General features: G+C 38.1%; 1 protein-coding gene across 2 annotated transcripts; it reads left to right on the forward strand.

Annotated features, from left to right (window-relative positions):
* The first annotated feature begins 1,284 nt into the window (after positions 1 to 1,284).
* On the forward strand, positions 1,285 to 53,046 carry CRISPLD1 (cysteine rich secretory protein LCCL domain containing 1). 2 transcript variants are annotated; one of them, XM_069600330.1, is made up of 16 exons: positions 1,285 to 1,408; positions 1,725 to 2,011; positions 2,952 to 3,271; positions 32,061 to 32,179; positions 32,531 to 32,663; positions 33,772 to 33,887; positions 34,667 to 34,767; positions 36,486 to 36,626; positions 36,799 to 36,859; positions 36,964 to 37,030; positions 37,211 to 37,341; positions 39,493 to 39,536; positions 39,632 to 39,704; positions 43,466 to 43,541; positions 48,811 to 48,941; positions 51,940 to 53,046. In XM_069600330.1, the coding sequence occupies exons 3-16, from the start codon at positions 3,014 to 3,016 to the stop codon at positions 51,989 to 51,991; spliced, it is 1,503 nt and encodes a 500-aa protein (XP_069456431.1). In that variant the 5' UTR covers positions 1,285 to 1,408; positions 1,725 to 2,011; positions 2,952 to 3,013; the 3' UTR covers positions 51,992 to 53,046. The 2 variants fall into 2 exon arrangements, with proteins under 2 accessions (XP_069456431.1, XP_069456430.1); XM_069600329.1 differs by lacking the exon at positions 1,285 to 1,408 and having other exon boundaries at positions 1,521 to 2,011.
* Positions 53,047 to 72,089: the final 19,043 nt, after the last annotated feature.

A 72,089-nucleotide genomic window follows, 5' to 3' on the forward strand; every position in this document is an offset into this window, starting at 1 on the left:
ACATAATTTCTGGTACATTAAAATTGCAGTATATAAAAGTGTTCTTCATCTGATATGAGAAATGAAAATTCTTGTATCACATAATTTGGGGTCTTTCATCAGTATTCAAGAGGGAAAATCAAGGCCAAAAGTTATAAATATTTGAAAAGTGCAAGTGTAATAAGTTGCTAAAAATGACACCTTCTATGAAACTGGTTATGTGCATCAATGCTTTTCACCTTCTGTGTTCTTCTGCTAGGCCATATTTCATTTGAGAGGAAGCAAGGTCTCATGTTCACCAGAGGCATAGATTTGAATTTTTTTGGTTTGATGAAGTAATTGCGTGGTGGGATTTGGGAATTACTTTCAGAGTTTTACTTTATTTGATCATATGCTATAGACTGTAGCTTCCCTGGTGGCTTAGGTGGTAAAGAATCTGCCCACAACGCAGCAGTGAAGTTGCTCAGTCGTGTCGGAATCTTTGCGACCCCATAGGCTGTAGCCGACCAGGCTCCTCTGTCCATGGAATTCTCCACGCAAAAATAATGGAGTAGGTTGCCATTTCATTCTCTAGGGGATATTCCCAATCCAGGGATTTAACCTGGGTCTCTGGAATTACAGGAAGATTCTTCACCATCTGAGCCACGAGGAAAGCCCACAGAGGGAAAGTAAAGGTAAATAAATTAAATAAACGCTTAATAAAAAATGTATTTGTAGCACCACATTAATTATGGCGAGCCTTTATGAACTTAAAATTAGTAATTTTCCTACTTCGAATTTTACCATGAACATCTAGGAGACTGACTCTCATTTCACTATCATTTCTAGGTTTGGGTATTGAATTCCTGTCAAGGTAGCTCTGATAAATTGAGGCCACTCTTTGTATCAACTCCAAAAATGTTTACATCATTAGAATGAAAAAAAAAAGGGGGGCTGCTGTCACTTTAGGAAGCGAATGCAACATATTTTAAGGATGAAGTGGGGCTCTCAACTGTCAGCCAACCCTGAGTCACAGATCATCCGTCACTCTATGAAATCCTTGTCCCATTTGTTCATCATCATCAATGTTCTAACGCAGAAAAAACAAACAAAAAAAAAACCTTTCTAATTCTAGACAACTGGTCTTGGTAATGGAAGTGATTCCCTGGAGAAAATAAAAGGACAAGACTTCCGTTCCCCTACCCTACGCTCCCCTGCCCCAGTTACCTTTCCCAGTTTCCAAAGTGTTAACCCCACTTCACCGGCTACGCGCGCTCTCTGGGACAGCTCCTTGTTTAGCATCGAATCTGCAAGGAACTAGGAGACGGCTCTCTCGAAAGTTGGCGGAACTGTAAGGGGGCGTTGGGAGTTTGATCCTCCTTGCACATGGCCTCTCACGGGGTCCAGACCTTCCACTCTGGTCCCTGAAGCCCAAACTACCGCCACAAAGGCGAGGCGTCCTGACGGCGCTGGGCCGGGGGGCGGGGTGCGGGGATGGTGGGTGGTGAGAAGCCGGGCGGCCTCTCCTCGCTCCCGCCGCGGGCACGCGTCCAGGGCTGGGCAGAGGTGGGGGTGGGCGAGCAGGGGCGCTCACGTCACGTGCGCGCGCGCGGGGACCGCAATAAATGCCCCGGCGCTCACGGGAGCGGCGGAAGCGCTCTGCGCCTAGCTCTGCGCGCCGCGGCTGCACTGAGCGGGAGCGCGGGGTCGCCTGCAGCCTTCGCCGCCCAGCCTGACCCGAGTCCCCGCCCCTCTCACTCCTGCAGCTTCTGCTGCGAGACGCTCGGGCGCCCACCCTGCAGAGCTAACCAGGCCGCTGCCGTTCCACCCCAGCCTCGGCCTCCCAACTTCGCCGTGCTTTGCCCAGCTCCGGCTTTCAGGTCCGAGGGGAGCCGCCGAGGCCGAGGATAGCAATCCCACTGCAGGCAGCGCCGGAGGACGTGCGACTCCCGGGTCCTCCCGAACCGGGTCGTCTGTGTGCAGGCTGCAGGCGGCTGGGGAGGCCGGCCGTCTGGTTCTGCTGATCCATCTTAGGGAACTTCACACTGGAGAGGTAAGTCGTCAAGCTCCCACCCTCTTCTATCTACTTTTTTCTTCTTAAACTCTACTTAAAAAAAAAAAAAATCCACTTGCAGAGAACGGTCGATCACGGAGGGGTGGGTGTGTACTCGGAAAGCAGCCACGATGGAGAACTCTGGGCGCTCCTGCTTCTCAGTGAGTTTGTGAGTTTCACCTCCTTTGGTTTGGGTGAACGGTGTGCGCCTGCGGCGTGTGGCCGGAGAGGCTCCGAAACCGCCCGTGGCTGTTGTCTTCATCGGGTGCGGGCTACAGGTTAGGCACAAGCTTTCTAGGAAATAATGATTTTTTTCTTCTTGACCTGTGCCTGTATGCGAAGATACTTCCCCCAGTGACCTTAACTGTTCACTTGCATTAATTCACTGGTCCCTTTAGAAGTCTCCGTGGACATATGTATGCGTAAAATTTTGTACTTCTTTAAAGCATTCGCCCTCGATTTCATAATTTTGTTGACATTCTGAATGTTTGAACCAGAGATGGGGCGGTGAGATAAAATAATACCTTGAAACAGAGAGAGAAACCTGGACCTCTGGATTGCCTGATAAAACATTGTAGGCTAAAACATTCTAGGATCCTTTGCAGGCTCTGTGCCATAAATAGCCATTTAAAGATTTGTAATTCAGAAATCTCTTTCAAGCTTTAATTCTTCTGGGTTGCTTTTGCCATTTGTTTTTAGCATCATGTACATTATCTTGGAAAATGCAGTTTTTTGTTTTGTGGAAAAGGTGCACTGTGAAAAGTCCTCTGGAGTAAAAATGGATTGGAGAAAATTCATTTCAAAATTTATTCCATTTCCTGGAATTATGTAAACAAATCAAACTGGCTCCATCCCTTTGTGACTGTTGTATTATTTTTATTGTTAGAAAATTAATGTGTGCCAGGATTTTTCACCCTAATTGCACTACATGTCCTTATAGCCAAAAGGAGTGGAAGAGCCGGTGTTGGAGATTTTCCCGGGGAAATCCTGAGAGCATTCATTATGAAGTGTACCGTGCGGGAGTGGTTCAGAGTAACCACAGTGCTCCTCATGGCCCGAGCGATTCCAGCCATGGTGGTTCCTAATGCCACTTTATTGGAAAAACTTTTGGAAAAGTACATGGATGAGGATGGTGTGTGGTGGATAGCCAAGCAAAGAGGGAAAAGGGCCATCACAGACAATGACATGCAGAGTATCTTGGATCTTCATAATAAGTTGCGAAGTCAGGTATATCCTACAGCTTCTAATATGGAGTATATGGTAAGAACATTTTTCAAATGGTATGTACATAGAAATGTTTAATGATGCTTTTAGCTTCTGTGGTTAAAATCCATCCTGCTGGTATTTAATATTTTAACATTTGTCCTGTATAAAACTTTTAAAAAGATTTTCTTCAAGAGTATTTTCTTCTGCATATTCCATTTTTTTCATTTTTTAAAGTTTTATTGGACTATTTTTGCTTTACAATGTTGTTAGTTTCTGCTGTATAGCAAAGCGAATCACTTATATATGTAGCTGTTCTTTTTTAGATTCTTTTCTCATATAGGTCATTACAGAGTATTGAGTCAAGTTCTCTGGTACCACCGTTTTTTTATCCATCTTTGATTAAAATCCATCTTTGCAATTTTCCAATCTTGTTACTGCACACAAGCAGTGGTCTAGTCCTGTATATTTGTTTTTTTGACTATGCCACAAGGCTTATGGGATCTTGGCTCCCTGACCAGGGATTAAACCTAGGCCCTGGACAGGAAAAGCATGGAGTTCTAACCACTGGACCACCAGGGAATTCCCAGGTCCTGTATATTCTTCTCCGAGAAGGCAATGGCAACCCACTCCAGTACTCTTGCCTGGAAAATCCCATGGGCGGAGGAGCCTGGTAAGCTGTAGTCCGTGGGGTCGCTAAGAGTTGGACACGACTGAGCGACTTCCCTTTCACTTTTCACTTTCATGCATTGGAGAAGGAAATGGCAACCCACTCCAGTGTTCTTGCCTGGAGAATCCCAGGGACAGGGGAGCCTGGTGGGCTGCTGTCTATGGGGTTACACAGAGTCGGACATGACTGAAGCGACTTAGCAGAAGCGGCAGCAAATATTCTACTACATATTCTATCAGTGTTCCTTTCATTTTAAGAGCTCTTTAAATTTCAGAGTAAAATAAATACCTTCAGATATAATGTTCCAACTAAGTGCTTTAAATTCTGCTCTTAGGAAAAAGATTCCTGTCCCCAAAATGCTGAACAGTTGATTTATTTGCTTTTAACTGACTTAGTAGAAAAATTGTTTCCTAATTCCTAATTGATGGAATCTTCTTATGAATGGTGGACCTGAAAAAAATCAAGGATGAATAATTTGGAGACACTTTCCAGATGACTGATGGGTGTGTATATACACACACACACATATGTGTATGTAGACAGATAATAGATAGATAGGTATAGGGTCTCCCAGGTGGTGCAGTGGTAAAGAACCCACCTGCTAATGTAGGAAACACAGAGTCACAAGTTTGATCCCTGGGTCGGGAAGATCCCCTGGCTGAGGAAATGGTAACCCACCCCATTATTCTTGCCTGGAAAATCCCATGGACAGAGGAGCCTGGTGGAGCTACAGCCCACGGGGTCACAAAGAGTCAGATGTGACTGGCATGCACTCATGTTCATAAAGTATATATATATATATATATATGTAGTTTCTAATGGGCCATTGTTTCTTAGAAGTATGCAAATGACATGTTGTAAAGTATACATTTCTGTGGTTGCTTTATGTTAAGGAATACTTTGGCAATAACTTTTTACCCTCTAAATTTATTTGTGAACTTCGAAGTGTGAAAATACGTTTGGGTAAAGGATTCAATAAAAATACATAAAATGCTTAATAACCTTATATGAATTCTGAGAGTAAATCAGTAAGTTTGAGAAACAAAATTACTTTTTAAAGACTGTTAAATATTACTTTTTCAAGACTGTAACTCATTAATATTAGAATAGTTCATACCCTAAATACATAGAAAATTTTTCAAAAATCTTACTACTTATTAGGAATGCACTAGCAAAGACCAATAATGTTCACTGATGACAGCAAACTTAATGAACATTAATGCTAACATTTCTCTTTTGGACACATTGCAGGGTCCCGTCAATTTTAATATATTCTAGTTTTTCCTTTTTTTTCCCACTTATATTAGTTTGGATAGATATTTTCTATTTAAGTAACTTTGATGAAACATGGAAATTCTAAGTTCACATTATATATTACAAAATATTTCCTTATATTATTTTAACTTTTGCTAGAAAAATATTTTACCCTAAAGAATGTAGGTAGTACGCAAGAGAAGTCATCAGAGATAAGGAATCAGTCCCAACCATCAGGCTGTAGGGGTTTAAATTCTGGCAATGATACCCACTTCTGGCTTCTCAAGTGGCTCTGGGAGAAAAGGACATCCCCCAAATGTAGAAGATATAAGAGATATGGGTTTGATTCCCTGGTTGGGAAGATCCCCTGGAGAAGGACATGGCAACCCACTGCAGTATTCTTGCCTGGAGAATCCCATGGACAGAGGAGCCTGGCGGGCTATGGTCCATAGGGTTACACAGAATCAGACACGACTGAAGCAGCTGAGCATGCACGCATGCACCCACTAGCTGTGTGACTTTGGGCAAATCCTAAATTGCCCTCTACTTCAGTTTCCTCGTGTCTAACACGTGCTCTTACCTCAGAGGGGTGTTGTGAGGATTATGTAAGAAATGAGATGACCTGTGTGAAGTTTAGCTTATTATCAACCATGTTGCAATTACAAGGTCCCTGTAAGTATCACTAAGACATAAAACCAATATTATATTTCCTTAATACCATTTAAATAGCCCATCTGAAATTTGTTTGCTCTTTTCAAAATTCTGTGCCATGCATGATATGACATCAATAATGTCTCCATTTTCTGACTATTTTAAAACGTTTGTTCAAAGTACAGGATTCTCTGACTTCTTCATCTGTGAGCTTTCAAACAGAAAGAGCCAGTTAATTATGGAGTTTTCCCAAGTAGGCCACCCTATGCTTATTCCATGTTGATAGGTACTCAGTTGCATTTTATTCAAAATAAGGAAGAACTTGGGAGTTCAAACCCACAAAAAGAAATCTGAGAATATTTGTGTGTGTTTTAAGTAATATGGAAGTAATGAAAGAACAGTTCTGTGATTCGTTTTCTATGTCTGACTTCCAAAGAAAATAAGTGCCTATTATATGATGTCTGGTCTAGAATGTTTATATGCATTTCTTTTCAATTTCATTGCTTTCATTCTACCCTTGAAATGTAGATTCAGAAACCAGCCAAGGTTTATGTTGTGTTGCCCTTAGATACTATGAACACAAGAACTATGTCTTGGCTAATAACTTGGCTGCAGAGGAGTTTGTTTCCCGATGGTAACACAGGAACACGTTTTCTAGAATACACAAAGAAGGGGAAGTCTAAAAGAACGATACTGCTTTATTTGAAATACTGTTGATTTATATTTTATATAGTAATAATGTAAGTACAGATGTTGCTCGACCCATGGAAAGAAAATTGGTTCAAATAGTTGACAGAAGTGTATTTTTAAGGGAGAATGGATACATGTACGTTATATGACTGAGTCCCTTCACTGTTCACCTGAGCTATCACAGCATTGTTAATTGGCTATGAAGTGAAGTGAAAGTCGCTCATTCGTGTCTGGCTCTTTGCAACCCCATGGACTGTGCAGTCCATCGAATTCTCCAGGCCAGAATACTGGAGTGGGTAGCCTTTCCCTTCTCCAAGGAATCTTCCCAATCCAGGAATGGAACCCAGGTCTCCCACATTGCTGGTGGATTCTTTACCAACTGAGCTATCGGGGATATCCAAATACAAAATAAAAAGATTAAAAAAAATTATTTCAGGGGACTTCCCTGATGGACCAGTGGCTAGGACTTCATGCTTCCAATGCAGGGGGACTGGGTTCAATCTCTGGTCAAGGAACTAGATCCCACATGCCTCAATTAAAGATTCTACATGCTGCAACCAAATAAATATTTTTAAAAAAGTGTATTTTGATAAAATGAAAAGCTAAAGAGCCACTTCCTATAGAATCTGCAGTGACATGTGGTAAGTGCCGCCGCTTTTGGCCACTTACACTCCCCTTCTCCAGGAGATCTTCCCGATGCAAGAATGCAGCCTGGGTCTCCTGCGTGGCAGTCAGATGCTTTACTAGCTGAGCTAACACAGAAATCCTATACCCTGTTATACTGCATTGAAAGTTCGAATAGCCAGTTACCTTATGTACATTTGGTGCTTATTTTAGTCTGTTTTTTGTGTTTGAATACTGCAGCCAAGCCACATCCATGTTTATTAACATCATAACCCTGCCCCCACTCTAAGGCTCATTAATTAATAGGGTTAAAAATGACCTCCAGAAGGTCACGTCTTCACTGGAAGAGCTTATAGGCTGGTTGATAAGAAAGAATAGACACATTTGAAAATTTTCATGTAGGCAGGGACACGAAATTCTTCATTCACATGTGTGATTGATGCCAGGGGATCACAGAATATTGGAATATTCCTACAGGAGAGTTAATCAATGGGGAAGATGACGTATATGTTGCTTCTGGCAGATGGTCAGGACCACGAGCTGTGGCCAAGAGTGAAGGGCATGTCTCAGCTGGAAGAGGAACCAACATGTGGAATCTAAAAAGCAAAGATACAGAGTAGCTTATTTACAAAACAGAAACACACTCAGAGGCCTAGAGAATGAACTTACTGGTTGCCAGTGGGGAAGGCTGGTGGGGAGGGATACCTAGGGAGTTTGGGATCACATGTACACCCTGCTATATTTAAAATGGATAACACACAAGGACCTACTGTATAGCATAAGGAACTCTGCTCAGTCTTATGTGGCAGCCTGGATGGAAGGGGAATTTGGGGGAGAATGGATACATGTATATGTCTGGCTGAGTCCCTATGGGGTCCATTGAAACTATAACAAAATTGTTAATTGGCTGTATTCTAATGAAGTTAAAAAAAAAAAAAGAGAGGAATCGACAAAGTGGAGTGGCTGACTGTTTTTGTAGGAAACCAGAAGCAGAGTAGGTTGATGAAAGCAAAGCCCTGTGGTAGAATCAGGGAAAGGAGAAATGCATTATTAATTATAGAAACCAGTAACCTAAGCAGAGGGATTACCAGTGTTTAATTCAGGGTACATTGAAAAACTGAAGCTTTTAGGTCATCAAATGAAGCTGTTACTGAAGAGGCAGTGGATATTTGAGGAGGAAACATTGCCTTTAGACCTGTGTTGTCTCTGCTGCTTACTGGCATGTGAAGTCTGACAGCAACGATTTGGGGCATTGTTTTTGTCATTGGTAGACTTGGTATAGGGATACGAATTCTATACCAGCCCATGGGCTATATATTCCTATGTATATAGATTTAGAAATATATAGCCTACGGGCTGCAGTGAGATAAGAGATTTGATCCTGTTGAGTATACTGTTATTTTTCTTCAAGCCTTTCTTTTTTGTGGGTATTAGCCCCATCACTTGGTTCTTTTATTTTTTTTGTGTGGTTATTTCTTCATCATGTTGTTGTTGTTGTTCAGTCGCTAAGTCGTGTCTGACTTTTTGTGACCCTATGGACTGCAGCACGAGAGCCTTCCCTATCCTCCTCTATTTCCTGGAGTTTGCTGAAGTTCATGTCCATTAAGTCGGTGATGCTGCCTAAGCATCTCATCCTCTGCCACCCTCCTCTCCTTTTGCTTTCAGTCTTTTCCAGCATCAGGGTCTTTTCCAAGGGTCTTGCTCATCTCTTCAAACTTTACTTTTGGCCCCCATGGTTTTACTTTTGGTTTTCTCCCTTCCTGGGGAATTTTATCTACTCCTTTGACTTTAAATGCCTTCTGTCTGTTGATGGCTCCGTGGTGACACTCCATCTGACAGTCTTTGAGCATTGTTTTCATGTGTCCTACTGCCCACTGGGTCATCTCTTGAATCTTAAAGTAATATTGTAATATTGCTTCAAGTTTAAGATGTCTAAAAAGAAAACAAGCTGCTTTTGTTCCACTCTTGCCCATGGTCCTCCTTCCCTCCCTGCATTCTTTCTCAGTGAATGTCATAGACATCGGCCACATCCTGTCCAAACAAAAACAGATCATCAGGGACATCTTCAACTCTTGCCTTGCTTTCATTCCCTCTGTCCACTTCCATGTAATATGTACACACAAATACAAATACACAGTTACTCTCCAGAGTCTTAGATTCTGTCTTAGAAATGTTTGAATCCATCTCTTCTATTTCATCAAAACCTGTGTTCTTTGTCTCCCCAAGATGGGCATCACAGCTTCCCCAGCAGAAGAGTATACCATCTAGTCTTACGTTATTTCTACTTTAATCTACCTTTCTCACTGCTACACAATCTGTCTTTTCCCTCAAACAAATCTCTGGTGCTTACTTAACTGTCCAAAGCTTCTGTTAACTTCTGGCTGCTCACAAGTTAAAGCCCATCTTGAAGAACTTACAAAAGGAGGCAGGTCTAGTCCAGTAAGCCCCATAGCCCTCGACTCCCTTTGCTGCTGTTGTTCAGATTCATGTCCATTGAGTCGGTGATGCCATCCAACCATTGCATCCTCTGGCGTCCCCTTCTCCTCCTCCCCGCAATCTTTCCCGGCATCAGGGCCTTTTCCAGTGATTTGGCTTTTTGCCTCAGGTGGCCAGAGTATTGGAGCTTCAGCTTCAGCATCAGTCCTTCCAATGAACATTCAGGGTTGATTTCCTTTAGGATTAACTAGTTTAATCTCCTTGCTGTCCAAGGGACCCTCAAGAGTCTTCTCCAGCACCACAGTTTGAAAGCTCAACTCCCTTGCATATAATTGAATCTGTGTTCACATTAAGCTACTGTTCTTTCTTTGTTATTTATTTAAAATTCATTTGGCTGTGCTGGGTCTTTCTTGCTGTGCGTGTGCTGTGCTTAATTACTCAGTTGTCTCTGACTCTGTGACCCCATGGACTGTAGCCCACCAGGCTCCTCTGTCCATGGGATTCTCCAGGCAAGAAAACTGGAGTGTGTTGCCATGCCCTCCTCCAGGGGATCTTCCCGACCCAGGGATCGAACCCGCATCTCTTACGTCTCCTGCATCAGCAGGTGGGTTCTTGACCACTAGTGCCACCTGGGAAGCCAAAGTAATTTATTTAAGCCTGTTTATAGTATTGAAGTTTTGTTACAATTGAATATATATATGTCCATTTTCCTTTTAAGACTGAATTTCCTAGAAGGATAGGATTTTCTTACCTTTATAACCGTATGTCTGATGCACAGATGTACCCAGTAAATATTAATATTTGTTGATTGAATACTTTTGAATGTTCAGTAAATATGTGTTGAATAAAGGCATGGATGGAAAATAGATAAAATTATATGAGATAAATATAAAAGATAAGAAAGAGGAATTAAAATAAGAAAAATTCTATAAGTAGGATGTCATCAACACCAGAGATAGATGGAAATATCAGAGATGAAGAATAAATCAAGTAATTCAGAATTATTTTTTCTGTTTTTAAAAATATTCATGGTGTACTAAAAATTGTCGTATAATATAGAGCTGCTGAACAGTGGTAAAGACGTTCAGATGCTCTGGAATTTAAATAATAAATTAATGCATATTTATCTCTTGTAACAACTCTTTAATAAGTCTCTTAAATTATAGATTGGCTAAAATCCAAAACAGCTCACTGTGATAGAAAGTGTATCTAAGTCTAGAATGTCCTTTAGCAACATTAGGCCATATTCCCTAAAAATTTTATATGTGTCATTTGTCTTTGTAAATGCTCAGTCGTGTCCGACTCTGCGACCCTGTGGACTGTAGCCTGCTGAGCTCCTCTGTCCATGAGGATTCTCCAGGCAAGAATACTGGACTGGGTTGCTGTTTCCTTCTCCAGGGCATCTTCCTGACCCAAAGATCATGTCTCACAATGATAATTATACAAGCTATTTCCCAGTATTATAACTATTTCCATGTCAGTCACAGAACAGTTGACAGACACTCTGCTGGGAGGGTTGATGGCTGTACCTGCTTGCTGTTACTTCACATATGATGAGACTAGGGACAGAAGTTTTGCACAGCATTTTTCCGAATGTAGAACAAAATATATCTAGCTACCTGTCCTTCCACTGGGCAACCAGAGGCTCCAAGCCAACATCCAGTCATACTTGCAGTCCATGGTACATGTTTTGATACAAACAATGGCTTAGTACCAGTTTGTCACTTAAATTCTTTATATGGCCATGCTTTACACTGGAAATGAAGTGATTTTTCTTCTGGGCAGATTTATCTTCTATACAGCAGATAACTGCAGAAACTGGTCAAGGAACAATGTAGCCCCCATCCCAGGGTGATGTTAGTCAGGGCTACTAGCTGTAGCCCTGAGTCCAAGCCTAAAAAAAGTTAATTTTAGCTTGTGAGTTGCTCTCACAAAGCAACTCTTACAAATATACATTTTCTGACATTATCTGCCACCAATGATATATATCATTGTCACTGAATAAAATAATATATGGATATTGTATTATCCATATAATACCCTGATGATGGGAAAGATTGAAGGCAGGAGGAGGAGGGGACGACAGAGGATAAGATGGTTGGATGGCATCACTGACTCAATGGACATGAGTTTGAGCAAGCTCCAGGAGTTAGTGATGGACAGGGAGGCATGGCAAACTGCAGTCCATGGGGTTGCAGAGTCAGACACAACTGAACGACTGAAATACACTGATACAATATCCAGAATAAATGCAATTAATAAATTGATGGCCTCATAACTCATTTACCTAGAGCTTAATGATGACAAATTTCTTACCTTGCTAAAAGTGGCAGGAATTCACTGCAAGTGAGGTTTTATTTCAAGTGTTGATTCCTAAAATGATTATTTTTCTATGTACTGGCACTTGCCTGGTAGTTTTCAAAGTTAAATATTTACATCTTTTAAGGGTATGCAGTGTAATCTATATGCACTTAAAGTTTCATGAAATATCTGACTCAATGTTAGTCTTACTTAAAGTTTTTAAAGTTTCTTTCTTCTTGATTTACAATAACATTTAATTTTCTTAAACAGTTTTTATTTTACTTCACTAATATTATTTAGATATAATAAAGCTTTTTTTGGTTTGTTTTGGTTAATTTGTCTACAGAATGGAAAAGTTTTTAAAACCTTAATTTGGATACATAGCTTTTTTTTTTTTTTTTAGCATTGCCATTTCAAATTAATGTAATTTTCTTTTTGAAAGTTGCACTTGTAAATGGCAATACCTGTAGGAAGAGAGTGACATTACAGCTCGGTTCTGTTGAATTTGTTAGCTACCCTATAATTCTGGGAGATTAAAGATTCCTCATTAAATGAAAGCAGCAGATCTAGGATCTTAGAAAGGCAAGACACGAGAAACAGTTTCATCAGGAGAGTGCAATACCCAGAGCCAGAAAAGTGTCACAGAATTTTTAAATTGTTAATGTTGTTTATTCCTTCATTTGACAAGTATTAGTTTACCAAATACTGGGCACCGTTGAGGGCCCAGCTGTAAATACAACAAACATTCTAACTTGCCTAAAATAGGTGTAAAAACCCTAACTCTCCCAACTCAGCAAGTGGCCTGTGTGGCTAACACGAGTGTGAAAGTCATGTAGAAAAAAAAGGCCCCAGCTTTCACTGAGGAGAACAGATACACATCACTAGTCATTGTAAAGACTCCCTCTGAGTCCAAGTGACAAGAAGTCATTTGAACAGAGGAATATCATGATCTTATTAATACTTACACTACTCAGAATCAACTTGAATTTGTTGAGAATAGACTTTACATGGTGGGAGGTGGGGCCATAGTATGGGCAGGGATTCAAGGCTATTGTAGTAACCAGTCCAGTAGTTGATGGTGGCTAGGAGTGGGATGGTAGCCTTGAAAGTGACGAGAAGTGGTATAGTGTGAATCCACACTAAATCTCATTTGTAGTCATGATATCAACTTGATTAATTCAAGGAAACCTTGCTGCAAGACTTGTGCAATTGGGTTGGCCAGCCAGGCAGCCAAGTTCCTTCATCTAGTGCAATGTCTAAATCCACCCGAGCCTGGACTGCAGTTTTTGAACACTGGTAGTACTTTCCATCCTGGTTTGAATATCAGTGGGGAAAAAAAAAGGAAAGAAAAAGAAAATCAATGGGGAAATTTCAACTTGTCCTGACTTCTGGAATGGTTACAGAGATTCTGGAAATCCGCAGGTTACCCGTTGCCATTTTACCCACCCAATTCCAAGAACGGAGAAGAGATGGAAACAAACTTTGTCTTCTCACTTCCCAGGGTACCAATGCTTGCTGTTTCCTCACGTGGTCTGCCCTCACTTCCACTCTACTCTCCCATTCCCTCTAAAAGCAAGAGGAAGTGAGAACCTTAGCAGAAAGAGACAGTGACCTAGTTCCTGCTGTTCATTAAACATCCATTGCACCATCGTGGGGTATCTCACTGGGATTTGATTCCATCTTGGAGGTAACATAGACATATTTTGGATGCTCAGTACAGCTGAAAAGATTTTGCCTGAGGAACTGGGAAGTATTGAAGTTACCATTTTTTAATATGGAAGAATGTGGCTTGAGCAGCTTTTGGTAGAGAAAGCTAGAGCTCAGTTTTGGATAAATTAAACTTGAGATTTCCCTTAAATATCCATGTGAACTTTTCATGTGTGCAACTCGATGTATGTGGTCTAATCTGGACCATAAAGTTAGGATTCATCAGAATTTAGATGATGATAAAGCCACAGGAGAGAAGTCATCAGGGGAACGAGTATAGAAGGAAGCTGTGCTTGGTTGCTCAGTTGTGTGACTCTTTGCAACCCCATGAATTGCAACTTGCCAGGTACCTCTGTGCATGGGGATTCTCTAGGCAAGAATACTGGAGTGTGTTGCCATGCCCTACTCCAGGGCATCTTCCCAACCCAGGGATCGAACCCAGGTCTCCCACCCTGCAGGCGGATTCTTTACTGTCTGAGCCACCGTAGAAGGAAGAGATAGTCACAAAGTGATCCCATGACATACTTAACAGTGTAGAGTTAGGGAAGGAGAGGAGGAACATCAAATGGAGTTGAGAATTAGGGAAAAAACAGTGAAGTAAGATGTCCTGAAGTCAAATGAAGAAAGGCAGAAGGGATGATCAACTCTGTTAAATGTTGCTTATAAAGATCAAGTAAGATGAGGACCCTTGAATTCTGAGATATGAAGGCTATACCGGAGGTCTCATAAAACAGTTTGGGTATCATCCTAGTAGTCCAAGGATGGTTCAGGGAAGAATGGATGGGAGACACGATCAAGCTTGTTCACCCACTCATTCATCAAACATGAACTATCTCCTCTGGGCCAGGTGATATCTGCAGCCTTAACTCTTTTTTAATCCAAAGTTTTCAGCTTAGTTTTAGAAGATGTAAGTCAGTTTGGGAACATATCCCAAATTTATAATTATAGTTGGTAGGGAAATGCAGTTTCTTTGCTTAATTGTTTCTTAGTTACCTTTACCGAGTGCCTCCATTAAAAGCAACATGGTCATTTATAATCATTTATATAACAATTAAGAATGACAGTTCAAGAACATTCTTTGCTATTGTTCACCTGTGTTCTCTCACATACTTATCTTGGGAATTTATGCAACCAAGTAATTATACAGGATTTAAAACTTAAATTCTCATCTTTTTAATGATTTTTACTAATTGAATTTAAGTTTATAAAACTAGCATTTTATGCTTTTCTGTGTTGTCATGTATAATATATAAATTGTTGTTAAGTCACTTTAAGTTGTGTCTGACTCTTTTTGAGAACCCCATGAACACAATATATGCATATGTTACATAGAGTATATAGTTCATTGGAAGAAAATGTGAAAATTCAAGTGGTAATGAATTGTCTGGTGAAGGTGTAACAGTAAGTATGTTTAAGTAACCCGTTCTTTATTTTCCTAAGTATCTGTTGCTGTCATAATTTCAAGAAGGTACAGAAAGGCATTTGTAATTGAGTAAAACAATTTTTTATTCTAATTGATAAATTTGTGATTTACAAAGAATTTAATTCAACAAATACTGATTGAGCACTTTTGTACCAGGCACTGTTTTTGAAAAAGTTCAACAAGTTAATGAAAATAAGCAAAGTGAGATGATGGAGCATGGCAGATGTGGGGGCTTCCGAGGTGGCGCTAGTAGTAAAGAACCCACCTGCCAGTGCAGAAGACATAGAAGACATAGGTTTGATCCCTGGGTCAGGAAGCTCCCCTGGAGGAGGACATGGCAACACACTCTAGTATTCTTGCTTGGAGAATCACACGGATAGAGGAGTCTGGCAGGCTACAGTCCGTAGGGTCGCACAGAATTGGACACGACTGAAGTGACTTAGCATGCATGCATGATAGAGGGGGGGCTAACATACTGAGTAGTTGGGGAAGACCTCTCTAAATTAATGACTTTTGAGCTGAGAGCTAAATTAGAATACTGAGTCAACTAAACAAAGCTATAGAGATCTAGGCAACAGGAATATCAGGTAAAAGGTCTTTAAGTCCGAAATGAGGTGGGAGTCTTCAGGGACCACAGAGAAGGCTAGGACTGACCTTTGGTCTTATTTCCAGTTTTATATAATTACTCTGTGCCTTGGGGAATGGGTTGCAGGAGGATTCATAGTGAAAGCACAAAGAGATAGGTAGGAAGCCATTGGTATATTCTAATGAGAGATGATGATGGCTGGGGCCAGGGTGACAGTGGTAAACATGGAGAGAGGTGGGTGGTTTCAAGTCTGTTTAAATAGCATTGCTGATGGGTTTTTGATAAATTTAATATGAAGGGTGAAAGATAAGGAGGACTTTTTTAAGATTTTTACTTAAGCATGAAAGTGAAAGTTCCTCAGTCGTGTCCCACTCTGTGTGACCCCCTGGACTACATTAGTCCATGGAATTCTCTAGGCCAAAATTCTGGAGTGGGTACCCTTTCCCTTCTCCCGGGGATCTTGCCAACCCAGGGATGGAACCCAGGTCTCCTGCATTGCAGGCAGATTCTTTACCAGCTGAGCCACAAGGGAAGCCCAAGAATGCTGGAGTGGGCAGCCTATCCCTTCTCCATGGATCTTCTCAACCCGAAATTGAACCAGGGTCTCCTGCATTACAGGTGGATTCTTTACCAACTTAGCTATCAGGGAAGCCCAATATGCTTACTTAAGCATATTGATGGATAACAAGCATTTACTGAGATAGGAAGAGAAACAAGAGAAGGTAAGGATGAAATCAGGGGTTTCCTTTAGGCAAAGCTTATTTTGCATTGCCTTGTTATCCTCAGCTGAGTTTAATGGTCAGTGGAGAAGTGGGACTTGAGATAAAAGTGTGGAAATGATGTATGGATGCTGTTAAGAACCATCTTAACTGACTGGATAAAACCATCCAAGAAGATTTTTATGGATGAAGGTTGAATGCTTTAAATTGAGCCATGGCCCAGCAATATGTAGAGGTTGAGCAGAAAGGAGAAATAAGCAAAGAAAGCTAAGAACGATTTGAGGAATGGAATTAGCTAGCACTACATGGGTATATGGCAATGTTTTTGGTTTTGTTTTTTAAAGAGTGTGCTTGGAAGTTGGTGGAAATACACAAATTGTAAAAGCGCTTGACATGAGAGGGAGAAAATATAAATGCAGAGTCAGTTTTTTCCTTCTGACAGGAAGGGCTGAGGCTGTAGGTACATTTGGTGTATTTAGTGGAAAAAGAGAATTTTCGTATGAATAATTCTGTTTTTCCCAGTGAAGTATGGAGCAAGATTGCCAGCTGAGATTGAGAGCGCAGGAATGGAGTGTGGTGTAAGGATGGGATATTATGAAAAGGTATTTTTGGGGTTATTACATAAAGATCTCTGGAGTCAAATGCATGAGATGTTTTGAGGTACTTTGTATTCATTTATTTCACTATGCTTTAAGTTACAAAATCTGATAGGGAAGTTTACTACAGTATGTATTCCTATCATATGTGGAGTGGGGTGCCATTGCCTTCTCCCCTATCATATGTAGTAGTCAAGTATTTCCAAAAAGCAGGAAGATTTAAGGTAATAATTTCTCTGGTTTGCCATCGGTCACACCACTCTTCAGCCGTTGCACGTGGTGTCACCTGCTTGACCTCTGAGGGCATTTGACTAGGCAGCTCCTAGAGACGTGAATGAGATTAAAGTCATGTTAGCCAAGGTGGGAGAAGGGGGTTGATTTTAAAAATGTTCAGATATTCTGTAATACAAATCAAGTACAGATACAGACCACATAATGTGTTTGAGGTTCAAATTGCAGACTGGAGGTTAAATACAACTAATTGTATGGGAACTCCAAAAAATAAATTATGGGAATGATCCAGATATGTGACTTGGATTAGTGGGTTATTAAACTGGTGAGGTTAATATAAGAACCTAGAACTATAAGCCAATGAATCTTACTTTTTCTTTTCTCTTTTTCTTTTAATTAACAGACTCAATAAAATACAATTAAGTTAACTAAGTCAACTTTTTCTTGATAGCTTACTATGAAAAAGGCAACAGATTTTCTTTATTAGAAGCTCATCAACCACAAAGGCAAAATATGAACATGGATATTATCTAACAGGCTAGACAGGTTTTATGTTTTAAGTGTTTAATCAAAGAAAATTTTCAATCACCAGAAAATTAAGGGTAGCAAAAATGTTTTTCATGAAAAAGCGGCTAGGTATGATTTGGGGAATAGAAATCAGGTGCTTTAGTCCAGGGTCACTCAAGCTTTACTGTGCATATGAATTCCCTGGGAATCTTGTTAACATGCAGATTATGACTCAGGAGGTCTGGGTGGCCCCCAATATTCTGCATTCCTGCCAAGCTCCCAGGTGATGTGGCTGCCGCTGTGGCGGTCCCTCAGCCACTGGGAATGGAACGCTGAGTAGAAAGCTTGAGGCTGTCCAGAGGAAGTGGAGTCTAAAAAGAGACATTAAAAATTGACGCTAGGATCCAGATCCTTTTTCACCTCAACTCTCACATTCACTTTCTCTTTTTTCTAAGGGAGCAACTCTTTTTTTTTTTTGCAGATATATAGTGATTTATTTTTTTTTTAGTTTTTTATTTTTTTAATTTTAAAATCTTTAATTCTTACATGCATTCCCAAACATGAACCCCCTTCCCACCTCCCTCCCCATAACATCTCTGTGGGTCATCCCCATGCACCAGCCCCAAGCATGCTGTATCCTGTGTCAGACATAGACTGGCGATTCAATTCTTACGTGATAGTATACATGTTAGAATGCCATTCTCCCAAATTAAGGGAGCAACTCTTAATTATTAGTGCAGGAAGATAGAAATCACTCCCTTTCATGAAGTGCTTAGAAACCAAAAAGACAGAGAAGCTTAAACAATAAGATTTCCCAAGACCCACTGTTTAAATCTATCTACTTGGAGGAGTGGTGGAAAATGGAATCTCAAAATTAGTTAATGGCACAGTTCTGTGGGATAGTGAAAACAGAGGTGCAGTCAATGACAGGATAAACTCAGAAAGCCACATGAATGAGAAGGAAGAAAGAATTCAGAAGTGAGCAAGAACAGAGGTGAGGGGTGGGGGTAGAGATGGGGGTATAGAAAAGGTCAGCTAGAACAGATAATGAGCTATTAGATAAGACCCAAGAATGAGCATGGGAGTTACTTTTTATAACTCTCCCCTTTGTGTTGCTGTTGCAACTCAAACAGTTCAGGTAACTTTATCTAAACAGGAGACAATCCAATAAAGGTGCTAGGAATAAAATACGACACTGTTTCTTGTGTTTGTTCAAGACGTGGCAAATCCAAATCTGAAATATTGAATGATTGACTGAGGGGCTCAAAAAAACCTATAGTGAGATCAGGTGTTGTGCAGAGACAGGAAACTAAAGCCAAAAAAGAAAGAGGTGGTGGAGGGGAGGCTTTTGAATGAAGATGAAGTAAGAACCTCAGAACTCCTGTCTAGAAAGAAAAGGCTGAGAGAAGAGTTTTGTTACTTGAGTTCGGTGAATGCAGTGAATACATCTAAACAAATGAAAAGCAGTGCTCTTTTATAAAATCATCTGCATCGTTATTCCATATACCTTGAGCTTTTTAGGCTGTAGGCATCTTGCCAAGCCGTTGCTTTTGCAGATGCTGGAATGACTTCTGTGCATCTTGTTTTTTCTCCAGTGAATTTCTCCTCTTCCTTCAGGTCTCACCTAAAGACTAATCTGCTTTTTTTTGTCTAAACCCACCTGTCCAAAGTTAGGTACACTCTAACCCCAGTTCCTTGGCTTCTACAGCATTTCATACCTGTCCCTGCCTCTGTTATTTACATCCTTCTCTTTCTCTTGCCTTACCTTCCTTTGTGGGAAGGAACTGTGCTTTAGTAGTTTCTGCATTTCCTCAGCTGAGAGGCTGACACGTACTCTGAGCTCCATTTATGTTAATTGGAAGGGGAACAAATGGAATGAATAAAAAAGTAAAAAGATGACAAGATTTTCAGCAGTGATTCTAAAATGGGTGGAATGAAAAAGGATTTGATTAATTCTGTTTCAACCAGGAAATGCTGTTAGTTTTAAAATGCGTTCTAGGTTGGTCATAACTTTTCTTCCAAGGAGCAAGCGTCTTTTAATTTCATGGCTACAGTCATCATCTGCAGTGATTTTGGAATATTAACAGATCAAGACTTAGAAAACTGATAGATGGTATTGTACTTTCTCAATTACTAAAGGGTTTCCTTAAATACTGAGGTCTCTTAAATATAGTCTTAAAGATTAAGTGAAAGAGGAGAGTGAAAAAGTTGACTTAAAGCTCAGCATTCAGAAAATGAAGATCATGGCATCTGGTCCTGTCACTTCATGGGAAGTAGATGGGGAAACAGTGGAAAGAGTGTCAGACTTTATTGTTTTGGGCTCCAGAATCACTGCAGATGGTGACTGCAGCCATGAAATTAAAAGATGCTTACTCCTTGGAAGAAAAGCCATGGCCAACTTAGAGAGCATATTCAAAAGCAGAGACATTACTTTGCCGACTAAGGTCCGTCTAGTCAAGGCTATGGTTTTTACAGTAGTCATGTATGGATGTGAGATTTGGACTGTGAAGAAAACTGAGCGCCGAAGAATTGATGCTTCTGAACTGTGGTGTTGGAGAAGACTCTTGAGAGTCCCTTGGACAGCAAGGAGATCCAACCTGTCCATTCTGAAGGAGATCAGCCCTGGGATTTCTTTGGATGGAATGATGCTCAAGCTGAAACTCCAGTACTTTGACCACCTCATGGGAAGAGTTGACTCATTGGAAAAGACTTTGATGCTGGGAGGGATTGGGGGCAGGAGGAGAAGGGGACAATAGAGGATGAGATGGCTGGATGGCATCACTGACTCGATAGACGTGAATCTGAGTGAACTCCGGGAGTTGGTGATGGACAGGGAGGCCTGGCATGCTGCAATTCATGGGGTCGCAAAGAGTCGGACACGACTGAGCGACTGAACTGAACTGAACTGAACTGAAAGATTAACAACTTCTTTCCTAAATGGCAACAAAAACAATGAAAGCATTATAGCCTTGAATTTATCACAAAGTCAGTAAATAGATGTGGCCTTTACAAAAATAATCCATGTTCAACTATTCAAAAATTTATCTTTAGCCTAGCCTAGGTATGTCATCAGTTGGGCTTCCCTGGTGGCTCAGTGATAAAGAATCCACCTGCCAACGTAAAAGAGACAAGTTTGCTCACTGGATGGGAAGATCCCCTGGAGAAAGAAATGGCAGTCCACTCTAATTCTTGCCTGGGAAATCCCATTACAGAGGAGCCTAGAGGGCTACAGTACAGAGGATTGCAAAAAGACTTAGCTAATGGCTAAGACACGACTTAGCTAATAAACAACAGCAGCATCACGAATACCCTTTCACCTGATTTTATAGCACACTAGTATGTTTGATGCAGGGTATTAGGTTCCGTATTTGTGATCCAAGTTATTGCCCAGGCCAGGCCAGCTGAGGCTAGAGAAAGTCAATGAGTACGTATTGGTAATATATTGTATGTCAAGTTTTATATTAGGCGACATGGAAAACACAGAAAAGGTATGAGACAGTTTTTGATTTAAAATTCTTCTTTGAGAATTAAAATCCAAAGTAGAAACAGATGTCGGAGAACACATAGTGATTGTTGTCTTTAATAAGACAATTCAGAGAAGGGTGAGATAAATAGAATACGTATTGTGGTTGAAATGACTTCCGAGAGGAGAGAGACTGCTAACAGGACTTTGGAGAAAGGATAAAGTTTAAGTAACCAAGGAGGGGAGGAATGAAAGAACAGTCTCATAGGGGAAAATTTCTGATGGCTTCAGTGGCTGAGGAATATGAATGGACAGGTACTAGAACCTTGCTTCTTGAAGTATGGTTATTCACTGTATGCTTCTGTTAGAAATGTCATAACTTGGATTTCTCTCCTGACCTACTGAGTCAGAATCTGAATTTTAACAAGATCTCCTGAAGATGTACAGGCATTTTAATGTTCCAGTAGAGTCAGCAGTAGTGTCAGCTCAGGTTGAGGAGGGGTGGGTGGTAAGTGAGGTAGGTAAGTTATAGCCAGATTTGGGAGGGCCTAGGCAACCTGGAGATCCCAGGGATGGGGGAGTCTGATGGGCTGCCGTCTATGGGGTCACACAGTCGGACACGACTGAAGTGACTTAGCAGCAGCAGCAGGCAAGGAGATGAAATGCGAATGAGCAGACATTCTGGAGAAAAGTAAGGATTTTGTTGATTTCACGGCTCTGCAGCGTCACGAGGACAATTTGCCTTACATCATGCGTTCAGTCTGTCTGTATAATGTCAAAACAGTGGGTGTAACTAAAATGACCCTGTGAGTTCACCCACACATGAAATTTTCATTCCAAAAGTTATTTTAATTTTAGTAAACTGAAGAGGCAGTTTCCTCAATCATTAAGTCGCTCCTTTGCTAAGACTTCCAAGGCTTTGTTTTGAAGTCGATTTTAGGTAAAACACTGCCACATCTCCCTCACATCTCTGTCATTTCCAGGAGACCCTCATATGTGCCTTGCCCTGGGGTGATCCTGCTATTTTCTCAGTACCTGGCAAAGCCTCTCTGTCCAGAAACACAGGTGTTCCCTTTGAAATCTGAGCCTCGTGCATTTTCCCTGTGACTACAAAGTCTTTTCAAAGCAGGTGAAGCACAGGAGTTAAAACACCTGAGATAATTTCTGAGTTGTAAGGAATGTACTATTTTCCAGTGCTTTTTGTACCAGATGACTTTGTCACAAAAACCTCATAGGCTCTTTTAGCATAGATTGAGTGATTGATTGATCTCCTTGATGTCTGGCTCTTCATTATAGTTCTGATAATACCACCATCAGGGTGTAAGGTGGCTAAGATTTTACAATGAGGCATTATTTTTGGAATTTGAAGCTGAAGCATTGTGAACTGTCAACTATGTTACTTCCATTGAGAAACAAGTTCTTTCCTAGAGCTCCAGTTAATTGCTGTTGAGCAGATCACCTTGACGGCTTATTCCATCAGATTTGGGGATTGCACTTTCTGATGTAAATAGAAAACACAACAGTGGTTTGAGAGGGATTTCTGTTTTGACATATGATGGATATTTATAAATCTGTTTTTCCAGAAGGGCTGGCAAAATAAGAATTATCTTTTAAAGGTGGTGTTTAGAAAGAGATTGGAGAAGGCAATGGCAACCCACTCCAGTACTCTTGCCTGGAAAATCCCATGGACGGAGGAGCCTGGTAGGCTGCAGTCCATGGGGTCGCTAAGAGTCGGGCATGACTGAACAACTTCACTTTCACTTTTCACTTTCATGCATTGGAGAAGGAAATGGCAACCCACTCCAGTATTCTTGCCTGGAGAATCCCAGGGATAGAGGAGCCTAGTGGGCTGCCATCTATGGGGTCGCACAGAGTCGGACACAACTGAAGCGACTTAGCAGCAGCAGCAGCAGCAGAAAGAGATAGTTCTATATGTTTTTGATTTTCTTCAACTGCTTGTACATTCACGAGCTGGGTAGAAAATCCTGATCATCCTTTTAGCTGTGTAGAAAAATTGCATGTGAAAGTCTGTGCCTTACTTCGAAGATTTATCATTGGGTTTTCAGGACTAAGCTTGAAGAGATACCTGGTGTTAACTGTTTATTGAGAATAACTTCTTGTCTTACTCAGTTACGCTGAAGTTTTACTGGGAAGTTTTATTGAAGGTTTTCAGTTTTATTTCTCTGTTTGGCACAGTATTAAAACTTTATCCAATAGCGATGATTCAGAAACAGTTCTCTAGAATCATAATTAGGCTTCTCTGGAGGCTCACATGGTGGAGAATCTGCCTACAATGTAGGAGACCCATGTTTGATCCCTGGGTTGGGCAGATCCCCTGGAGAAGGGCATGGAAACCCACTATAGTATTCTTGCTTGTAGAATCCCAGGGAGAGAGGAGCCTGGTGAGCTTCTGTGGGATCACAAAGAGTCAGACCTGACTGAGCAACAAACACTTTGGCTTTGCAATCAAGAATGAAATTCACAAATCAACTTTTGCTTCTTAGTTAAGAAATAGCTCTATTGTCATCAGAACACTGGAGTGGGCTGCCATTTCCTTCCCCAATGCATGAAAAGTGAAAATGAAGTCACTCAGTCATGTCCAACTCTTCGTGACCCCATGGACTGCAGTCTACCAGGCTTCCCCGTCCATGGGATTTTCCAGGCAAGAGTACTAGAGTGGGGTGCCATTGCCTTCTCCAGCTATATGCAGATATATACATCTAAAAAAGACAGATGTTCATGGAATTCATTTCCAAATTTTATAGTTTCATTGTAATTTATAGTTTTTGGTAGGAATATAAGACCAGAGGTTTCAGCCAAGGTCTAGATGTCCAGCGTAACTGCATTTTCAAAACACTATTGTGCTTTGATGTTGTTACTTTGCCAGACAGCAGTGCATATTTTAAAAGTCCAGTAAGATAGTCAAGGACCATGCATTTATCTTGAAAACCCATGGATTTTCTAGGCAAGAATGTCTTCGAAAAGACATGTCTTTTCATGTCTCAGCATATCTTCGAAAAGACTTAACATAGCTTAAGCCACTTAGATGGGGTTTTCTGGAATGGTAGAAAAACTTGCAGTCTTATTTCTCCCTGTTTACAATGACATTAAACAGTTACTAAATTATGTGAGACTTTCCAGTCAGTAGATTATTTCTATGTGCATTTAACGGTGTCAGACCATGCTGGTCAATTTCCTATTAAAATTTATTTGTTTACTCATAATATTTTTTTCATTGGTGATTCTAAGCTATTGAGTTGGCCAAAAAGGTTGTTCAGATTTTTTTCTGTAGCATCTTATGAAAAAACCTGAACAGACTTTGGCCAGCCCAATCAGTGTCATTTAGAATATTTCCTTCGGTAGACTAAGTATCATGATACCTTGACCAGGAAGTGTCATCAGTATCTTTGTGGATAAAGAGACATATGTCATCTCCATCCCTACCACTCATCCTTTTTTTAAAAAAAATAATTTATTTATTTTAATTGGAGGCTAATTACAGTATTGTGGTAGTTTTCTCCATACATTGATGTGAATCAGCCACAGGTGTACATGTATCTCCCATCCTGAACCCCCTTCTCTCCTCCCTCCCCACCCCATCCCTCATGTTATCCTGGTATACCTGCTTTGAGTGCCCTGTTTCATGCATCAGACTTGGACTGGTGATCTGTTTCACATAGGGTAATATATGTTTCAATGCTCTTCTCTGAAATCATCCCACCCTTACCTTCTCCAACAAAGTCCAAAAGTCTGTTCTTTATATCTGTATCTCTTTTGCTATCTTGCATATAGGGTCATTATTACCATCTTTCTAAATTCCATATATATGCGTTAATATCCTGTATTGGTGTTTTTCTTTCTGACTCACTTCACTCTGTATAATAGGCTCTAGTTTCATCCACCTCATTACAACTGATTCAAATGTGTTCTTTTTAATAGCTGAGTAATATTCCATTGTGTATGTGTACCATAGCTTTCTTATCCATTCGTCTGCTGATGGATATCTAGGTTGCTTCCATGTCCTAGCTATTATAAACAGTGCTGCAATGAACAGTGGGGTACATGTGTCTCTTTCAATTCTGGTTTCCTTGGCCTACCACTCATCTTTGAGGATTTATGTGTGAGGAGTCTAAGTACAAAAATCAAGCAAGCAATGTCACAAAACTTTACTCCATGCACTTTAATACAATCTTTAGTACTAATAATTAACTAAAAAGTTCAAATTAATGTTTGACTTTTATTTGAAAAATACTCTACTATTCTCTTTAGTTTTTGTACTAACAATTTTGAAGCCTCAATTATAAGAAAATGCTCTTCAGGCAGATTCCTAGTGACTAAATAACATTGCGTTCAACTCTGGTTTAATGTACTGCAACAATAATTTTGACACTGCAAAATAACAGTGATTTCCAGGACAAGAATTTTAAGGTTACGTAAATGGGCTTCCCACGTGGCTCAGTGGTAAAGAATCTGCATGTCAATCATGGAGATGCTGGTTTGATACCTGAGTTGGGAAGATCTGCTAAAAAAGGAAATGGCTACTCACTCCAGTATTCTTGCCTGGAGAATCACATGAACAGACAAGCCTGGTGGTCTATAGCCCATGGGGTTGTAAAAGTTGGACACAACTTAGTGACTATAAATGTACAATAGTAAAGAAAATATATTTGAAAATCTTTTGGAAGAAAAACTGTGACCAACCTAGATAGCATATTAAAAAGCAGAGACATTACTTTGCTGACAAAGGTCCATCTAGTCAATGCTGTGGTTTTTCCAGTAGTCATATATCGATGTGAGAGTTGGACTATATAAAGAAAGCTGAGTGACGAAGATTTGATGCTTTTGAACTGTAGTGTTGGAGAAGACTCTTGAGAGTCCCTTGGACTGCAAGGAGATCAAACCAGTCAATCCTAAAGGAAATCAGACCGAGTATTCATTGGAAGGACTGATGCTGAAGCTGAAACTTCAGTACTTTGGCCACTTGATGCAAAGATTGACTCATTGGAAAAGACCCTGATGCTGGGAAAGATTGAAGGCAGGAGGAGAAGGGGACGACAGAGGATGAGACGGTTGAAGGAGAAGGGGATGACAGAGGATGAGATAGTTGGATGGCATTACTGACTCGATGAACATGAGTTTGAGCAAGCTCTGGGAGTTGTCGATGGACAGGGAAGCCTGGCGTGCTGCAGTCCATGGAGTCGCGAAGAGTCCAACCCAGCTGAGCAACTGAACTGAATCCTTTTTAAGAGAGGAGCTATTCTTAGTATCAAAGAGAAAGAGTGATGTTACTAATGATTGTCTTTGCCTCATGTATAGGGATGCAACCTCTGGTAAGCCAGCAATATTAACTCTATTAAAAACTCCACTCCTCAACGATTTGCAGCTATCATTGACTGTTATTATAATAGCATAACAGGTATTCTGGTAGGAGTATGAATTGTGTATGCTCACCACATTTCGCAAAGAAGAGCAGTCAATGGAATTTTCTGTATATGTCTAGATAGCTACATAATTTTCAGATTTTACAACACATTGTTTTAGTGCTAAAGTGAAGTAAAGTGAAAGTCGCTCAGTTGTATCAGACTCTTTGCAGCCCCATGGACTGGACTCTGCCCTGCCAGGCTCCTCTGTCCATGGAATTCTCCAGGCAAGAATCATGGAGTGGGTAGTCATTTCCTTCTCCAGGGGATCTTTGCAACCCAGGGATTGAACTCAGGTTTCCCACATTGCAGGCAAATTCTTTACTGTCTGAGCCACCAAGGAAGCCCTTTCAGTGCTAAAACTACTATGAATCTCAGGGTTTACTTTTAAAAGTCCTTTGTCAAGGTTTAAGGTTTCTCATATACATAACACACAGGAAATGATAGAACCATTATGTTCAACTGGTTGAAAAATGACCCCGGAGACAAAGTATGTTAATAATATTCTAAATGTTTCTTTTAGTAATAAAACTTAAATTGAAGACTTTACTATGTTCTCAGAAGGAACAGTTTATTCATGTAGCTGGAAAATAGAGTGGTTTTTATTTCTGCACACCTCAAGTACCCGTTCTATAAAGAAATGGTAATTTTAAGTGTGGCTTGGCTTTAAATTAGTCCTGGGTGAATAGTTCAGAGAGAAAAAATGAAGCTGGTTAGGCCATCTTGATTTAATTTACAATCCTGAATTTAAATAGAAATGTATAGAGAGTAACCTGCATTTAAATGGGATGGGTATGAATTATTGCCTGTCTTCAAACCTGAAATATTATATTGTAGCATAAAAATATATATTCTGTGCTGTTGTCATGTTATATGATAGTATTTGTTCCAGGACAGCTATATTTTCAGTGATTTTTTTTTTTAAAGAATGTTCTTGATTCCTATTATTGAACTTATCCTAAATAGCAAGGCTTGATTAGATTCTTCAACTGATTACTTTCAAAATTGTCACTAATATTTATTAAATATTAATAGCAAATTTTAGCTGCATGCTCTTTGCCTCAGTTCTTGCATTAAAATAATGTTTGTCCCTGTTTTAGCATTATCATAGTTAATTTGATATGATCCACTCCCTATTTTATTATTTTTAGTGAGTGTGATTTATTTTTAATTTTGGCCACATCCTGCAGCATGTGGGGTCTTAGTTTCCCAACCAGGGATCAAACCCACACCCCCTGCATTGGATGGTGGTATCTTACTACTGGACCACCGGGGATGTCCCCCACCCCCATTGTTAGGGATTAAATAGAAGAGAAGTCATGCTGTAAAAACAACTTGTCCATAATATATAGTCAACAATTGAATTTTAGTCCTTAAAGGAACCTGAATTGTCTTCTATCTCAACTGACATATTTTACAAATAAGAAAACATAGCCTGAAGCATTTGAATGATATGTTGTAGATTTTATTCCAGTTTCTACACAACAGATATGTAAACAAACTTTGGATATACAACATATTTGTGAACTTGGAAATAGTTGTGTATCTTCTCTCGAAAGAATCCATCAATTTTGTAGGAAAAACTGACGTCTAAGGTTGTAGAATTGTGTGTAACACAAGAGTAAATTGACCTTGAATAAGGGCCTTAAGAACTCCCTTAGCTGGGTGGTTCTTCTTTTGGGGCTGTAGTGACCTGGACAGGCAAACTTACAAGTCCCGTGTCTGGGCTAGGAAAACACAAACAGTAGGGACTTCTCTTGCATCTCTCTGTCTGTTTCTGTGTGGTCTCTCCGTCTTATTTTTTTAGCTACCTCTTCTGGGTAGCTGAAATCCTAATTTGTTGACTCAGGTCTTTTAAGATGTGTGTCTTTTAAGAGAAAGAATCAGATAGAGGCTTTATTTCCTAACCTAGCTGGGGAAATCTCACAAAGCTATTCTGTTTGTTAGAAGGGAGCCACTATCTAACTCAGCTTGAACGAAAGGGGAGGGGAGGGAATTCAACTCCACCCTTCGTGGGAAGAGTGTTTTAAAACCATTCTAATGGTTTCAAGGCCTTTTTATTTTTTTTTCCTTCTCCATCTAGGAATGTTTGTGTTTTTCATCTGGTACCTGGCTGCTCTTTGTGAGGTTGCTTTGTTGCTAGATTAGAAACATATGGATAAATATATTTTCACTGTGGTGGTGTTGTTTAGGTGCTAAGTCGTGTCCAATTCTTTTGCCACCATGTGGACTGTAGCCCACCAGGCTTCTCTGTCCAAGGGATTTTCCAGGCAAGAATACCTGAGTGGGTTGCCATTTCCTCCTCTAGGGGGTCTTCCTGACCCAGGGGTTGAACCGAGTCTCTGCATTGGCAGGTGGATTCTTTACCGCTGAGCCATGAGTATGACTAAGATATTATGCAAGAACCTGATTTTCAAAATTGAAGGCAAAAATTTGTTTGTCTCTTAAGGACAACCTACTAACCAGGGAACTCTTCCTAGAAGTAAGCTTGCTTTTGAGACTGACTGTCTCTCTGACCACCTGGATACAAAAGGAAATCAGCATCTTGCTCATTTTTTGGGACTTCAGCCAAATTCTTTGTTTCTTACCTAATTAGTTTGGGTAAATAATGACAGTAATTTGAATTATGCCTTTGCATCTTACATAATATGTAATTATAAAATTAGGTCTAATTTAAGTAATGAATTTAATTAATAGTATGTTCACTTTTGGCAAAGTGTTTACCCAATGCTTATTGATAGCATACGTTTTTGATGTCTATACCACAAAACCAGTCGTCTTGAACATTAGATATTAATTCAAAGTGAAATTCAAGTTTTTATGAAATCCAGATACTTTTATGCTGTTAATTTTTTAGTGGCATGTAAATATTCTTTTTTTGTGTGTGTTTTTGGTAGATAATAAAGATGTCTAAGTCTAAGTCACTTCAGTTGTGTCTGGCTCTGTGTGACCCCATAGGCGGCAGCCCACCAGGCTCCCCCATCCCTGGGATTCTCCAGGCAAGAACACTGGAGTGGGTTGCCATTTCCTTGTCCAGTGCATAAAAGTGAAAAGTGAAAGTGAAGTCGCCCAGTTATGTCCGACTCTTCGCGACCCCATGGACTGCAGCCCACCTGGCTCCTCTGTCCATGGGATTTTCCAGTATTCTCCTAATTTTGTATACTTTTTCTTTTTCTGGCTTTGAAAGCATGATTTTATGTATTTCAGATCCACAGTTGAATTAGCAAGAATGTTTGTTGCAAGATTATATGGAGACTATACATAGAATGAAGAAAAGTCCCTTCTTCACACATACTTTTTTTTTCCTTTTGTTTTGTTTTCTAGTATCTTGTCCTTTTGACCTATAAGCATGGTTAGGTTTCTTCCATCCTTTAAAAGGAACTTCCCTGGTGGCTCAGATGGTACAGAATCTGCCTGCAATGCAGAAGACCCAGGTTCAATCACTGGGTGGGAAGATTGCCTGGAAAAGGTAATAGCAAACTACTCCAGTATTCTTGCCAGGAGAATTCCAAGGACAGAGGAGCCTGGCAGGCTACAGTTCATGGGGTTGCAAAGAGTGGGACATGACTGAGTGACTAACGCTTTCATGTGAATTCTCAGCTCTCTGGCCAAGGATCAGACCCATCTCCTCTGCATTGCAAGGTGGATTTTTTTTTTTTTAATTTCCCAACGAAATTATTTTTTATTCTTTGTTCCTATATGAACCTCCAACAATTCTTAAACACTGAACCAGCAGGGAAATCCCTTAAGTTGCTCTTAATAATGAATTAGTACTGAGCTGACCTCATCTTCTTCGACTTCTCTGTAACATTTGAGCTTAATTGCCCACTCTCTACTCCTGGAATCTCTTGTCCTGTGCCTTTTGTTATTTAATCCTCTTTCAGTTTTCCCTTAGCCTTTTTGACTCCACTTTTCCTTGTTCATTTTACTTAAACTTTTTTTTTCTCCTCTTCAATTTTGATAACCCCAGAGTTTTCTTTACATTTTTTCTCATTCTGTATCATCTTCCTGAAGGAATAACTTCATGTCTTTGGAGTATATTTCTTTCCCCAGAACCCCAATCGTCTATCTCCACTCTCCACTTGACATATATACTGTGTGTATCACGGACACCTCACCCATCAGCCTTGAAATAAGCATTGAAGTGCAGAGACATACACTTCTATTACAACAATCTATTTCTCTTTCTGTTTTTCTTTTTCACAGTTTGGTAATCTCATCAGTCTTCACCTTTTTTTTTTTTTCTTTCCCTCACCGCCTGCCCTTAGTCATCCATCAACTTCTAGGAATTTAAATTCCTAAACATTATTTCAGTCTGTCTGCTTTTCTCCAGTTTCACTGCTTTCACCTTAGGTTGTGTCCTCATTTTCTAGTTACAGGCCTATTTTTCTATCCTCCTAACATGCCCAGAATCCTATAATTGTGCCAGTAATGAACCCAGTATTGGAAAATTCTTTGTTTCTACCACCCCATTCACTATGCTGCCTGATTTTCAAATTAACAAACTGAATATTAAACTCGGGACATATGAAATTATTTTGGTAATGATTTTGTAATTGTAAATGTTTCTTTATCAAGTATTTTTAAAGTGTGAGTTAGTCACTCTTGTTGAATTTTTTGTGTACAAAAATATATTTCTATTTTATGGAATTCAGATTCATTAACCATTCATTTATTCAGCCAACATTTACTGACCAGTTTGTCCATATGACAGACATAGATAATAAGCTGAAGTTACAAACATGAGTTAAACAACTGTCCCCAAGCAACTCACAGTCCGTGACAGAGACATACAGATGAATGCTAGCATCTCAGTGCCACACTGAGTCTCTTCAGTCGTGTCCAGCTCTTTGCGACCCCATGGACTATAGCCCACCTGGTCCTACTGTCCCTGGGCTTCTCCAGGCAGGAATACTGGAGTGGGTTGCCATTCCCTTCTCCAGGGCATCTTCCCGACCCTGGGATTGAACCCATGTCTCTTAAGTCTCCTGCGTCGGCGGGCGGGTTGTTTACTATTAGTGCCACATGGCAAAGAGCGTAACAAAGCTCCAGAGTCCAAAGGAGGAAATGGCTTACGTTTAAGATAAATGAAAATATGTCAAGAATGTATTACATAAAGTTGGACCATGATAAGAGTAAAGATCTGTCTGACAAATAATTGGGACAAGGATGTGTTCTGCAGAGGAAATAGTGCTAACAAAGGCAAGGAATAACAGGTTTTATGACAGGGGATATTGTGAGCGAGGATTTGGACTTTATGTGTACTGGGATTTGTTCAATGGGATTAGACAGAGGAATCACTTAAGTGTATTTGTGTCCACTTAGGCAATTCTTAACACTTATAGAGCAGATTGGAGAGATGTGGGATGGATGAAAGGAGATTCATTAGGAGGCTAGCGCAAAAATCTAGGTGAGAGATGGCGAGAACCCAGATTAAGATGCTGTCTTTGCATAGAAGTCAGAAAGAAGAAAACGTAACTGACTAACTGTATACTCTAAAGAAATGTCCAAACTCTCTATATACATTATACTTTCCTGTCTGTATTTTGTTTTTGTTTTGAATCGTAGACCTGGGATGTAGAACTGGAACGGTCTGCAGAATCCTGGGCTGAAACTTGTTTGTGGGAACATGGACCTGCAAGCTTGCTTCCGTCAATTGGACAGAATTTGGGAGCCCACTGGGGAAGGTAGCTTAAAATATAACTTTTTGTTTCTGAAAACAGAAGAGTTTGAAATGAAATACTTACTAATGCATCATTGTAAGTTTTCAGAGGCTTAGTGCCTAAAAGGAAAACAAGCAGTCACACCAAGACAAATAAGAAAAAAATAAATATTATAGCAGAATGATCAGCAGTATCCTAGACGTGTTTTTGTTTCAAGTAATTGATATATTAGTGATGTAATGGGCAAAAGTGTTTAATATGAATAAATTCCACAGAACTGCCTCTCTGCCACATTTTATCAGTGCTTTCAGCAATGTTTAGTTTTATATTTTCTCCAGCCTTACTTGATCTTTGTGGTTATTTTCTTTCAAAAAGATACAGGCCCCCAACCTTTCATGTGCAAGCATGGTACGATGAAGTCAGAGACTTTAGCTACCCGTATGAACATGAGTGTAACCCGTATTGTCCATTCAGATGCTCTGGTCCTGTATGTACTCATTATACACAGGTATGTCTAGGGTATCTTATACCTTATTCCTCTGAATTTGTGTAAACTAACAAAGTTTTCTTTGTTTTTTTTGTAGGAGAACTTATAGAGTACTGAGCACTTGTCTTCCTTGTATCATTTAGTATGGCTATTACAAATCTATAGATGCATGTAGAATAGGCTTATAAATTTTTATAAACAATAATAGAGAAAGGTATAGACATTTCCTTAAACATATTATTTCAGTGATTTTACATTTAAAATACTTTAATATAGCCCTGATAAATGCAGATGGGAGGAAATTTACCATCTTTATATTCAGATGTCATTATTTTTTATTTTCCAAAAATAAAAATATGGTTTTATTTACCATGACATTCAGTATATTTGATGCATGCAGCGTTTATCTTTTTACAAAAATTCTCAGTGTTCCCATTGGATATGTCCTAAACTACTAAATCAACCAATTAATGGCAGATTTGACTAGATAAAACTCACCACAGATCTGAGTTTCTAGACTTTCTATGACCAATTATTACTGAATATAAAGCATGCTTCTGTATACCTTAGCATGTCCAAGATTAAGATCAGCAGGAGGTTCCCTAATAGGCAGTGACGCATTAAAATGTGAGAAATTTGAACACCTAAACTTTTGCTCCAGTACTTTCTGATTTAAGATGAGAATTTCTCTTCCTTTCTTTGGTAGGTTTTTTCATAAAAAAAATTAATATGCCATTTAGGCTTGTGAAGATGTGTAACATTTGAGATTTTTAGGTTTTATATATGAAAATTGGAGAAGGGAATGGCTACCCACTCTAATATTCTTGCAGAGAATCCCCATGGACAGAGGAGCCTGGTGGGGTACAGTCCATGGGGTCACAAAGAGTCGGACTCGACTAAGCACCTGACACTTTCATTTGCAGTTATTATGTATCTCTCTCTCTCTCTTTTAAGTTAAATTAAGGACTTCCCAAAATCTCTAGAAAAATATCCTTTTGGACATTGCCTCATTTCATTTTGAATGGTAACAGCTGGTTCTCGAGTTCACTTCTATACATTTTCTCTCAGATATGTTGTTTTATTTCATCTCAACCTGCTTTCTCTGAGCCTTTTTTCCCCTCTGATGTAGGTGGTGTGGGCAACAAGTAACAGAATAGGCTGTGCCATTAATTTGTGCCATAACATGAACATCTGGGGGCAAATATGGCCCAAAGCTGTTTACCTGGTGTGCAATTATTCCCCAAAGTGAGTAGACGAAACATTGCTTTTATATATAAATATTTCTTAACAATGTAGATATAACTTTATATTCTTGACTTTTTTTCTCATTTTCAGTGTGTGTTATGAAGTAAAGTGCACTGGTTTTACTCACTTTACTTAATATGGTAACAATTATGGTTGCCTGATGCATAAAATTGGTGCTTAAAGGGAATGTGAAAATTGAAACTATGATCTTTATAAAGATAAGAATCATATTTTTAGGCCTTCAGTTTTATTTATTGCACTATTATATTGTGTAAATATTTAATAATTTGGGTTTATTAGATATGGGAAACTATAGACTGAGAAATGTATTTTCATCTGTGTAAAGACCCTTCAAATAATTACATTGAAAATACTATACAACTAAACTTCAGTCAAATGTAAGTCAAAAATCTCTTTTTATTAAGACAAATGGAATATAGATGAATATCCCATAGCAGAGGTTAGTGTTTTGCAGAAGTTTGGTTTTGTAATTCTTAACAATACATATAGCACATTATTTAGAATATTTTCAAAAGAATGGGATAGCAGTGTATGTTTAAACTTAGTAACAATGAGATGTCACTTCACATTTGTCAGAAATACTGTTATTAAAAAGAATACAAATAAAAAATTGTTGGTGAGGATGTAGAGAAAAGAGAACCCTTGTACACTGGTGCTGGGAATGTAAATTAGTGCAGCCACTGTGGAAAACAGTATAAAGATTTCTCAAAAATAGGAAAAATAAACTACCATTTAATGGAGTGAATTATCTTTTTAAGGGGAAACTGGTGGGGCCATGCCCCCTACAAACATGGCCGGCCCTGTTCTGCTTGCCCACCGAGTTTTGGAGGAGGCTGTAGAGAAAATCTGTGCTACAAAGGTGTGTGCCATTGTAACATTCAGTTTGATTTATATTTTAATACAACTTCCACATTAATTTGTGTTTAAAAAGCCAAAAAGCACATTTAATTATTACATGAAAAGTTTTTAGAACTCTATTTCAAATATTCTGAAGAAATCATTTAACATATTTTAAGAATATTTATAACATTAATAAATCTATTACACTAATTTATATTTAAAGGAAAGTTGCATGATTGCTTCAGATGACCACTTAATTTTACTTTGAAATTATCCCAGAGTGATGAGTATATTTACAGTCTTAAAAACCATCTTGATATAGTGTTGGCCAGAATTATTCCCATGAATGTCAATTTTCTTGAAGAATTTAGTAGTTTAACACAATTTATTTTAAGTGCTCTAAAAATTTTTGCCTAAATACCTATCCGTGACTCTTATTGAACCATGCCCAATGAATTATACTAATTCTCTGCTTCTTACTGCAAAAGTATATAATTTCTCATGCCAAAATAACAATATATGTGCATATATATATACATAAAATATATTATAAAACTGTTGTAAAAAGTGCTGTCTCACATACATTGGATGTCCTCAAAAGTAAATGTAAAGTAAATGCATGGTGTCTTATTTGTAGCACATGAAGATAAAACTTACCTGACAAACCTTTGTGAAGGTCATCCTCTTATTGGGTATCCAAGTGAACATTTTACTCTCTTGTACTACTTTATTCTTAATGATGACTAAATGAAGATTAATGCAGACCAAGTGTATTAGAAAATATGTGTAAATGAAGCCACTTTTCAGGACTCAGAGAGAGATCTTTTTTCCCTTAATGATTGGGTGCTCATTAGGTATAATAAGTAGACAAGAAGTAACCATATATTTCACTCTGTTATATGAGCCATTTTTAGTTCCTAAAAATATTTTTCTTTGTGTGCGAGTCTGTTTTCCATCCGTTCTACCCCTAAATCTCCAACCTGCTTGCTCCATTGTCAGTGACCACAATGTTTTTTAAAGCTGACTCTCCTCTGAATTCATACTTCCTTTTTTTAGTTTCTGAATTCTTGGACATAGATGAAAATAGCCACATTTTCAAAATGTGCCCATCAATTAAGCCAGCCTGGGAAAAAATACTAAATTCAATGTTTGCATATTTTCCATTGTTAAATTAAAATTTCTGCACATTGAATTTCTTTCTGCACATTGAATTTCCTTCTACAATAGAAACTTTTCCATGGAAACTGATATTGTGGTAAATAACAAGGAAATATCAGTTCTTCTTAGGCTGAATTTCCTTTCAGGAGACTTTTAAATGTGATTCTTTTGAAAATATTAAGTGTTATCCTCCTAAAAATATGGTTTCATTTGAGAAAAGAAATGAAAATTCACCAAGCCTCAACTTCATTTAGATCACTGTATATATTTCACAGTGTCATTATGAAAGCAAATCATTGATTTCACTTTAAAATATAAGGAAAGCTTAGAAATGATTCCATTTGATATTAGCTAAATGGTAGCATAAATGAATCAAGGGCTCAAAAGTTTATGCACCTGCTTTATTTACTCCAATGCAGTATGTAAGGTCACTACTGTAAGTCAAAACATGTGCCAATATACTGTATGGATTTTTCTAGTAGTATTAAATGTTATACAGGCATATAAAGATGTGTCATTATTGATAATTTGTGCACATTTAAGATGAACTCATATTTCTTAAATCCTTTTCTCTGACAGAAGGATCAGATAGTTACTATCCTCCTCAAGAAGAAGAAACAAATGAAATTGAACGGCAGCAGTCACAAGTCCCTGATACCCACATCCGGACAGTAGCAGATGATAGTAACAGAAACGAAGTCATAAGCACACAGCAAATGTGTAAGACCTCCATATTATTTACAAAAATTGTAAAGTTTACATTGCTGACATATTCAACTGTATTTTATTAATCTTGAACATTTTTATAGTGGTAAAAACTTGGCATTAGACTGTATGGTTGAATCAGAGCAGCTGTACATCAACTAAATTATAATTATCTTTTAAATTTTAGCTCAAATTGTTTCTTGTGAAGTAAGATTAAGAGATCAGTGCAAAGGAACAACCTGTAATAGGTAATATGATTGCAATCAAAATTAATTGACAAGATACAAAAATACTTTCATTTTATACAGACATTCAGAGAGGCTAAATTTTGTTTCCCATTTCTTTCATTTAGATATGAATGCCCTGCTGGCTGTTTGGATAGTAAAGCTAAAGTTATTGGCAGTGTACATTATGAAATGGTAAGTATTATAAATTTGAGGATAGACTCTTTTCAAATAATATTTGATTTTTAATGGGAAAATAGTTTATGTATTTATAGATATTTTGCTAAGAAATGTTTAAAGCCATAAATAGTAAAGAGTGGTATCCCATGCAGAATTCTTATTTTCACCATCTTTTCTCTCTTTCTTTTCTCCCAGCAATCCAGTATCTGTAGGGCTGCAATTCATTATGGGATAATAGACAATGATGGTGGTTGGGTGGATATCACTAGACAAGGAAGGAAACATTATTTCATCAAATCCAATAGAAATGGTGTTCAAACAGTTGGGTAAGTACCTAAATAATCTTGTGACCAGAGATTTTAAGTTGCAACAATGAGTTACTTTCTTTTAGAACAAAGCACAGAAGAATTTAATTGATAAAGAGAGAGGATAGAAAGGCTTATTTCAGCTACATAATATCCATGGGCAAAAGAAGGAAAAGTTTCTGAATTCAGTTGAACCCTTTTGCTTATACATGCTAAGTAAGTTGCTTCAGTTGTATCTAACTCTTTGCAGACTCTGTGGACTGTAACCCACCAGGCTCCTCTGTCCATGGAATTCTCCAGGCAGTACTGGAGTGGGTTGCCATTGCCTTTTCGAGGGGCTCTTCCTGACCCAGGGATCAAATCTGTGTCTCCTGCATTGCAAGCGGATTCGTTAACATTGAGCCAACTTATACAGATAATGCTAAAACTCTAAATTTTAAATTTCGTGTCATTAAGAATGTAAAAATTTATAGTTTTTCCCATTATGAAACAATGCATTTTTCACCTGTGATAGAAAATGCCCAAGAAGACTAATTGATTTGCATATTCTTTCTTTCTTGTTTAAAGACAATTATTTATTTTATGCAACACTAACTTTGTCAGTAAGATAAGTACTAGATAAAAGAGCATTTTGAAAAGTCTCTAAATACGTAATGTATCATCATGTCATCTTTCTTCTCCTTAAAATGTAATTTGACTCCGCATAAAAGAATAATTCCCTGGTAACTTCCCTGGTGGCTCAATGGTAAAGAATCTGCCTGCCAGTGCTGGAGACATGGGTTTGATTCTTGGGTCAGGAAGGTCCCCTGAAGAAGGAAAATGACAACCCACTCCAGTATTCTTGCCTAGGAAATCCCATGGACAGAGGAACCTGGCGGGCATTATAGGCCACGAGGTCACAAAGAGTTGGACACAATTTAATGACTGAACAACAACAAAAGCATGGATTAACTTTTGAAATGTTTGTCACATTAAACATAGTAAATATATTATTCTAAAACAAAATATTTTCATATAGTCTCTGTAGAAAATAGAAAAATGTAGACTTTTGAAATGGAGGATTTGTAGTTTCTCCTGTGTAAAATAATAAACATTGAATCTCATTTTGAGATGCCTTTTCTTAGGAAATATGACATAGTTGCCCTTTCTTTGTAACTATGCAATTGCAAAAAACTCCACAGTAGGGAATTCACAATGATTAGAAAGAATTTTTTTGTATTAAAGATCCTTAAAAACTGGTGGGATGATGTGGTATATATATATAGTTTTGTTCAAAGGCTTGATGTGTGTTTTTCAGGCATTAGCAATTATTCTCTTAAGTAAAAGTTTTATAGAAACACTTATTTATTAACTTATTTACCCAACAGATATTTGTTAATTACCATCAATAAGTAATCAATGTTAAGTATCACTTTAGGAAGGCAAACACCAGGTGTTGCATTAAAGAACATTTATCCTATTACTAAAAAATACAAAAAACAGAACAAAAAAGAGAACATTTATCCTATTATTTACTTTTTTTCCTTAAGTTGTTTTTTATTATTTATTTTAGAAACTCTCTTGAAATTTGCAGAGTGTGTCAAAGTACCATCACAAATAAGCATTACCTTTTGCAATAGATGTTTTTCTGAAAAGCTGGTATAGATAAACCAATTAAAAATTTCATATATAATGGTGTGCCTTTTCTTTTATTCCTGCTTTAATAATGCATATAAGGAGTACTAGAGGGAACAAAAAATGAATAATGCACAGTCCTTTAAGGTACTTATTATTTAGCAGTCTTTTTACAGTGCCTTGTATTGACTATGTTGAAAGAATAAATTGATTCTGTGATGACAGAGCATGAGTATATTGAGAATTTTAATTTTAATAAGAAACAAATATATAGATACAAATGTGTATTATTTCATGCTGTTACCTATAAGTTTTTGAGATTGATAATGAAAAGAGGTCATTCTCTGATATCAAGAATGGTATTGATTTGGTTCATACTTGAAGGTCATATGGGTTTGGCATAAAACAGACGATTAATTCTTATACTACTCCTTGTATAGATATTTAAATAAAAATGTTTAAGATGAAATTAAATTTCACAGACTTAAAATTTTAAGAATTTATGTTGATGTCAATGCATGTAAGATGATATTGAAATTTTTATATTTTTGTCTTTAGCAAATATCAGTCTGCCAATTCCTTCACAGTCTCTAAAGTAACAGGTGAGCACTGTTTTTTCATCTTATTTTCTTATCACTCTGTTGCATATTATTGTTTCTAAAGGATTCACTTACTTTTTTGTGTTTGAATACTTCAGTTCAGGCTGTCACTTGTGAAACAACTGTGGAACAGCTCTGTCCTTTCCATAAGCCTGCTTCGCATTGCCCGAGGTACTGTGTTTTAGATTTTCTTCATTTTTAACCAGTGAATGGGGGACTTTTACCTTGGACAACTGCCTTTGCCTGAGACCCTGGTGTCTCTAGGACTCGGGGGTGTTTGGTCTTGAACTGCTAGCGGTAGGAGCAATGGACACCACACACTGCACGCACTCCAGGCATTCTTAGTGTCCTTTGTCCAAAAAATGTAGGTTTAAACATTTTTTTTGTCTTTATCGCTATGAACAATATTTGTTTCCACATTGGAAAAAAAGACCCATATATTCATTCTGACAGCTTTACGGAGGCTTGGCCACCCAATGAGTGACAAGTTACACACTTCAGTCACTTGTCAGGTCATGGCATGACTCTTTCACAGATCCAAATCACATCAGGGCCAAACATCTTTCCTTAAGATTAGATGTAAAAGGAGGTACTGTTGAAATGTGTCAGCATTTTTATTCAAGCTTAATGCAAGTTGTAGTCAAAGGAAAGAAATACTAGATCACTGTCTACATTCTTTCAAGTGTATATAATAACAAGGTGTTAAAACCGGAGATCAGAACACAAACAAGCAAAAGGCTCCTACATTCTTTCTTTGAACTGAAATTACCTAAATAGAAACTAACTCAGTTTGAACTGTGTTTGACCTGGGTCTTCCACAAACCAAGTGCTAAGTATGGTCAAGGCAGAGCCTGCACAGCCTGGTCCTAAGGGCAGAGCAGGTGGTTTTGTCCCTGTAGGGTGGACAGGGAATGCCCAACAGTTCTCATATACAAAAACAGTTTTGTTGTCAGTGGGGATACCCTTCCTCCAACAGAAGGCATCTTTTATTAAAATCAACCCTTTAATTCAAAGTTATAAAAACTCAGATTCACATATTACTTATATTTAAATGGCTCTGGTTTAGATGCTACAGGAAGTATATACACTCTGGAGTCATACAGACTTTAGGAACATGAAATTTAAATAAGAATTGTAGCCATTTCTTAAAAACTGCCTTGCAGAAGACCTGCTTCAATTGGTAAAGATAGTTGCAATTGAAATATTTTTTACAATATTTTTAGGAAAATAACTGATACTTTCATCAAATGATGATTTTCATAGGGTCATTTTGCTGAGCCCTGGAGGAGGGCATGGCAACCCACCATAGTATTCTTGCCTGGAGAATCCTGTGGACAGAGGAGCATAGCGGGCTTCAGTCCACGGGGTTGCAAAGAGTTGGACATGACTGAGCGCACGTGCATGCATTTTGCTGAGATTCCGATGTAGAATGAATTATGTTTTTTTTTCTAGTCTTAGCTCTCATTTTCTTTTAGTTTATGAGTGGGTGTGTCTGAATGAATTCTGAAGAGCCAATCAATTTTAAAAAGTGCCGCTTGACAGTTTCTTAATTTCTGGGAGTGGATTTTTTTTTTAATGTCATGTGACTGATTGAACACTGATAATTGAACTCTATGTTTAAATCAAAAACCTTTTGGAACCTTTGAAAAAATGAGCCAAGGTATCAGTAAGTGAATAGGATATCTGGAGAAAGAACATTCCATACAGAGGAAAGATAAGCACAGTGACCCAGACGATAAGATTATTCCATATGTTTGAAGAATAACCATTAAGTCAATGTGACTGGAGCTGGGTGAGAAAGTGGAAGAGGGATAGGATATAATGCCAGAGAGGTAATGAGAAGGAAATATTCAGGGCTTATTGGTCATTCTAAGGATCTTGTCATTTATTCTGAATCAGATGGAAAGCCACTAGAATATTTGAAACCGAGGAATGATATGATTGGACTTGTATTCTTCAGTATAAGTGTGTGGGGATAGCAGATTGGAAGGGGCAAGATTGGAAGCAGAGAGAGCATAGGAGAGCTTATTGTAGTGAGCTGGGTGTCAGATGATAGAGTCCAGAGTCACAGTCATCATGGTACTTCAGGATGCTCAGAGTTTATTTCAATGTACACCCAATAGAAATTGCTGGTGGGTTGAATATAAGGTTGAGGTAAGGAGGGAGATTAGGCTAGAATAAAGGTTTTGGCTTGTGCAACCAAACCATGGAGTTGACATTTATTGTAGGAAGCCTAAAGAAGGAAGATTTTGGGGACTGGAGGAGATTAGGGATTTGGTTTCAAACATGCTGAATTTGAGATGTTTATTAGGCCTAAGTGGAGATAAAATCAACGTGGATGGTGACTGCAGCCACTAAATTAAAAGATGCTTGCTCCTTGAAAGAATAGCTATGTCAAGCCTAGACAGTATTTTAAAGAGCAGAGACATTACTTTGCCGGCAAAGGTCCATATTGTCAAAGCTATGATTTTTCCAGTAGTCATATATGGATGTGAGAGTTGGACCATAAGGAAGGTTGAGCGCTGAAGAATTGATACTTTCAAACTGTGGTGCTGGAGAAGACTCTTGAGAGTCCCTTGGACAGTAAGGAGATTAAACCAGTCAATCCTAAAGGAAATCAACCGTGAATATTCTTTGGAAGAACTGATGCTGAAGCTGAAGCTCCATATTTTGGCCACCTGATATGAAGAGCTGACTCATTGGAAAAGGCCCTGGTGCTGGGAAAAATTGAAGGCAGGAGGAAAAGGGGGCAACAAAGGATGAGATGGTTGGATGGCAGCACTGACTCAATGGACATGACTTTGAGGAAACTCAGAGAGACAGTGATGGACAGAGAAGCCTGGCATGTTGCAGTTCATGGGGTCGCAAAGAATTGGACATGCCTTAGCGAGTGGACAAAGACAAAAACAAGTGGAGATATTGAATAAACAACAGGATATATAAATACAGATTTAGAATTAAGAGACGGGACTCCAACTAGAGATGTAAATTTGGAAATCAGCAGTTTATAGATGACAGTGAAATTGTCAAGAAAACTGTGAAACTGGATGAGATACCAAAGATACGCTCACAGAGAAAAGAAACTATGAGATATATGTGGCAGACAGTGGTTCAGTTTTTCCAAGTTATATATTTGTTAATTTCTGTACCCACATTAGTTACCAAATTCCTAGATACTGAGAGAACGATACTTCCTGATGTATCTTTCTGCTTTGAATTCACAAATTAGAAAGCTTTCTGGCTAAATTTCTTTTGAAAGAGAGAGAGGAAGAAAAAAAGAGAGAAAAGAAACACATTTGTGCCAAAAGCTGGAAGTGGATAAGTAAGTAGAAGTAGTTGTGTCTGCTGTCTGGCTTCTACAATTGACCTATTTCAGAAGAAAAAAAGCTATTCAGCTATAAAAAAAAGAATAAAAATTTGCCATTTGCAACTACATGGATGGACTCTGAGGGCATTATGCTAAGTTTAATAAGTCATACAGAGAAAGACAAATACAGTATGATATCACTTATATGTGAAATCTAAGAAATACAGTAAACTAGTGAATATAGCAAAAAAAGAAAAAGACTCATAGATGCAGAGAAGAAACTAGTGGCTACCAGTGGGGAGAGGGAAGTGTGTGAGTAATACAGAGGTAGGGCATTAAAAGGCACAACCTATTATGTATGAAATGAACTACAAGGATGTATTGTATAACACAGTGAATATAACCTATATTTTATAATAACTATAAATGGATATAACCTATAAGAGTTGTGTATCACACTATTCTATACCTATAATGTATTTTATACACCATCGATACTTCAATAAAAAAATGAGTAGGGTTTAGAATTCTGAGTTTACTCTTGTGTATGCATATCTATGGTTTTACTAATACAGACTAAAATAACCAGCTACTTGGTATTTGTAAATATGTCTTTATTTTTCAGAGTATACTGTCCTCGTAACTGTATGCAGGCAAATCCACATTATGCTCGTGTAATTGGAACTCGAATTTATTCTGATGTAAGTATCTTAACTTATATAGGTCTTGGTATTTATATATCTGGGCTTTCCCGGTGGCACAGTGGTAAATAATCCACCTGCCAATGTAGGAGACACAGGTTTGATCCCTCGGTCGGGAAGATCCCCTAGAGTAGGAAATGGCAAGAATACTATTCTTTCCTGGAAAATTCCAAGGACAGAGGAAGGAGCCTGGTGACCTACAGTCCATGGGGTTGCAAAGAGTCAAACAGGACTAAGCCTGCAAGCACTAATTTATCTATCCATGCAAACATACTCACATATATATTTAAATGTATATATTTTCATTTGTATACAAAAAAAAGAACAGACTCTTGTGTTGATATACATATTCTCAAAAGAGTCAGTCATGAACAGCAGTGAAAATAAATATCCATATGCAAATATGCATGCATAATTTATGTTGACTAAATTTGTTTTGCATACTGTATTCTATATCAGAGACTAAAATAGCTTGGATGCATTCTTGAGAAGGATAAAGCATTTTGTTTTTTTTAATCTTCCTTTTGGCTCTTCGGTTTTTGAAGTATAAACTGGATAGTTAAGGGTTTGTCAAATTTGTAACCAGTTTCTCCACTGCCAAATGAGTATTTAAAAAGTAGCATAGTATCAAAAACAGGTAATCGTTAAAAGAGACACAAAAACGAACAAGTTGATGGTGTATTGTAATGGATGCCAGCACTGGGGTGGACCAGGAAGAGTAGCTGTCATGGCTTCAGTGTGGATAAATGGTGCTTTCCAATCCAGGTTTCAAGTGAGGTGGTAAAGAGGAATAGTGCCCATTCTAGATGGGGCAGAAGGCTTCTCCAGAGACATGGAGGTGAGAGCAAGTGAGCTGAAAGTGGGCATGGCACGTTTGCCTGGGAAGTCCCATGGACAGAAGAACCTGGTGGGCTGTAGTACATGGGGTCACAAAAGAGTTGGACACGAATTAGCAACTGAACAACAGCAACAAAGCATATTTTATTTACAGCCTGGCACACATCAAATTGTGTGGGCATGGCAAAATCTCAAATGGTCATAGCAGGTTTGCTTATATTTGAGCTGGTGAGAATTAGAGCTAAAAATGGCTGCAGCCAGTTTAGTGTGGGATGAAGGGAGAGATCCAGCTTTTGAAACATGTAGTTGGAGAATCTAAATATTAATCCATGCTGATTAGTTTAGATTTTATGTGGCAGATGGCTTGGGAAGATCCCCTGGAGAAGGGAAAGGCTACCCACTTCAGTATTCTGGCCTGGAGAATTCCATGGATGACAGTCCATTGGATCGCAAAGAGTCAGACATGACTGAGTGACTTTCACTTTCACCAATATCTCATTCAAAGAGTTTCAAAAACAAATTTAAGAAGTATATTCTTGATGCATTTATTCAATAGAATACTGTGGGGATATGATTGGGAAAAGAGGCCTGAAATGTGTGTGTTACCCCTGTATTTCCCTTGGTGAATTTATTTATGTTCAGGTTTGTGTGTTTGTTTTTTCCTAGTTTGCCTTTATCCCTGAAATTATTCTCCAAATCTAAGTCTCTCTCCAGCTCCAAGTTTGCAGTCATCTTAGTAGTAGTAGTGAAAGTTGCTCAGTCATTTCCCACTCTTTGCAATCCCATGGAGTAGCCCACTAGGCAACTCTGTCCATGGGGTTCTCTAGGCAAGAATACTAGAGTAGGTTGCCATTCCTTTCTCCAGGGGATCTTCCTGACCCAGGGACTGAATTCTGGTCTCCTGCATTGTGAGCAGGTTCTTTACCATCTGAGCCACCAGGGAAGAATTGCAGTTTTCTTATCTGCAACTTAGATCCTGCTGGTGTCTTAATTCAGTGGTCCTCACTGTTTGTAAACATCCTTTCTCTGATTTTTCTGTCAAAATCATGGTCATGGTCATTCTTTACATCCTAAATTACTGCCACTTTCTCTGTAAAGAAGCTAAGTATGATGTTGCTTTTCTTTAACCGTATTAGTTTTGTTTTTTCCTTTTATTCAGCAATTAACAGGTTCTCATCGGTATTATAAAGTGGGTTGTCATTTCCTTCTCCAGGGATCTTCCTAACCCAGTGATTGAATCTGTGGCTCCTACATCTTGCTTTAACAGAACTTAGAACATTCAGTGATTCAGCAAACACCTTGGATAGAAAAGTTTGTTAAAAAAATAAATTAATAGATATATATGAATGGAGAAATATAAAATCATCAGACATTTCTAAAGAAATCGTTCTTCCTGAATTGTCCCTTTAAGTAAAAGAATTTAATTGTATTCATGTCTAGTGAAAATCTTTCAAAATATCCTATACGGTTTTATTCCTATAAGCCATCTATTTGATACAGTTAAGGATTTGTTAGCTTGAGATTATTTTTATCTTATTTCAGTGAAATGGGGTAAAATATTGTGTATTACTATGCAGAGTAAGTTAGAAATATAAATATTTTTATGTGCTAAGTACAGAATCAACCATTAATGAAATAATCTTCACATTCTCCCTGCAAAATACATTATCTCTTTAAAGATACAAGATATGGACAAATGAGAAACGATCTCCCAACTTCTCTCCCTTCCCCATCTTTCTCTCTCTCTCTTTCCATTTATAGAGTTACAACTTGTACACCCTCTTTCTTTGAGCTTTTATTTCTCATTTGTTAGAGATGAAGTGAATTTCTGCATTCATTAAAAATGTTCCACTGATTTCACAGAGAAATTTTTTTTCTTTTTGTGATATATTAGTTCTTAAAAAGTGTCACCAGGAAAAGAAAATCTCTCTGACCTTTGAACTCAAATTGGAATGCCTGCTGACTGCAGAGTTATGGGCAAAACAATAGTTTCAAACCATATTAAGTGCTTGGATTTAGTGAATGTTATATCTAAGCACTTTTATTGCCTTGGGAAAAATGCTGATAATACCCTTTTAACAGAACAGGATAAGTACTGAAATGTGTACAGAGTTACTTTTAATTCCATCTGTTATGAACCCTATTGGACATAAATATTAATTCAGTGAGGGACTTTAAATGGTGAATAAGATGATTCCTCAGAGTAAGGATTCAAGGTTTTAGATGTATGGTATTTTGTGATATAGCGAAAACACGAAAAGGATTAAACAGCTTGGCATTCGGTCTCTTTGATCTAATAAATACTGACTGATGCTGCAGAGTTCAGAGCACAGTAATAAAGCAAGGTCACGTAAGATGCACATGCCTATGTGAACTTAAAAAAGCACATTAAGTCACTCATATGTGCATAGAGATAAGAAAAGAGCACACCAGTGGGTTCAGAAAAGACCCTTGGGGCTATGGCATAGATTGCTTTATACTGAAACAGTTCAAGTGTTTCATTTTTGTGGGATTTCCTCAGGCTCTACTCAGGTATTGACAAATTTTGGTAGAACATTTGGATGAAAGCAGATATTAAAATCTACAGAAGACTTATTTGGTCAAAAGAAAAGCGTTGACTTCTAGAATTAAGTTGTGTAAAAAATGAAAGTGTTTGCTGGGCCTGAAACAATTCTCTCCTTTATAGAAATTTCATCCAATTCTGATTATATAACTGGTAGAATGCGAATATAGAACTTTCCTAGTACTTCATGTCAGAACGTTCAAATCAGAGTGATAGACCTTGCACATCTAGGTAGAAGCTATGATTGTTACTTCATATTTTTCTTCTTGGGGTTATTCTTTTGGGCAGGTTTTCTCTGCATAGATTTTATTATCTAATAGGAAAAGCAACCCCATTTTTAATACATGCTTATATGTTGGAAAAGGGACTATCGAGATATCCATACCTATGTGTGAGTTGTTTAAAGTCAAAACTGAATATAAATGGGGTGCAGATAATCCAGCCTGGGAACATTTGGTCAGTGACTAGAGTGGGGACTAGCAAAGGCTCAATTTTTAAAAAATATTTACTGATTGATTTGGCTACGTCAGTTCCTAGTTGTGGCACGTGGGACTCCTCTCTGCAGTACTCAGGTTCTCTAGCTGTGATGCGGACTCAGTAGTTGTGGAGCGTAGGTTTAGTTGCCCTGTGACATGTAGGATTTTAGCTCCCAGACTAGGGATAGAATCTGTATCTCCCAACACTGCAAGGTGGATTCTTAAACACTGGACCACCAGACAAGTCCCAAAGGCTGAAATTTAAGAATAATAAATAGGCCCTTGACGAGATAAAAGGAGCTAATTTGCATTTTATTGCTTGGACAATAGTATTAAAGTTTGCAGTTTCCACAGTTAGCTGGTGAAGGGATCTTACCCATTCAGCCACCCTAGAGATTGGCCTTCAGATCTCCACTTGCTCAGCATTGGCTTTTTTTTATTTTCTGCTTTAACCTGAAATAGTTTTGTTGATATTTGAATTTCTTTCAATAGGACATTTGCTTTAAACCACAAGGTATCTCCAACTGGATTTGTTGTTGTTCAGTCACTAAGTTGTGTCCCACTCTTTGTGACCCTATGGACTCCAGGCTCCCCTGTCCTTCATTACCTCCCGGAGTTTGCTTAGATTCATCCATTGAGTTGATGGTGCCATCCAACAATCTCATCCTTTTGTCACCCCCTTCTCTTGCCTTCAATCTTTCACAGCATCAGGGTCTTTTGCAGTGAGTCGGCTCTTCAAATTCAGGTGGATGAAGTATTGGAGCTTCAGCTTCAGCTTCAGCATCAGTCCTTCCAATGAATCTTCAGGGTTGATTTCCAAATCTATCTGGATTGTCAAAGTACAAAATACCTTCCCTCTCCCCACCCCCAACCAAAACAAACAAACAAAACCCCAAACCCACAACTTAGCTTCAAAAAAGTTTTAAATAAATGAGACTCTAAATATTTACATATGGGTCAAGAAATAAATCACACTATTTACAAAAATACACAAACCAAGTCTTAGATCAAAATTGGCTTTAACTTTGTGAATTTGATTGAGCTTCCCTGGTGGCTCAGATGTTAAAGGATCTGCCTGCTGTGCAGGAAGACCTGGGTTCAATTCCTGGGTCAGGAAGACCCTCTGGAGAAGGGAATGGCTCCCCACTCCATGGGTAGGACAGAGGATCCTGGTGGGCTACAGTTCATGGGGTCACAAAGAGTCGGACATGACTCATCAACTAACTCTTTGTGACTTTTGAAAGATTCCTTTATGCACAAAGCATCATCCTATAGTTGCTCACTGGGAATCCATAGAGAGATGGATGTCAGTGACTGTGTACAATTGAAGAGAAGACTGGACAAATTCCGCAGGCATTTCCTAATGATGGTGGGTTTTTCCTTGCTTCCTTAGCTGTCCAGTATCTGCAGAGCTGCTGTACATGCTGGCGTGGTTCAGAATCAGGGGGGTTATGTTGATGTGATGCCTGTGGACAAAAGAAAGACTTACATTGCTTCTTTTCAGAATGGAATCTTCTCAGAAAGGTAAATTAACATATGTGTACATATATATTTATAAACATACATATATAATATATATATACATTTATATATCATCTCTCCCTTTCTGCTGGCTTTATAGCCAAGCTGCATGGCTTTGAGGTTTCGTGTCTAAGCCAGTATGCTTCCTTTGCAGGCTGTAGAATTGTTGGTCTTCCAGGGATGGGAGGAGCCGTAGTACCAGAGGTGCCTGTCTCCTGCAGGCTTATAAAAATCAACATGAAAATCGGATTACAAGTCAGAACCATTCTTTTGTTAACTGATCTTATAAAAAAGAAATTTCTTTCATCCTCTTTCGGATTTTCTAGATTAGTATTTATATGTAATTCTTTCTAGGTGAGCAAGGCGCTGAATATTTCTCTAATCCAGTTATCTGACAAAGTATTTGACAAAAACAATGAGTCCAATTTTCTCTGGAACCAAATTCTCTGTTTGATTGGAAGTTGGATGCCTAGTATGGTATAAATGAACCCTTTCAGGTTAACTTATATTTGGCTCATTGGTATTACATATTTCAGTGGTTTGAGAAAAATGCATGTAACTTACTTTATCAAGTAATAATAAAAGTTAAGAGAAAAAACAAAAACCCTGTAGTGATTTTTCAAATCATTGGTGCTTATGGAAGTAGAATTAAGTCTGTGCGTTTTGTATAGATACAGGAAAATTCCTAACTTTTAAACATTTACTGAATTCTTCAACGGTTTGTTTGCACATATGGTAAAGTTTTTCTAAAAAACACCAAAGGACGTGCCATGCAGGTTATCTGGATTGCCTTCACATAAGCATCTGGGTGCCATTCTTCATCAAATGACAGCTTTGTATTTAGCATCTAGTTTCCAATGAGACTGTATCATCAAGAGGCTATTGTTAAGAAGTTGACTTCCCAACAACCTGGCTCTCCCTAGAGTACTAACTTACTGTTTCTTAAATCTGAACAAAATTGAAATTGTATTGCCATCATACTTCCTAATATTTTTAACATTTATGGTTTCAAGAAAAAACTTCATGAGGAAATTTAATGGTCAAACATGGAATATCCTAAGAATTTCTTTAATAAAATGTTAACAGGCTCATTCCCTACACCCTTCCCCTGTCTGTCACCCTCTCTCTATTTTATATATCATATCATATACATATATATATTTATTTATTTTATATATATATGTTATATAAAGTACATTAGGGCTTCCCTGGTGGCTCAGATGGTAAAGCATATGCCTGCAATGTGGGTGACCCAGGTTCGATCCCTGGGTAGGGAAGATCCCCTGGAGAAGGGAATGGCCACCCACTCCAGTATTCTTGCCTGGAGAATCCCATGGATAGAGGAGCCTGGTGGGTGATAGTCCTTGAGGTCACAAAGAGTTGGACATGACTGAGTGACTTTCACTTCACTTCAAAGGAGATTGAGTTAAAGAGAATGATAATGCAGTTTTATATGCTAAATTGAGTAATGTGATCTCATTCACCTATCATATTTAAAAAATTTATTTAGAAACAATAAGATAGATGATATCCTAAGAAAACTGAGACTAGTTTTGAACACCTACCATGAATTTTCCAGATGCTGTTGGCCCTTTAAGTATATGAACTTGGCTCTACCAGTACCCTTATAAAGTTGGTTTTACAAACTCTGATTTACAGATATGTTAATTGAGGCTCAGAGAGGTTAAATGATTTGCCCCAGGTCATATAACTAATAAGTCTCAGAAATCAGATTCATCACTAGTTCTGTAAGTTCAGAAATAACACATTTTTCCAGTTTATCAGTTTGTACAAAGATGCTTTCTAGGGCATTTTGTCAATTTGTTTCCTACAAATAAAAATGCCTTTCAATTAGCCATATGCTTGTATGCAAAACCTGCTGTGTGTGTGTGTTATTGTGTAATGTGGTGTGTGCACAGTTCTAACATTCTTTTCTTCATTTTAAAATTCTCCCCTTTTGTAGTACATGAATACATATATTAAAAAATTGCATTTTGTATCCCCATAGCATTTATTGTATTTATCTCTAAAAGCTTTTTTGTATTGTTTAGAAAATAAACTTTTATGCAAAAGTATAGACTTCAAAAGTTTACATTTGATTAGAATAAATGATGATTAATGGTTTTAACTTGAGGCATTTAAGCAAAACATACCCTGATTAATGTTGTCAGAGAGCATATAAATAATTTATTAAAGAGTAAAAGGAATGATTCTGCATTGCTTTGAAGTTCTGTTTTAAAATATTTCTGAAAAGAGATTGAGTGATTTGTGTTTGTGTTCGTGTTTCCATTTTGGTGAAGAAATACTTAGAACCTTCCAGACTTGACCATTAAATTTCCTAAGATTTGTTTTAAACCATATATGTTTAAAATATTAAGTATGCCAGCTACATAGGGCTTCCCAGGTGGCTCAGTGGTAAAGAATCTGCCTGCCTAATGCAGAAGACACAGGAAATGCGGGTTTGATCCTTGGGTTGGGAAGAACCCCAGGAGATGGGAATGGTAACCCACTCTAGTATTCTTGCCTGGGAAATCCCATGACAGATGAGCCTGGCGGGCTCTAGTCCATGGGGTCCCGAAGAATCAAACACAACTGAGTGGCTAAACACCAACACCACAAACTTTCAACCATGCCAGTTGTAAACCTGGATCTTAGTATTTCCCTAGTAGAATGGCTTAAGAACTGCTTAACTCTACTTTATTGGAACTAAAGGTGGTAATGTATGAAAACATGACCTGGAATCTTTGAAGTTTAATATAAAGTACCAATATTACTTCTGTGCACCTTAAATTTCTTTAGTAAACTTGTAGCCAGCATATGATTTAAAGAATTGTGTCATCCCCACTCAAGCTTTCCAAGAACTATAAATTCTAGCAGTTTTGAGAAAGATGACCATCTGGATTCACAGAGCTGTTTTATTAACTGTCATAAGAAAGCATGATTTGTTTGAAGGATTATGCATGGAGATGACATCAATGTACTTTGTGTATTTTTTTTGCAGCTTACAGAATCCTCCAGGAGGAAAGGCATTCAGAGTATTTGCTGTTGTGTGAAACAGAACAGTTGGAAGAGGATTGTAAAGACTGTTCCAAATACCACGTTTCTTAAGTTTGTATAAAACTGTAACATTACTGTACAGAAGATATCAGCTATTTTCAGTCCCCCCAAAGGGCCAAAAGCATATAAATCTTGATAGACTACATCTGTAAAATAAAACATGGGACATTATTAGCTTTGGGAAAAATAATGAATATGTAATGGTTTTAGAAATCCTGTGTTAAATATTGCTATATTTTCTTAGCAGTTATTTCTACAGTATTACATAGTCATAATTATTTTACATTTCATATATTATGTTGTATGGTGCTTTGTATATGCCACTAGTAAGATGAAACTAAACATTGAATGTGAATGGTCCTCAGAAGATCACCTGGTGCATTTAAAAACAATAATAAAAACAGTAACTCTAAGGATGAAAAAGATTTTATTTTACCAGGTTCAGTGCTATGATTACCTACTTCATATAATATCAAATAATTTTCAATGAAATACCTGTATAGTTTTTCTGTTCTATTAAGTTTAGGTATATAGAATATTAAATCCTGATGTTGCACTTATTTTATATAAAATAATTTCTTAATATCCAAGTGAATCTGTTAAAATGTTTGATTCCTTGGGAATGACCTTAATAGTAAATGGAATTATGTCAGAGTAGTGGTACGAAGTCATTTCTAGTGATCCTATAATAGATTAGGATTAAGCATGGGCCACCAGAGCCTTCTATGTATTGTTCAAACTGAGGTCACACATTTATAGTGTTATCCTGGCAAATACTCCTGCAGGCCAGGAAGTATAATAGCAAAAAATTTAACAAAGATGAACTAATGTATTGTATCACCATTGCCACTGATTTTCTTACTGGCAAATGGCCTTGTGAATAAATGTTGCCATATTATTGTATCTGTAATGGTGATATATTTGTTTGTATGGAAAACGTATTGTGCTTTAAGACTAAAAAACTGTAAAATGTTAATTTTGTTAATTTTTTTCTGCTGGTGAATCTACTCTTTCCCTGTAAACATATTAAAATTAATCATGTTTCAAAGTATTTTCTTTAGTCTGTTTTGTATCCTTATTTTGATTTAGAAATTATCTTCAGTTGGCAAAATTATGTGAATCTTTTAAATTTAGGTTATTAACATTAATCTAAGCAACTCCCCTCATACCAGCTGTCCTCAAAGTCACTGTGATTATTTAGGTATTTGTGAAAGAGAAGATAGATGATTGTATATTATATATTTAGAAGCATCGTATCACGGGAAAATTTTGGAAAAAAAATAAAAGGATTATAAGTCAAAAGGAAATAATTCGAAAGATACAAAGTATTTACAAAAAATTGACAACAAATACTTCAAATATTTTTAGAAAGGAAATGAGTAGGCGTTTAGGAACAGATAAAAGAGAGATAAATTACATGCAGGGATCAGAGAAAGCAAGAGAGCTGAATAATACCAAAAATGGAAAGAAAAGAAGGGCTCATATAAATAGCTGCTGAAGAGCGAATGATGAAGAAACTAACATCATGATCAGTTATCAAATATGGTTGTGAATTGGTTCAAAATATAGGTAATCAAAAAGTATCCATTTATTGAGAATTTTAAAGCAAATTTTATAGGATCATCTTTTATCTGAAAGACACATACACCTTCTTAAATATAAATTGTAAACTTCAGTCAGATTGAGCTTCTGTTCCTCACTCCTTTCCCCAAGCAGGGACACTGCATTAATTCTGTCAGTGTAAAAATTTTTATATTTGACTCTGGTTTAGCTACTCATCAGTTTTCTGTACCATTGCAGTGTTTCCATGAGGAGCCTTTTCATTTGGTTCCTCTCCATTCTTTCTCAGTACATCATTAATTTTTTACTGTAATTTCTCTCTTCCATAGACTCCATTATTTAAGAAAACCAAGTCATCTTATAAAAGCATTTAATCCCCTTCATAGTCTTGCTCCCTATCTATCTGTGCTCTTCTACACAGGGTGTGGCCTAGAGTAAGTTATATCCCTTTTTATGCTTTCCTGATAGCTCAGTTGGTAAAGAATCCACCTGCAATGCAGGAGATCCTGGTTCAATTCCTGGGTAGGGAAGATCTGCTGGAGAAGGGATAGGCTACTCACTCCTGGATTCTTGCGTAGAGAATTACATGGACTGTATAGTCCATGAGGTTGCAAAGAATCACACATGACTGAGTGACTTTCACTTCACTTTCATGCTTCAATTACCTCACCTGAAAAATGGGATAAATAATACCTCATAGGGATTGCTCTAAGAATTAATTGAGATGTCATGTATAACCTACTTAAAAGAACATTAAACAATATGTTAGTTGACTAACATATGTTAGCAATACATTAGTTTTTATCACTAGTATTTTTATAATAATATTTGTTGTTATTTAGCCTGGTGAAGCTATGCATCTGTCATAAGATAGTACTGATCCTTCAGCACTTAACTAAACGTGAAATACTCCAGGATTTTTTCTGCAACTGTCTTGGTAAGAATGAAATAATGCTGTCTAATAGGCCTTTTTAATTTAACCATATTAATTTTAAAATTTTGCCTTGTATTTAGCTCTTTAAATTTTAGGATAATCTCCTGAAAATGGTGATACTCTTAACCTGTCTGTCTACTCCTGAAACAGCATATGTCCTCTATAAACAGTCAGTATTAATGAATATTTCAACAATCCCAAATTTAATTCTTGATTATGTAAGTACACATTGTGCATGTTAGCTGAGCAGCAGATAAAATATTAAAGCTAATTAAAATAGTTTACTGATAAAACATTCTAAATGTGGACTTAAAACAGAGGTAATGCTTATACAGTAGTATTAATATTATTTTAGCTTTCAAAGTTTACCAGACCACATGTTAACTATTACTTTAATATTCTTCATCTAATACAAAACATTTGTGCATTTCAAGTGGAATAAAGTAGTCAAAATTTTTTTCTTTCCTAAATATGTTGATAAATTATATGTTTTATGTTTTTCTATTTCACTATTGTAATTTGAAGTCTTAACTTTAGCATATCTACAATGTTCTTAGAAGAAATATAAACTCTTGAAGAACATGGTGAACTAAGCAAAGAAATACATCTATAAATTTTACAAATATACCAACTTCTGATTTGGGGTTTCAGCTAATTTATTGCACACAGAACTACACTGTTTATGTTGATTTAAAACCCTTATCTGATGTGGTATTTCATCCCTGGCACCATAATATTTAGGAGCTGAAGAAATAGTTTAGTGAAATTATCTGAACCTTCTTCACTAATTCATTGGAATTAAAGGCTAAATTATATGCTTGAGATTTTTAAAAGACAAACTTGTTAGAAATCTGCTATTTTGCTTAGCAGTTAGATATTCTCATTTCTTCTTATTCTCCAATCCCTGCCATAGTCTGCAAAATAATCAGAGTGTAAAACAATGCTGATAAGCAAATATCTTTGTACTAGATCATTAAATTTTGAAAACTAATTTTTCAGCAATTGCTGAAAATATATTCTAATTGAAACTCTAATTGTCAACTATATTTATGACTACACTGATGAAGATGAAAACAGAGGGCCTACCCAAGACTACATCTGATAAGCTCACTTTTAGAAAGAGAAATGCATGTAAGATGAAATAGAAATCAGGAATACATATTTAAAACTGTATGGGTTGATGTAAAATAACTTTAAAAATGTTAAGTCCCAGCCTGATCTTTTGTGGTTGTTCAGTCGCTGAGTTGTGTCTGACTCTTTGCAACTCAATGGACTACATGCAGCATGCCAGGCTCCTCTGACTTCCACTATCTCCCAGAGCTTGCTCAAATTCCTGTCCGCTGATGCTATCTAATCACCTCACTCTCTGCCACCCCCTTCTCCTCCAGTCTTCAATCTTTCCCAGCATCAGGATCTTTTCCAGTGAGTCAATTCTTCGCATCAGGTGGCCAAAGTGTTGGAGATACAGGTTCAGCATCAGTCCTTCCATTCAGGGTTAATTTCCTTTAGGATTGATTGGTTTGATCTTCCTGTCCAAGGGACTCTCAAGAGTCTTCTCCAGCACCACAGTTCGAAAGCATCAATTCTTCAGTGCTCAACCTTCTTTATGGTCCAACTCTGTCATCCATACATCACTACTGGAAAACCATAGCTTTTACTATAAAGACCTTTGTCAGCAAAGTGATGTCTCTGCTTTTTAATATGCTGTCTAGCTTGGTCATAGCTATTCTTCCAAGTAGCAAATATGTTGTAATTTCATGGCTATGGTCACTTATGCTAAAATAAATATTTTTTTCAGTCATATGAGAACAACTTCGTTAGTAACAATGAAAAACAGAAATAAATAAAAGAACAAAAAATAGCACCCCTCCCTGCCTAGCCCCCGGGAAGCTTTCTGCTTTCATTCATTCCAGGGGAAGAAATAAAATGTATTGAGCTCTAATAGTGGGTTAGAAACACTGCTTTACATTTCATATATATTATTTGATTCTCACAACAAACCTGTGAGGCAAGATTACTTTTCCAAATTTATGTATTAGAATGCAGATTCTAAAAGATTATATAACTTATCTCCATGAGAACTCTCCAAAGTTACAAGGACTTTATTTCAGATATTAATGAACTAGATTCAATCATTTTAAATCAAATTTATTGAGGTGTAGTTTAAGAAAATGTTTGCACTTATTGACAGCTTCCCAGGTGGTGCTAGTGGTAAAGAACCTGTCTGCCATTGCAGGAGATGTAAGAGGTGTGGGTTTAATCCATGGGTCGAGAAGATCCCTCTGGAGGAGGAAATGGCAAAACACTCAAGTATATATCTTTTTCTTTTCTTTATCTTTTTTTTTTAACTGAAGGATAATTGCTTTACAGAATTTTGTTGTTTTCTGTCAAACTTCAATATGAATCAGCCATAGGTATACATATATCCCCTCCCTTTTGAACCTCCCTCCCATCTCCCTCCCCATCCCACCCATTTAGGTCGATACAGAGCCCCTGTTTGAGTTTCCTGAGCCATACAGTAAATTCCCACTGGCTATCTATTTTACATATGGTAATGTAAGTTTCCATGTTACTCTTTCCATACATCTCGCCCTCTCTCCATGTCCATATGTCTATTCTCTATGTCTGTTTCTCCCTTGCCACCCTTTAAATAAATTCTTCAGTGCCATTTTTCTAGATTCTGTATATGTGCATTAGGATACAATATTTATCTTTTTCTGACTCACTTCACTCTGTATAATAAATTCTAGGTTCATCCACCTCATCAGAACTGACTCAAATGTGTTTCTTTTTATGGCTGAGTAATATTCCATTGTGTATATGTACCACAACTTCTTTATCCATTCATCTGTTGATGGACATCTAGGTTGGTTCCATCTTCTAGCTATTGTAAATAATGCTGCAATGAACAATGGGATACATGTGTCTTTTTCAACCCTGGTTTCCTCAGGGTATATGCCTAGGAGTGAGATTGCTGGGTCATATAGAGGTTTTATTCCTAGCATTTTTTCACAGAACTAGAACAAAAAATTTCAAAATTCATGTGGAAACACATAAGACCCCGAATAGCCACAGCAGTCTTGAGAAAGAAGAATGGAGCTGGAGGAATCAACCTTCCTGACTTCAGATTATACTACAAAGCTACAGTCATCAAGACAGTATGGTACTGGCACAAAAACAGAAATATAGACCAACAGAACAAGATAGAAAGCCCAGAAGTAAACCTATGCATTTATGGGTATCTTATTTTTGACAAAAGAGGCAAGAATATACAATGAGGCAATGACAGCCTCTTCAATAAATGGTGCTGGGAAAACTGGACAGCTACACATAAAAGAATGAAATTAGAACACTTCCTAAAACCACACACAAAGATAAATTCAAAATGGGTTAAAGACCTAAATATAAGACCAGAAACTGTAAAACTCTTAGAGGAAAACATAGATAGAACACTCGATGATGTAAATCAAAGCAAGATCCTCTATGACCCACCTCCTAGAGTAATGGAAATAAAAACAAAAGTAAACAAGTGGGACCTGATTAAACTTAAAAGCTTTTGCACAGCAAAGGAAACTATAAGCAAGGTGAAAAGACAACCCTCAGAATGGGAGAAAATAATAGCAAATGAAACAACTGACAAAAAGAAAAAAAAACTGACAAAGGATTAATTTCCAAAATAAACAAGCAGCTCATACAACTCAATACCAGGAAAACAAACAACTCAATCAAAAAGTGGGGAAAAGAACTACACAGACATTTCTCCAAAGAAGATATACAAATGGCCAACAAACACATGAAAAGATGCTCAACATCGCTCATTATTAGAGAAATGCAAATAAAAACCACAATGAGATATCACTTCACACCGGTCAGAATGGCTATCATCAAAATGTCTACAAACAATAAATGCTGGAGAGGGTGTGGAGAAAAAGGAACACTCTTGCACTGTTGGTGGGAATGTAAATTGATACAGCCACTATGGTAGACAGTATGCAGATTCCTTAAAAAACTGGGAATAAAACCACTCTACTATTCTTGCCTAGAGAATGCCATGGAGAGAGGAGCCTGGTGGGCTACAGTCCATGGAGCCACAAAACATCAGACACGACTGTTGCGACTTAACATGCATTTATTATATACTTTGATGAGTTGTATTAGTTTTCTAATCCTGCTGTAATGAAGTACCACAAAATGAGTGGTTTAAGCAAAAGAAATTTGTTGCTGAAACTTAGTCACAGTTCTGAAGACTAGAAGTCCCAGATCAAGGTTCTGGCAGGGCCATGTTCCCTCTGAATGCTCCAGGGAATGAATGACTTGTTCCATGTCTCGCTTCTATCTTCTGTTCGTTTGATGACACTCTTGTGCATTTCCTTGGCATGTAGCATAAACCCAATATACACATGACATCTCCTTTGTGTGTGCATGTGTCCAAATTTCCCTTTTTATAAGTACAGAAGTCATCAACAATGACCTCATCTTAACTGATGACATCAGCAATGACTATTTCCAAATAAGGTACCACATTCCTAGTACTGAGGATTAAGATTTAAATGTGAATTTTGGAGGACACAATTAAACTACAGAAGTGTTGACAAATGTATACACTTGCATTTACTACCATCATAAGTAGATATAAAACATTTCCATATCCCCCTGCCAATTTTGTGGTGCTTATTCCCAGTCAATCTGCCAAATGCCCTCAGATTCAGTAATCATTGTTGTGCTTTTTATCAAGAATAGATTTAACTTCTCTAGGGTTTCATATAACTATAATTATCTATGTAGTATATACTACTTCATGTCTGGCTCCTTTTGCTCTGCATAATGTTTGTAAGATTTATTCATGTTGCTACATTCATCAGTAGTTTTTCACTTTTAATCATTGAATAGTACTCTGTTGTATGAATATCCATCAATTCATTCATCCATTCATCTACTGCAGATGAATATTCCATGTTTCAGGTAACAAATAACACTCAGGTATAAGACTTTGCCTATACACATATTTTAATTTCTCTTAGATACACAGGTAGCAAAATTTCTGGGTTACATAACAAATATGTGTTTAAATGATTTCTGTCCCAATTTTTTCACAGTGGTTGTACCATTTTACCGTCCCACAAGTAATGTAGGAGAGCTCTTGGTTGCTCTGCTTGTTTGGCAAACTTGATTCTTTTTAATCTTTCTAATTTTATCTGTTCAACACACATGTAATCCTCTCTCATTTATTGTGGTTTTATTTTGCATTTACCTGATGAATGATGTTGAGATTTTTTTCATGTGCCATTTATATATCTACTCAGTGAAGTGTCTATTCAAAAATTTTGCCCATTGAAAAATTAGATTGGTTATCTTTTTATGACTGAATTATAGCAAGTTTTTTATATATCCTGGATACAAGGCTTTTGTCATATACATACAAGGATATATATCTTAAAGTATATATATATGTGTGTGTATATATAGATACACACATATATATATTTTTTACTTTTTGAATGGTGTTTTGCGGAAAGCAGAAAATATAAATTTGATGGAATCCAACTTACTCTTCTGGTTTTTGTGTTTTATTACAGATGTTCTCCAAAAGTCCTTATTTTGCTTTAATTTTTAAAATTATTTTCACTGGATATAAAATTATGCATTCACAGTTGTTTGCCTTTATCATTTTAAAGATGTCATGTCATTGACTGCTTCTGGCTTAACATATTTTCTGAGGAGATTTTTGTGGTCACTTCTCTGCATAACAGTTCTTTTTTCTTTGGTACCTTTTAAGATTTTTCTGTTTATCACTATGCAGAGACTGTTTAGTCACTAAGATCTAATCTTTCTCAGGTCTCTGTTAAGTGCTTCCACTGATACGCAAGGAATAGCCACTCTGGTTGATCAGAGCTTGTTTCCTGGGTCCTGGGGAGCTCTGGAAATGGTTTCATTATTCTCTCATGGCTCTTTTTGAGTCAGGCTAGTATTAAGCAAACACTCGAGAAGTTCCATGAAAATTTGTGAATCTGGGCCACTCTTTCCATCCCGTTATCTTCCTGGGGTAGATAGCAGTTCCCTCAACTGCACTCTGGAAGAGGAGAGAGGAATGTCTTTGCAGTCAGACTCAAGGCGCAGTGCTATGAAGGCACACACACAGCCTGTTTGAGTCAGGCTTCCCAGGTAGTTTTCATCAGTCAACTTCCTGGTGCTGCTTGGGATCCAAAGGAATTCCCCAGAGGCCTGGCTAAAAGTCCCTGCCTGTGGCCTGCTGCTGCTGACAAGTGCTGAGTCGTGTCCGACTCTGTAACCTCATGGACTGTAGCCAGCCAGGTTCCTCTGTCCACACTTCAGTTCAGTTCAGTCGCTCAGTTGTGTCAGACTCTTCACGACCCCATAGACTGCAGTACGCCAGGCCTCGCTGTCCATCACCAACTCCCGGAGTTTATCCAGACTCATGTACACTGAGTCGGTGATGCCATCCAACCATCTCCTCCTCTGTCGTCCCCTTCTCCTCCCGCCTTCAATCTTTCCCAGCATCAGGGCCATTTCAAATGAGTCAGTTCTTCGAATCAGGTGGCCAAAGTATTGAAGTTTCAGCTTCAACATCAGTCCTTCCAATGAACACTCAGGACTGATCTCCTTTAGGATGGACTGGTTGGATCTACATACTAACCCATACCCATGAGGTGTGGATTTGCGATGGAGGTGCTTCCCTGATGGTTCAGAGGATAAAGCATCTGCTTGCAACGCTGGAGACCCGGCTTTGATCCCTGGGTCAGAAAAATCTCCTGGAGAAGGAAATGGCAACCCACTCCAGTACTCTTGCTTAGAAAATCCCATGGACAGAGGAGCCTGGTGGGCTACCGTCCATAGGGTCACAATCAGTCGGACATGATTGAGCAACCACTTTCCCGAAGAGCCAGGATGCTGAGTCGACAGGAGGCGCATGCGCAGTTCGGCATTTCTGGCCCACGAGCTCCTCTAAGTCCACGCGCGCCCTCAGCCTCAAGCGCCCCGCACCTACTCTCAGGCATTCCGGAACTCTAGGACTGTGCGGAGAGGGCCGGGCTAGTCCCCAGTCCGTCTTCCTGGGGCCAGCGGTTACCCTCTTCCACACCTGACACGAAGAAGGGAACGTTCTTGGTGCCAGGAAGATACACCGGGGCCTCTGGGAGTCAGGCCTCCCAGGCATCTCTCAGCAACGGAGGATTCTTCCTCACGTGTCCCTGGACAGCAAGACTGAGGAGCTCACCTGAGGTAAGGTTTCGGGGAAACAGGCATCTGTATTTTGAGGTGGGCTGGATCCTGGCAGCGTTTTTTCCCAGAAGCCCCAGCCTATAGGCCAGCCTCTCCCGCCACTGCCCAGATCCGCCTGGGCAACGGGCTGGATCTTGGCCTGTTGGACCCTGTAATCATCAAAATAGGCCAAATCCTGTATTTGCATTTAACCTCGGAGGTGTGTGATCCCCTTAGAGCTATTAAATACAAATAACCTTTGTTGTTGTTTAGGCTAAGTCATATCCGACTCTGCGAGCCCATGAACTGTAGCCTGCCAGGCTCCTCTTTTAACTTAAAGAATCCCGCCAGAAGTTTCTAATGGACTTCAGTTATCAAACATCAGAGAAGGAAAGAATTAGGGGACTGTAGTCCCTGCTTAATAGTAAGATTTTTTTACTCCTACTTGTTTCCTTATTCTGGTGCAATGGAGATGTTCAATGGAAGGAAGTAATTATGATAATATTATCCAGAACAGATGAGCTGGAAATTGTTCTGTAACTTTGGTACCGTTTTAATCAGCAAAACAAAACAAATCTTAGTTCCTTTGAGAATTATAGTTGGATAACCTCCGCCTCTGTTGTGAATGAATTTCTGTGTGTATACATTTACATTTTTCTTAGATTGATGGTGTGTTGGATAAATGTCTTAGTATTCATCTAACTACCATTTGTCCTCTCAGTTTTCAGGTGGAAAAATTGAATATACACTGCTTTGGCCCAGGTCTTATAGAGCTTTGACTGATTTTAAATATCTTCAGATTTCTAATCACATTTTCTTTATTTCCGTGAGATAAAGCCAGAAATAAGCACACAGACCCAGTTTCAACCAATCAATTCAGTCCCTGAGTCTTGTCTGACTCTTTGTGACACTATGAACTGTAGCACGCCAGGCCTCCCTGTCCATCACCAACTCCGGGAGTCCAACCAAACCCATGTCCATTGAGTCAGTGATGCCATCTGACCCAATTAAAAGTCCCAATGCCTAAATACTTTGAATACATCCTTGAAAACTTCACAAAGTATGAAGTCAGTGATTATATTAATATTACAAGCACTCTGCCTGTAAGGATGAGCACCACACTAATAATGAATAAACCTAATTAGGTAGTTTAGTGTGTCAGTTTAGAAGCATATTCATTTGTTGCATCAGAACGTATTTTTTGGAGGGTAAAAAAATTACAACATGCACACTCAGACTCTAAGACATTAAAAACCTGCCAGACCACTGATACTGCTATGTGAAATACTAAGAGGCCTAGCAAGTGCTTTTATGAGTAGTACTAGTAATAGCCATTTTTATAGCTATTTTGTGCCATGCACACTCCTAAACAGTTCGTATGTAAACTCACAGGATCCATATTACAATCCAGTGAGGAAAGGGTCATTATTATCATGGTCATTTTATAGATTGATAAGAGGTCAGTAAATTCCTCAAAATCACCCAGAAAATAAATATTGGAACCAGGATCTGAACTCCTAAAATATGGCTCTAGATTCTGTGCTCTTATTACTTATTTCTCTCCCTCAGTCAGCATCTTTTATTAGGTGTATAGACAGCCTAATCTTTTCGTGCACATATACTTGTCAGAGGACTTCCCTTTTGGCTCAGACGGTAAAGTGTCTGCCTGCAATGCAGGAGACCTGGGTTTAATCCCTGGGTTGGGAAGATCTGATGGAGAAGGAAATGGCAACCCATTCCAGTATTCTTTCCTGGAAAATCCCATGGACAGAGGAGCCTGGTAGGCTACAGTCCACTGGGTTGCAAAGAGTTGGACACGATCCAGTGACTTCACTTTCACTTTCACTTTTCAGAATGGGTACCAAGTGTAAAGATAACTTTTGTCGTAAGCAAATGCCCTGGAAAGTCCTCTGTTGTAGAGGAAGCTTCAATAACCAGGCCAACGAGCTCCTCACCGGGCTGTGAGGGACATCACCTAGACAAGTAAGTTTCCTGTTTTTCTCTCCCATATTTTAGCCACTCAAAAGCTTCTTGTTGTGAGCATGGTTTCCCACCCCATGGAAACCTACCCATGCTCTGCCCAGTAAAGTGTATGTGTGCTTCTGCCACCTTGTGGTTATTGTTCCTTGATTAGCTCTGAAATGCCCTACACTTGATACATATTTTCCATTTGATCATGTTTTTTATTCCTTATTCTTCATTTCTTGTCTTCTTTTGGATAAGCTGAGTGTATTTAATTTTTCCATTTTTCCTTTTCCATTTTTAGCTCTTTCTCATAGTGGTAATGTATAGGGACTCTAATATGCATTTTTTATTATATTACCGTCTGCCTTCAATGAGCTCATTTGTCACTTCTAAATGCCAGTGCCTTCAGGAGTTTAACTTCCTTTAACACCAGTCCTGCTTTTTGTGCTCATGCTGTTGTAAATTTTACTTCTGCATTTGTGATTTCTCTTACAGGACATTATTGTTATTCACTGAAGTAGAAAATGTTTATTTGTATTTACTTTTTCCAGTATTTGTGTTCACTTCAGAAATTCTGTGTTTCCATATATGGTTATATTTATTTAATATAAAAAATATAATTTCCTGTAGTATAGGCTGACTGCTTAGCTTTTATTTATGTCTTTACTTCATCTTCACTTTTGGAGGACATTTTTGCTAGAGAGAAATCTCTAGGTAACTTGTCTTTCTTCTTTTTGATCACTTTAAAATATTCCATTGTCTTCTGCCTTCCATAGTGATGATGTCCATTAAGTTTTATTTTTGTTCCTTTGAATGCAAAATGTGGCTGCTCTTAAAATTTTCTCTTTATATTTATTTTTTGGCAGTCAGACTAATAACTAACTGGTAACTAAAATATCTAAATCACCTATAGATTTATCTTTCCCTATTTTTATTCAATCTGGGGTCATTTGTTTCTTTTCTTTTTTGCATTCTTCATATATTTGGATTGGAGGAATATAGTAGAAATTCTAAGTGATGTTCTCTTCCTCCAGGTAGGCTAAATTTTCTTTTGGAAAATAACCAGAGCATCCTTGGATCACCTTGGTTCTATTGAGGCTTGGTGTTTATCTTTGTTAGGGCTAGTTATTTTATTTTTCATTTTATTCTCAGTTCAGTTCAGTCACTCAGTCGTGTCTGACTCTTTGCAACCCCATGAACTACAGCACACCAGGCCTCCCTGTCCATCACCAACTCCTGGAGTCCACCCAAACCCATGTCCATTGAGTCGATGATGCCCTCCAACTATCTCATCCTCTGTGTCCCTTACTATTAGAATATAGACTTCCTGGGGTCTCAAATTAAAGCACTGGGTAGTAACCAGAGCCACCCTACCTTGGCAGAGTTTGAATTCCAACTCTTCTCTCTAAATCATGTGGCTACTGCCATCTCTGCTTTAGCATTTTAACCTCCCAGATGCTATTTCTAAGTTAAAAAAAAATTTTGTTGAGTCTTACTCTGTGAGTGCACGGTAGAAGTCAGCCAGTTATTTAGGGGAGATTTGTATACTAATATTTGAGCCGTGTCTCTGAGGTTTTCTTCTCCCCTGGTGATTGCCCACTAAATCTGAGCTAGTATGGTAGCACCAGCTTCTGGCCTCAGTCTTCTCCGATAGTAAGACTTGCACTTGGGGCTTCTGCTATCTCCCTGGTCTGCTATTTCATTACACACTTCTCTTTTCCCAAAGATTTTAGCCCTTCAAGCCCTGTCTATGTTTGATGCTTTCCAAAACTTTCAAATCCATGTTTTATAGATCTTTTCCCACTTTTATAGTTATTCTGTGCTGGAAGGTTAGTCCAAAAGAGGTATTCTACTTTGGCTGGAACCAAAAAGTTACAAATGTTTGTTTTTATAAACTGTATTTTATTTGGAAGAGGCAATGTAACCCATGACAAGAATAAAAGAAACTGAAAGTTTCTAAAGTTATATCATGAAAAGTATATTATTTTGACACCCAGCTTCCCTTTATAAATTCAGCCAGGCCTCATATGGCTTACAATCATAGCTCTGCATGTCTTTGTTTGTATTTGTGGATTTGTGCATACACGCAATGTGAACTGTTAACCACTGTGCTACTCTAAGAAATTAACATTTCCTCATTAATTTGAAACATTTTTGCCAATCCTTTTTCTTTTTACTTTTAAACTTAGATTTGTGTGTTGTTAAATTTCTTAGATCTTGTCTTTAATGAGTTCCGATATTCTGCTTAGAAGAGAAATTCTTACTTCAAACATATATTTTAAAAAATTCAATGTTTTCTTCTAGCATTTTAAGGTTTTTGTTTATTATGTTTAAATATTGGATCAATCTAAAATTTATTTTGGTATAAGGACTGAGGAAGGAGAAATCCAACTATATTTTTCCAAATGGCTATCCATTTTTCCTAACAGTGTTGTTTGAATAATTCACCTTTCCCACATAAATTTGAAAATGCTGCCTTATTTGAACTAAATTTCCATAAATATTTGATATAATTATTGCCTGTATCCTCTGATCTATTGATCTAGCTATCTATCAGCCAGTACTAACATGTTTTATTAATTTGTTTTGTAATATATTTTAATGTTTGGTGTGGGTTACTACTCACGTTTTTAAAAAATTTCCCAGCTAGTCTCACGTGAACAGAAAAGGATGATCTCTCCCAAAAGGATTCTGGGGATCCCCAGAGCCTGTGATGGGAGGTCATATGTCCTATGCATTTCATGATGTGGTGACTTTCTTTCTCTCCCTGTACACATCCTCATTGCCCAGCAGAATCCTTTTGGGAGAGATCATCCTTTTCTCTTTCTGTCTTGTTACACAATAACTCTGACCCTTATAAGTAGGACTTGAGTGTGCAGGTTGCTCAGTCGTGTCCGATTCTTTGCAATATCATGGACCATACAGTCCATGGAATTCTCCAGACCACAATACTAGAGTGGAGCCTTTCCCTTCTCCAGAGGATCTTCCTAATCCAGAGATCAAACCCAGGTCTCCCACATTGCAGGCGGATTCTTTACCAGCTGAGCCACAAGGGAAGCCCCAAGTTGAACTTAGATGACATGAATGCATAAAACATGTTACAGAGGAGTACATGATACAAATATTGTACAAGAAGTTGTAGTCAGCACCAAGAAGAGTAAGGTAACCAAGTATCTTTCAATATTGAGAATTGTTTAGCAAATGTTTTCACTCAGTGTCAGGCTCTCATTCTGTCTTCTGTAAATATGCATTGCATTGGGATATACACAAATTCTAAAACTTTGCAGCTCGAATCTTTTAAGTTATGATTCCAACCTATATTTTATGAAAGCAGTAAACACCAAAAAGCTCATTTAATATTTAATTTTTCTTTTACATTTTTAATAGAGGAAAATGATCTTAATTTGATTTCTGTTAGCCTTATGAATGCATCACATAATAATTCTTCAAATTCCAGTAATGTCTTAAAACTTACAGGTTCTTTTCCCTTATAGTATTTGAGTCTGACAAAACCACCATGAAATAGATGTTTATATTTCCATTTTATAAACAGCAGAAACAGAGATGTTAAATGATTTTTTTAGATGATTTTAGATTAAAACTCTACTTACTGAACTCCAAAATGATTTGAAAATAAAATAAAACACTTCTGTTTTAAATGTAATTGCTACTAATTTTGTTTATTAAAACATTTATTAAGAACCTATGGCAGTGATTCTGAAATTTTCCATGCATTTATATCTGTTTTTTTTTTTTCACGGAGTTAACAGATATATACTAGAGACTATTTTAAATATCTATCAGTGCATGGAGAAAATCCTTTATTCGTCTGATAGATGCCATATTAAAATACAGGGTTACTGCAGTCAGCTAAATAGGGTGGACACTTAGGTTGAAAAGTCAATGAGTTATCAAGTTTTGCTGACAACAGGTTAACAGTGGAGAGCTTTCATAGTTTCAGGTCATAGGGGGAGCCCAAGATCTGGAAGATCAAAAGTGTTGGGAAATTAAGTGGTTGATGAATTAGGCCAGTGTGTGGAATATAAAGTAAAATAAACATAATTGAAATACAAAAACAGTGATAATGCAGAAAAGGATAATAGTCTGGAGAGGTTTATTTGTCTGTGGTGTCAAAAAAAAAAAATGCATGGTTCAGCAGCCCTGAAAATGCATGTGCAACAAAGGTAAGTGTGTAAACGTGTACCTTGTGTACATTCACATAAAACTAGCCAATCTGATCACATGGACCGCAGCCTTGTCTAACTCAATGAAATTAAGCCATGCCATGTGGGGCCACCCAGGACGGATGGGTCATGGTGGAGAGGTCTGACAGAATGTGGTCCACTGGAGAAGGGAATGGCAAACCACTTCAGTATTCTTGCCTTGAGAACCCCATGAACAGTATGAAAAGGCAAAATGATAGGATACTGAAAGAGGAACTCCCCAGGTTGGTAAGTGAAACTCCAGGAGTTGGTGATGGACAGGAAGGCCTGGTGTGCTGCGATTCATGGGGTCGCAAAGAGTCAGACACAACTGAGTGACTGAACTGAACTAAACTGAACTTGGTATGTTACTCCAGGAGTATTTATCACTATACCTTTCCTTGTTGAAATAGTATTATTAACCAAAATGCTTGACTTTCTAATTGCTTTGTGTATAAAAGAAGTAGTGATGCATGTGATCTGGTGTGGACCCACCTAAGATCATCTAAGAGGATATTAGTCTATTGCTATGTAGTATCTACTTTGATGATTGCTATTTCAACCTTTATGAGACTTGTTAATTATAAATCAGGGATTCACTGAATACTTACATATTGTAATCATTAATTTTTTATTCATAGAGTAGAGCTTATAAATACATGTACATTTTTGGTTTGTGTACAAGAACACACACATAGTATGTGCATATTAAAAACAATTTATGTATGATCACAAGACCACACCAATAAATTTATTTCTTATGTATGCATTTTTTCTTTTTGTCTTCACATACTCTGTTGCCTTACAATACCACAGATGACAAAGTGTTAAAATTATAGCATTTGACATGTAATACAATCAGTGTGAAACCTGACAAACATTTGAGAAATCAGAATATAAATTAGGAACTCTGTTGTGTGTTCTTTATCAACAGGTATTATTAAATATCAACTTTATTGCACATACTGTTTTTCTTTATATGAGTCATCTTTTTTAAAACATTTAAGCATTTTTCTTATGGCAATTGAAGAAATATAACAATCCACAAAGAAAAAAAGAAATGTTCCTCCACAGTGGGGGAAAAAAAAATTAGACCAACCCACAGATAATTTCTGCTGGCTCTAATGGCGCTTCCCCAGCTCTTTTGGTCAATATGACATTCTGTTTGACAGTAGCCTTCAGTTAGCACTGCCAGAGAAAGCTAGCCTGGGCACACATCAGCCAAATACTCTTCCACGTCCTCACACGCTGAGTAAATCTTTGCTTACTGGCAGCCTTGCCCACCGGTTGGAGCACTTGACTGGAAAGGAGAAACAGATATAGATGTGAAAACTTGGGCTAGAGTGAAAGAGGAGAAATGGAAAAGTTCAGGGAAAAACAAGGGGAAAGGATTTGAGAATTCTTTTCCATGAAAATAAAACCTAAAAAAATTTTAGAATGATGAATCAAAGAAACGTTCCTGTGTAATTCACAGCCACACAACAGTTGCTTCCAAAGATGTTAAAAGCAAAACAATACAATGAAAAATGTTTAGATAGAAGTATCAACACTATTGACATTTTGCAAGTTATTTGCACTTAGAAGAACTTTTTCAAGAGCAAAATGAAGGGTTACTTCCTGGAAAACATGCCACCATTATAAACAAGGAAGCACAGTGTCTGTTCTAAAGTTTATGAGCCAAAATTTAGCCTATATGCTATTATTTAGGCAATTTAAATTTTATGAATATTATAGGATAATCACCTAAGTAAAACATAATTGAATTTCTAAGAGTATTACCATAATTAACATAAATATTGAAACAACATTTATTTTCTGTCATTGTCTAGATAACAGAATATGGGGAGCTACCCCTGTCTGAGGTCAGGGGTGGCGGCCGAGAGGAGCAACCTGCGTTAAAGGGGCAGTGGCTGCATGGGCGCAGAAGGGCCGAGAGGAGCTACTCCACATTCAGGAGGGGTGACCTCATCCAAGGAAAGAAGCAGTGGCTGCGCTTTGCTGGAGCAGCTGTGAAGAAACCCCAAGTCCAAGGTAAGAGAAACCCAAGTAAGGCGGTAGGTCTTGGAGAGGGCATCAGAGGGCAGACAACTGAAACCATAATCATAGGAAACTAGCCAGTCTGATCACACAGACCACAGCCTTGTCTAACTCAATGAAACCAAGCCATGCCGAGTGGGGCCACCCAAGACAGACAGGTCATGGTGGAGAGGTCTGACAGAATGTGGTCCACTGGAGAAGGGAATGGCAAACCACTTCAGTATTCTTGCCTTGAGAACCCCATGAACAGTATGAAAAGGCAAAATGATAGGATGCTGAAAGAGAAACTCCCCAGGTCAGTAGGTGCCCAATATGCTACAGGAGATCAGTGGAGAAATAACTCCAGAAAGAATGAAGGGAAGGAGCCAAAGCAAAAACAATATCCGGTTGTAGATGTGACTGGTGATAGAAGCAAGGTCTGATGCTGTAAAGAGCAATATTACATAAGAACCTGGAATGTCAATCCATGAATCAAAGCAAATTGGAAGTGGTCAAACAGGAGCTGGCAAGAGTGAACATTGACACTCTAGGAATCAGCGAACTAAAATGGACTAGAACGGGTGAATTTAACTCAGATGACCATTATATCTACTACTGTGGGCAGGAATCCCTTAGAAGAAATAGAGTAGCCATCATGGTCAGCAAGAGTCCAAAATGCAGTACTTGGATGCAATCTCAAAAATGACAGAATGATCTCTGTTCGTTTCCAAGGCAAACCATTCAATATCACGGTGATCCAAGCCTATGCCCCAACCAGTAACACTGAAGAAGCTGAAGCTGAATAATTCTATGAAGACCTGCAAGAACCTTTTAGAACTAACACCCAAAAAGATGTCCTTTTCATTATAGGGGACTGGAATGCAAAAGTAGGAAGTCAAGAAACACCTGGAGTAACAGGCAAGTTTGGCCTTGGAATATGGAATGAAGCCGGGCAAAGGCTGATAGAGTTTTGAAAGAAAATGCACTGGTCATAGCAAACACCCTCTTCCAATAACACAAGAGAAAACTCTACACATGGACATCACCAGATGGTCAATACCGAAATCAGATTGATTATATTCTTTGCAGCCAAAGATGGAGAAGCTCTATATAGTCAACAAAAACAAGACTAGGAGCTGACTGTGGCTCAGATCATGAACTCCTTATTGCCAAATTAAGACTTAAATTGAAGAAAGTAGGGAAAACCACTAGACCATTCTGGTTTGGCCTAAAACAAATCCTTTATGATTATACAGTGGAAGTGAGAAATAGATTTAAGGTAGTAGATCTGATAGACAGAGTGCCTGATGAAATATGGATGGAGGTTTGTGACATTGTAAAAGAGACAGAGATCAAGACCATCCCCATGGAAAAGAAACGCAAAAAAGGAAAATGGCTGTCTGAGGAGGCCTTACAAATAGCTGTGAAAAGAAGACAAGTGAAATGCAAAGGAGAAAAGAAAAGATATAAGCAAATGAATGCAGAGTTCCAAAGAATAGCAAGGAGAGATAAGAAAGCCTTCCTCAGTGATCAGTGCAAAGAAATAGAGGGAAACAACAGAATGGGAAAGACTAGAGATCTCTTCAAGAAAATTAGAGATACCAAGGGAACATTTCATGCAAAGATGGGCTTGATGAAGGACAGAAATGGTATGGACCTAACAGAAGCAGAAAATATTAGGAAGAGGTGGCAAGAATACACAGAACTGTACAAAGAAGATCTTCATGACCCAGATAATCATGATGGTGTGATCACTCATCTAGAGCCAGACATCCTGGAATGTGAAGTCAAGTGGGCCTTAGAAAGCATCACTATAAACAAAGCTAATGGAGGTGATGGAATTCCAGTTGAGCTATTTCAAATCCTGAAAGATGATGCTGTGAAAGTGCTGCACTCAATATGCCAGCAAATTTGGAAGACTCAGCAGTGGCCACAGGACTGGAAAAGGTCAGTTTTCATTCCAATCCCAAAGAAAGGCAATACCAAAGAGTGCTCAAACTACTGCACAGCTGCACTCATCTCACATGCTAGTAAAGAAATGCTCAGAATTCTCCAAGCCAGGCTTCAGTAATACGTGAACCGTGAATTTCTAGATGTTCAAACAGGTTTTAGAAAAGGCAGAGGAACCAGAGATCAAAATGCCAACATCCTCTAGATCATGGAACAAGCAAGAGAGTTCCAGAAAAACATCTATTTCTG

This window comes from Ovis canadensis, chromosome 9, assembly GCF_042477335.2.
Source record: "Ovis canadensis isolate MfBH-ARS-UI-01 breed Bighorn chromosome 9, ARS-UI_OviCan_v2, whole genome shotgun sequence".
NCBI classification, from domain to species: Eukaryota; Metazoa; Chordata; class Mammalia; order Artiodactyla; family Bovidae; genus Ovis; species Ovis canadensis.

Bases quoted from the DNA above. Each gene is read 5' to 3' on its own strand.
- CRISPLD1 (XM_069600330.1), top strand. From the start codon at position 3,014: ATGAAGTGTACCGTGCGGGAGTGGTTCAGAGTAACCACAGTGCTCCTC. The intron at 36,627-36,798 runs GTAAGACCTCCA...TTTAAATTTTAG, and splicing joins CATAAGCACACAGCAAATGT to CTCAAATTGTTTCTTGTGAA. The intron at 37,031-37,210 runs GTAAGTATTATA...CTTTTCTCCCAG, and splicing joins GCAGTGTACATTATGAAATG to CAATCCAGTATCTGTAGGGC.